Consider the following 72,089-nt stretch of genomic DNA (forward strand, 5'->3'; position numbering starts at 1 on the left):
ATTTGGTATTCTTTGTAGCACATTCTCCTAAAACCTTATGTACCAAAAGGTCTGAATCTCCAATTACCAGCAATTCCTGAACGTTCATGTCAATGGCCAACTTGAGCCATAAGATGCAAGCCTCGTATTCTGCCATATTATTGGTACACGAAAATCTAAGTTTTGCGGATACCGGACAATGTTGACCCGTCTCTGATACCAAAACTGCTCCAATACATACTCCTTTGAAATTTGCAGCTCCATCGAAAAATATTCTCCAACTGTCATAGGTTTCGGTGATATCTTCTCCTACGAATGATACCTCTTCATCGGGAAAATAAGTTTTTAGTGGTTCGTATTCTCCTCCCACAGGATTTTCTGCCAAGTGATCTGCCAATGCTTGTCCCTTGACGGCTTTCTGAGTTACATAGATGATGTCGAACTCACTCAGTAGTATCTGCCATTTTGCTAACTTTTCTGTGAGCATGGGTTTCTGGAAGAGGTATTTTAACAAATCCATTCTTGATTTGAGATATGTGGTGTAGGCACAGAAGTAGTGCCTCAACTTCTGAGCTATCCACGTCAAAGCGCAGCATGTGCGCTCCAGCAAAGAATATCGTGCTTCGTAGGATGTGAACTTCTTACTTAGATAGTATATGGCTTGTTCCTTTCTTCCCGTCTCATCGTGTTGTCCCAAGACACAGCCGAAAGCCCCATCCAGTACAGATAAATAGAGTAGCAGAGGTCTCCCAAATTCTGGTGGGACCAGAACAAGTAGTTTGGCTGACGATGAACCCTAACAACTTTCCAACAGGGACTCCGAAGGCACATTTTGCAGGATTTAGTTTTAGGTTGTATCTTCAATGTCGATCAAAGAATTTCCTCAAATCTGCTATATGATATGTGCTTCTCTTGGATTTGATGATGACATCATCCATATACACCTCTATCTCCTTGTGTATCATGTCGTGAAAAATGTTTGTCATGGCCCTCATATAGGTGGCCCCAACATTCTTTAGGCCAAACGGCATCATTTTGTAACAATATACTCCTTATGGTGTAATAAAAGCTATTTTTTCGGCATCCTCTTCATCCATCCAGATCTGATGATATCCCACGAAATAATCCACAAAGGATTGGAGTTCATGCTTAGCACAGTTGTCAATCAGTATGTGTATATTTGGCAAAGGGAAATCATCTTTGGGACTTGCTGTGTTTAAATCTAGATAGTCGACACACACTCTAACATTCCCATCTTTCTTTGGAACCGGCATAATGTTAGCCAACCAGGGAGGATATTCAACCACTCTGAGAACCTTGGTTTTGATCTGCTTGGTGACTTCCTCCTTTATTTTCAGACTCATATCTGGTTTGAACTTTCTGAGCTTCTGCTTTACAGGCGGACACATAGGGTTGGTAGGTAGTTTATGAGCCACTATGGACGTGCGCAAACCGGTTATATCATCATAGGACCATGCAAAAATATCCTCATACTCCTTCAAGAACCATACGTACTCTACCTTCTCTGACAGTGATAGGTGAATGCTTACATGCATTTCCTTGACTGTTTAGGGTCTCCCAAATTAACTGTTTCGGTCTCATCCAAATTGAACTTAGGCTTGTTTTCAAAGTTTTCCACTTCTCTGACAATTTCCTCGGGTATTATATCATCTTCCAGATCCTCTGAATCATTATCCTTATGTTGCGTTGTCTCATTATATATCACAGTCGTAGGTTCATCGGGATAGGTAATAATAATGTTGTAGAGAAAAAATGTAAAGAATAATAATAAATACTAAAAATAAAAATGCATTAAATAAATCTTGAAAACGTCAAACAAGTACGGCTCGATGACTCGAGTAATTATTTCAAAACAAAATATGCTTAAAACAAAATACTGAAAATGTCTTAGATGCTCATAAAATTGCTTTCAAAATAAATGATGCTAATTGCCAGGCTACCCAGGAACTCGACGGGCCCTTGATGGTGCAGCAGTCCAGTTCTTGAGAATAGCTCCCTTCTCCACGGTCTGAATGATAAGGCCTTCCTCCTCCTCCTCCTCAACTATCGCACCGCAATCCATGTCTTCATCATCCAGAAATAGATTTCTTATGCCAGCTAGAACTTCATCTTTTTCGAAATCCCACATCATGTCAGCTTGATGAAATGACTGGCTCAAATGTGGTACTGGTCGCTCTAGAGGGTAATAAGGACCATGCCATGGTGGCGACCAATTCTGATACTCGTGTCAGGTGTATTCATACCCAAGCCCAAAAGTTATAGCATGACGCTTTAGCTGTATCGGTTCGGTATCCCCTAGAGATTCTTACCGAGACCCTTGCCAGGCTCATACCCTGTCCATGCCAATATGCCTTCTATCTTACTTCTCCACCATTTGTCTTTTTCAATTGCATTGACGCACTCGATGCGATGGTATGTTTCTCCACACAACTTTCTTCTATTCTCGATGACCGGAACAGTTTGACTGGTGTAAATGGGATTACTTCCGTCCCCATGGACGATCACTTCCTGATGGTTCCACTCAAACTTCATGACCTGATGTAGAGTAGAAGCTACGGCCCCAACGGCATGTATCCAAGGTCGTTCCAGCAATAGGTTGTAGGTAGCAGATATGTCCAACACTTGAAACTCAACATCAAACCAGGTGGTCCCATCTGTAGGCTGAGGTTGGTCTCACCAATTGTGGCCCTTTGAGACCCATCAAATGCTTTCACATTCATACTTCCTGCTCGTATCTCGTGCAGGCCTTTACCTAATCTTTTCAGAGTAGTTAGTGGACATATGTTGAGACTCGAACCCCCATCTATCAGGACTCTGGTAATGAACTTGTCCTCAAACTGCACTGTGATATGAAGTGCCCTGTTGTGACTTAGTCCTTCTGGTGGCAGCTCGTCTTCATGAAAAGTGATCTTGTGGCTTTCCAACACTTGCTCTACCATGTTGGCCATCTCTCCACTGGTGATATTGTTGGGTACATAGGCTTCATTCAACACCTTCATCAGGGCATTCCTATATCCCATAATATCCCTCGGAGTTTTGCAGCAGTGATAAAATGGATATTTGAGCAGGGGTTTTGTTCATATGATCAACCACATAATACTCTCTTGCATGCACCTTTCTCCAAAGATCATCTGGGCCAGTCTCAATGACAGGCAGTTTAGAGGCGGCTTCTTTGCTTGTTCCTCCCAAATACTCGGGTGTATAAATCCTACCAGTTCTGGTCATGCCTTGCACTGCACCTGTTTCTTCCATTTTTGCCTTTCTTTTCCTTCTTGCTTTCTCAACATAATCACATGGTATAGCATTAGACTTATAAGACGGTGTAGGTGCTACCATCACGGTGAAGGGCGTTGTTTCTTCAACCTCGAAGGGAGTTGGTGCAGCTACCTCAACTTCAATTGATGCCTGAGTCTGTACCATGATAGGTGTGAGAGTGACTGGAGATGTTTTAGAATTATCCCCTTCTCGAATGAGTCCAATTGACCCCTCTGAGTCCCATTCTTCATCTGTCTCTATCACGTTTACCCCCCACCCCACCCCACCCCCCTGTGATCTGGGAGAGGATTGTTACGGACATCGGGTGCAGCCTCCTTTGCTTGTATGACTTTGGTTTCAATTAATGTCTAAATCTTATTCTTCAAAGTATGACACTCATCAATAGTATGACCTTTCATGCCCATGTCTTATTTGGGTTAATCCACTGGGAAGAGTTTTCCATAGCAATAGCGGGAATGGGAGTGATATAACCGACAACCTTCAGTCTCTCGTACAACTGGTCTATAGGTTCAGCAATTAGGTTGTATTGTCTGTGTGGTCTGCGGTCGAAATTTGGTCTAGGGTTTTGGTAGTTTTGGCGGTCTGGTGGTGAGTGGTAGTATGCCGGTTGGGTGTTATAAGTATGGTAAGTGGCGGTAGATTGTTGGTATCTGGGAGGTGAAGGCTGATATATGGGTGGAGTTGTTTGGTATGTAAAATGGGACTTTGGACCTTGGGCTACCATCACCTCACCCACTTATTTCTTCTTGGAGATACCTCCTAATTGTAAGGCTTTATTTGTGGCTTGGAGTGCTTCAAAATTTGTCACCATTCCGCATTTGATCCCTTCTTCTATTCTCTCTCCCAATTTGATGATATCAGAAAATATATGGTTTTCAATAACCATCAGTCTTTCATAATACTACGGATCCTTAGCTCGGATAAAGAACTTATTCATATGTTCTTCTTCCAGTGCTGGCCTTACTTTCGCAGCATTCGACCTCCACCGAGTAGCATACTCGTGGAAAGTTTTCAAGAAGATGTCTGGCGTATTTTCTGTGTTGAACCTGAACCGATCCATAAAATCTGATATCATGCTCACCCAATTAACCCATTTCTTTGGGTTCTGAATGATGTACCAAGACAGGACATCTTCTGTGATGCTCCTCATGAACAGCTTCATGCGGATTCTTTCATCCTTGCAAACTCCTACAAGCTTGTCATAATATGTTCTCAAGTGCACCTTCGGATCACCAGTTCCATCAAACATTTCGAACTTAGGAGGTTTGTAACCCTCTGGCAGTTCTACATCTGATGAATACACAAATCTTCATAATTCAAACCCTCAATGCCTTTGCCCCCTTCGACACTTTGAACTCTGCCAGTAAGTTTCTTGAGTTCCTCCGCCATGTTCTTGTAACGACCCGACTTATCATTTTAAGAATTTAGGTCCCGTTCAATGACTTAAGGTCTCGAGCAGCTTCGCAATATGTATTATGACCCGCGGGTTTGGTCGAGTTTGATTTACTAAAGATTCAGAATTAAATTAAAAGAACAATCCTTAATTTGAAGCTTAAATGGAAAGAGTTGACAGGAGAGTTGACTTCTGAGCAAACGACTCCGGAATGGAATTTTAATGATGTCAATAGCTCCGTATGGTGATTTTGTACTTAGGAGCATGTCCGTAAAATTATTTGGAGGTCCATAGTGGAATTAAGCTTGAAATGCCGAAAGTTGAATTTTTGGAGAATTTGACTAGAAGTGGAATTTTTGATATCGGGGTCGGAATTCGATTCGGAAGTTGGAGTAGGTCCATAATGTCAATTATGACTTGTTTGCAAAATTTGAAGTCATTCCGGATGAATTTGATGTGTTTCGGCACAAGTTATAGAATTTGAAAGTTCAAAGTTCATAAATTTTGAATTGGGGTATGATTTGTAGTTTTCGAGTTGTTTATAGTGATTTGAAGGTTCGACTAAGTTCGTATGATGTTTTGGGACTTGATGGTATGTTTGGTTGACGTCATGGGGGGCTCGGGTGAGTTCCGGGATGGTTTCGGATCATTTCTCCTTGTTTTGCAACTGCTGGAACTGATATCTGGTATTATTCATCGCGAACGCGAAGGGTCTCACGCGTTCGCGAAGAAGGATTTTGGACAGATGGGATTTGCCCATCGCGAACGCGATGAAGAAGCCGTGAACGCGAAGAAGGAGATGAGGAAAGCCTACGCGAACGCGAGTGGGCAGACGCGAACACGAAGAGGAAGGGGAATTGGGGGCCTGCCTGGCGTTAAGCCTTCACAAACGCGACTCGTGTCTCGCGAACGAGAAGGACAGAGGTCGGAAGGCATCGCGAACGCGATGAGGATATCGCGAACGCGAACAAGGAATCTGGGCAGCACATTTTTTGTGCTTCGCGAATGCGAAGCTGTGGTCGCGAACGCGATGAAGGCACTCCTGGGCAGAATTAAAAGTCCCAAAAACGGGGGTTTGAGTTCATAACTCAAAAATCAAATTTAGAGCTCGGTAGAAGGCGATTTTTGGAGGTATTCTTGCGTGGGTGTTTGGGGTAAGTGATTCTTATCCAGCTTTGATTAATTTCCAAGATTATGTCTTTGAATCCATCATTTAATTTGGATTTAATGGAGGAAAAATCAAGATTTTTGTAAAATCTTCAAAAACGAAAATTTAAGATTTGGAAGTCGAGTTATTATTGGAATTCAATAAAATTGGTATGGTTGAACTCGTATCGGAATGAGTGTTCGGATTTCATGAAAATTTTGCCGTTTTCGAGGGGCGGGTCCCGCATTGACTTTTGTTGACTTTTTAGAATAAAATTTTAAGTCGATGTATTATTATCCAGAATTATTTCCGATGAATTTTAATGAAGTTATACAATTAATTTGGATAGATTTGAGCTGTCCGGAGGTCAGTTCAAGTAAAAAAGCTATCTTGGAATATCAGCCTAACTTCAAAAAGGTAAGTGTCTTGCTTAACCCCGAGTAGGGAAAATTACCCCTTAGGTATTGAGTCTTATGTGCCAAATTGTGTAATTGAAAATCATGTACGCGAGTTGACGAGTACGTACTTGGTTTATATGTGTAAATTTCATGGATTAAAAAAATTCTTAGACGCCCTTATGTATTAAATTGGAAATTATTGGCAATTATTAAATCCTCTATTTGTCATGCCTAGATTCTTGTTTGTTGAAATTGTTTTTACATGATGATTTGGTGTGATTGCCACCTTGATTTTTATGTGAAATATTATCTTGTTGAGTTATTCACTTCCAGATATTTTGTTAAGATTTTTGTGCACATTATGGTCGACCCATGGACTCCTTATTGTAGAAAATAATGTATTGCTGATTTCTGTGGCAAGTTGTAAGATTTGAGCACTTGATGTGCAATATGTGAAATGCTGTAATATTTGGGCACTTGAGGTGCAAGTTATATTATGCTGTGATATTTGGGCACTTGAGGTGCGAATTGTGAAATATTGTGATATTGACACGCATGCGGTGAGATAAGGGTGGCTTGAAACGCGTGGCTAGTAGGGGAACTACTAGAAGTCATGTGGTGATATAAGGCCAGGGTGTTGAAATGCATGCGGTGAGATAAGGGTGGCTTGAAACGCGTGGCCAGTAGGAAAACTACTAGAAGCCATGCGGTGTGATAAGGGTGGCTAAAACGCGGGATGCTATTTCGGAAAAAATGATTTCTTTAAAATTTAATGTGAAGGCTCCTGCAGTGATATAAGTAAATGAGATATTGTGAATTTATTTATGGTTTGGGACTACGAGGCGGTACCTGAGGAGTGCCATGTTGATATTTCTTTATTCATGTTCTTGCCTTGGGTGATTTTGTTTCATTTAATATGTAAATTCTTGTCTTCTTCCGTGATGCACTAATTGACTTTATTATTATGTGTTTTGTGCTCCTAGTTGTATTGTGTTGACTTTGGCTTTTTAGCACGAGATTCTGAAAAAGTATATTTATGGTTTTTCTTACTGATTTTCGATGATTGAGTTGATTTAAGTAAAAGAAATTATTATTATGTTTTAAATTAAACAGTTTTACAACCAAACCAGTAGTTTACCTGGTGCTTTGATATAAGTGCAAAGTTATTTTCTTGACCCAAATGATTCTAAAAATAAATTAAATTCTTTGTTGATTTCTTACTTGATTTAAAAACTTTTAAACTCACTTTAGTGGAAATAAATTGAGCATGTGGATCTTATATGCATTGAGAATATTTGGCACGTGAGTTGTTCGTGCAGTTGAGATATGAAATGAGGGCACGATGTGCCGGGAAAATATAATAATTTAATTATGGGCATGAAGTGCCGTGGAGATATGAAAAATGGACTGAGAGTCGTGTTTATGAAAAATATGAAAATGGGCTGAGACCCGTATTTTTATGATTATGAAATGAGGTGTCACATGATGACTTTTTAGCTGAAGAATTATATTCAAAATATTTATTTGGAAGAATTTTTATTTAGAAAGTATTATATGAAAGAATTGTATTTGAAAGATAATTATTTGAGGAAAATTATATTTGAAAGAGAGTTAATTGGTAGAATTATATGTGAAGGATATTTAATTGAAGAACTTGATCTAACTGGGTGTAATTGTATTTATAAATTGTTGAGCGATATTAAATAGTGATCTTATTGTCTTACTGTGCATATCATTGGTTGTTTTATGTTGCCTTGTTGTGATATCACTGGTTGAGTTGTTGTTATCATTGCTAGATATTTTCCAGTACTATTGTATATTATATTGCACAGGTTATTAGACTAGTGAGTGTTTTGACTGTACCTCGTCTCTACTCTATTGAGGTTAGTCTTGATACTTACTGGGTACCGCTGTGGTGTGCTCACTCTACACTCATGCACATTTTTGTACATAGCCATGTATTGGAGATATCGGACTTGAGCAGAGAGTTAAAGCACACTCGTAAATATTCAAGGTAGAGTTGCTTGACCGTCGCAGTCCCTTAGAGTCTTTTCATTTCATTGTTCTGTTAATTTGTAATCAAACAGTATTGTATATTCGCTCCTCGTGATCATTCCATGTATTCAGTTAGAGTTCGTGAATCAGTACTACCAGTCGTGGGAGGTTGTATATCTATATTTATTTCGCTGTTAGTTTTGATTATTTATTTAATAAAAAAATAGCTTCAAAATGTAATAGAAATCGGCTTACCTAGTCTTAGAGACTAGGTGCTATCACGACGCTTGTGGTGGGATTTTGGGTCGTGACAAGTTGGTATCAGAACTCTAGGTTCATAGGTTCAACGAGTCACAAACGAGTCTAGTAGAGTCTTGCGGATCGGTACGGAGACGTCTGTAGCTCCAATATTTTCTGTTCCACACATATGACCAATTCGTTCTATGCTGGAGTATTCCGACCGTCTGAGGTTTCAACGTTCTCTACATTGTCCTTTCTGATACCGCTTAAATCGTCCATTTTTTCTTTCTCTTTGCTTTTGCCTTTAGGATCACTTGGTGGAGAAGGAGGTGGAGGACCTCTGGATCTAGTATGATATGTGGATGATGCCAGTATGCATGAACCAAGTCAGTAAGGGATATTGAAAGAATGCTTGCAATATTGAACATGTGTTGCAGAATCAGTAAATAAATCCGCGTCCTAATTTGGGGGACCTCGTTGTGCCCGAGGTAGGCCTAAACGACACATAGACTTGGAGAAAATTGATGCCAATAATTGTGTCATTTCATTAATGCGAAAATGAATCAGATCCATACTAAGACGACAATAATAAGAAAATTACTAATGGAATTTGCCTTATTATATTCAAAATCTAAAACTAAGCTAAGAGCAGTAAAGAACATCATTTCCTAATCTACTTGATCCCATAAGGACCTTCTCCATGCTTGGCCTTCTTGGATCCATCAATCAGGTGCCTCAGGTCGTGCATGTCCAATAGTAGGTAAGCCCTTGCTAGGTGCCCTCCCTCATTGCCTTCCGTATTCTGACAATCCGAGAGCCTCTTCCTCATCTTCCCCTCAAGTTCCATTAACCTTGCTCCAAATATTCCAATCTTTCTGTTGATTTAGTACCAATTTCTTTCCATTCGCTGATGGCTTCCATATCCATTTTGTGTTGTTCCAAATGTCTAGCTTCAGACTCGAAAACCCTCATGCGCAGCATCCTATACTTGACTTGTGCTTCAGCAGCGTCATCTATAACCCTATTTTTTCAGATTAATCCCTGGCTTGACATCTCCCGCTATATCATCTACCAACCATGATGGATAGAAGTATACATGGCCGGCATGGTACCTGTCTGGCTCAATAGTGTCTTTCTCTATAACGACCTTTTTATTCCACATATGTTGTGCCTCGAACTTGAACGGAATGATGTTCCCTTTAAAATCTGTTTTATATTGGACCATGTTGGAAACCCGAGGTATAACCTGCTTTCTTCTCGCTTGCCTCATTACTCTTATAGGAGCATAAGGATAGATCCCTCTTAACCCGATCAACACTAGATGAGTAGTTTCTCTTGACCTAATGATGAACTCGCCGCTAGGGAACCATTCGAACATCCAATGCACCCTTTTGTCAGTCAAATTGCTAAAGAAACACACCCCACTCACAGCATTTCCAGATTGCGCGAACCTATCTGGGATAAATGTCATTCTTTTGGTATGATGGTAGGCTATGTAGTCATTCAATGGTCATCGCAAAAGTTCCTGACGATATTCAGCTCTCTGGAAATGTTCTAATAACCAAACCTGTAGCAACAGATTACAGCCCTCAAAGTGCACATACCCATGTTCGCATCGATCTAGAGCGCGATACATTTCGGCCAAGATCATGGGGATGATAGTGTAAGTTTGCCCCTCAATTCCTTCCATTAGAGTCCTAGCGACCATGGCTAAGCAAGTGTGGATCCTCCCCCTTTCATTGGAAATATCAACAACCCCAAGAAATAGACAATGAACATAAAGACTCGGCGGTGTGTCCAACCCAAAAAAGTAATGGCAAGTTCATCACGGTGAAGGCGATATGACTTGCTATGCCCATAACGTTCATAAAGGAATTCAAATGGTATGTAGGACTCCTTCAGACAGAGTAATTCATCATTTTTCTTGAAACCCATCATTTTCAAAAAACCACGGGGAGTGCGATTTTCTAGTACTAATAAACCCGGACTATCCCATGGCAGCCTAGCAAAGCCTCATATTTCCTCTAAGAGAGGGGTCATCTCTACATTACCAAAGTGAAAGACATCTCTTTTCTCATCCCAAAACATAGTGACGTCCTCAATCAATGCGTTATTTGGCCTAATGTCCAATAAGGAAGGTAAACTTCCGAGGACTCTTTTCACATGATTCTGGTCACTAGGTGTGAGGTTCTTCCACCAATCAAGCAGCAAAGGTGGGATGTTTTGAACCATGCCGAACCTGGAGACTTCGTGCCTCATTTTCTGCAAAACAAATAGAGTTAGCCCTTCCCCCCCTCCGAGTCTGACTATTTACACATTAATGATTACCATACCGACGTGTTTTCTCCAAGTAATGCACATAACCTGATGGTGTCCATTGGGATTATGGAAATCCCGTCGAGCTTTGACAAGGCTTATCTTAGTGGATTGTCACGCGGACAACGTTCTAACCCATACTAGGTTTGACATGATGCATGCACAGTTGATATTGGAGCGAGATATATAGAAGGTTCTAGACCGGTACCCTTAAGTAGACAACTTGGGAGGGAAAGGCATGAAACCGTCGACTGCACCGTTGATCGACTAGTTTTACCGCAAATAAGCCTTTCCAAATTAAAAGGGTAACTTTTGTAAGAGCGCGGACACTCATCAAGTGCCGCTATGGTATTAGTTGGGAACGAGTGGAATATGATGTGGAGCATGCTTTATGCAAAGATAATAACACATTACCAAGTATTTTCATGATAAATATGTAAAAAGTGGTAAATACAGTATTAAGGTAAAACATAAAAGAGAGACAAAGGAAGAAGTTAGTCCGTGGAATATATGCGAGAATGTAATAAAGCAAACAATATAGTAATCTTTAAACAAATGAAGAGCAGTTAGAGCAAATAAGGGTGAATAGGGAAAGGGATGTGCATATCGTAACAAATTTAAGAAAATAAAGGTGGAGAAGGGAAGGGACGTACATGTTATAACGGGTTTAAACAAGGCGAACGGGAAAGGGATATGCATGTAATAGCAAAATTTAACAAATAAAGATGGAAAAGGAATGTGCATTTTATAACAAAGAAAACTAATCCACATAAGACAAGTTCATTATGGTAAGAACCTAAGTATCCCCAGTAGAGTCATCATGCTGTCACGCCCCATTTTTCTCTCGCAAAATCGGGTTTCGACATATGACAACTCTTTTAACGGAAGATATTAAAATAGAAAAGTTACCACCTAACGGTTTAACGTGCGTTAGGGCACCTATTATGCAAACTACTCTGTTTGACTAGTCAACGCCACCAAAGATCGGGTAAGGGCTCAAGTTACCTCAAAGAGAAGGTGTTAGGAACTCCTCGAGGTCCACAATTATGGGTCCCGGGTGAACTTAAGATTATGTGGATTATGATTAAGCTAGGTGATCAAATAAATAACGGAGTTCAGAAGTCACAGAACTTTATTACAACATGATAAATACAGATCTTAGTGCGAATATAGGGATACAACTATTTAGTTCTAATAACATCATATAAAGAGGAGGGGGTCCTAAGTTTTTTAGCCTAAAGGATCACCCCGTGCAACATAAATAATACTTTGTAACTCCCTCAAGATGAGTTGTTACTCATATTATTCAGCGAGCATAGACTATCATCTTCTGCTACCCGATTACTATGTTAAAGTTGTTACCTGAAGCGCACTAATTCAATTATAGGTCGTACCTTATGCGTGCACTACCCTTTCCATACCTATGGTCCAGGAGGTATTGGACCTCTATTTAGGGTGGTTCTAGACTTAAACTTAGGCTGTTCAAAATGATAAAACTAGGTGACATACAAAACACATTGGACTTCAAGTATGGCAATAAAGGGGGCTCAAGTTTGCCTCCGCACTTGAGCAATAAATGCACGCAAACACATATGTCAATCATGAATCTGCAGAATCCTATAGACATGCCTTCTAGGCGATCAAAGTATACAAGTGATTTCAGATGCAGGATATAGCTTATAGACAGAATCATGCGGGCATCATAAGCTAATTGTTGAGAGTTTCAAGTTACCAATCTATATGTGTGCGATGCCTAAGTGATTTACACAGTTGGGTACAATAGAATTTGCTAGGGAAAAAGTCCCAGAATTATTCATACGACGTGCATGAAGCAGGGTTTGAATAGTCTAGAATTAACCAATTAACGAGCAATTATTTCCTATAGGCAGGATCTCTACGATTGCTGATTAGAACTTGTTTCATTTATACTTAGTCCTATAAACAAGATTTCTAGTGATCAGTGCGATACAATAACGAATGAAATGATCAAAAATTCTATAGGCATAATTTCTAGTGAATAACTGGAGCGAACTGAAGGAAAATTCATATGTTCCTATAGGCAGGTTTCTAGTATATTTGAAAGTAATCATGCAAGTTGAAGGGGTGCTTACTCCCTATAAGCATGTTGTCTATAAACACATAGCAGTAGACATAGCATTTGAACTCATGATTAATAGTAAACAAGTAATGTGTGTGTGTGCTCCCCTAATGTCATGATCCCTACAATGCTCATGTAATCGAACAACACATATAGCAAACATATTACCAAGTCATATAGGCATGTTATCTACCCCATTGCACATAGATATTAAATTCTACCCATTTCCCTTTTTACTAACACATCAATTGTTTATACAAAAATTATTACAGGCCCAATAATGAGTAACAATATTTCATAACAGTGAACAGGCCCACAGTAGGCCCAAATAAAATAACTAAATACCCAGCCTTACTGGGCCTTCAACAAAGAGCCACGTTCAATACACGATCATGGGTCCATAGAAGAGCTCACACCAATTCAATGAGCAACAACACCAAGTGTTGCACCATTTGGAACAACCAATAAAGATATGCAGTACGTGACAGGGAAATAGAGTATTAGGGACAGTTTTGGAGGTTGAGAGAATGAATAGGACCAAGCCCTAGTGTGTCAGAGTTCACAAGGGCCTCAATTGGACCCCGAGCAGTGCTCACACTAGGGAGGCCAATAATAGAACCTAGGTAGCCTTGGCTTTTAGCCGGCTAAGAATGAAGAGTTCAGAATAGCATAAGTTGCTAGTGAGGAAAATGGACAGAAGTTAGGAGATACATTCATATCCTAAAGTAGACATAGCCAAATTGAGCATATAGAGTAATTAGTCAAATAGGCCAGTAGGTTCAGCAGGACAGCAAAGCACCACATAGATAGCCTCATATTGAAAGAAATTGGGGAAGAAACAGGTTTGCAAGATATACATAGATTATCATTCATGACATTAAACCAATTGAGACCTAAGAGGTTCAGATTAAGCTAAGCATGCATCTTAGTATCATAAGACAAACATGTTAATTCTCATCAGGAGGCAAGATTGCATTGAAACATGATAGGGATCACACATTATGACAGTCCAAGCAATCACTGAAGGAACAAGAGATTAAGACATACTGGGGACATATTAGCAGGGAAGCAAGATCACAACTGAGGGAAAAGGTCTTATAATATTAAAACACATTATGTATGCAAGACAAGCATCATAGAGATTCAGTACAGAGTGAAGAGTAAGCTCATGTTAACTATCACGTATAGGTATTCTAGCATCGACACAATAGACTATTTACCTAAAGAAGGTCCAGATTGTGCTAAGTATAGGTCTTGATGTTATGAAACAGTCATGTTAATTTGGCAACATGGCAGCATTTAGACACGAGAAAGGTAGATTATAACTATTGGTGAATCAGGGAGGGGGTTAAACATGCTAAAGGCATATTGATAGAGAGCAGGGTCAAATATGTTAGATAAGCAAGCTACCACAGAAATTCAGAATATGATGCGAAACAGGCTTATGCCATACAGTGAGTGTGCATATTCATACTTTTGAACTCACTACACTAGTCGACTAAAAGAAGTACAAATTATGCAAGTAAGGCATATTCAAGTAACAAGATTGATAGCAAAACACTAAATTAAACACCAGAAGATGCTAACAAGTGTAAGAGTCCCAAACAGTAATAATTTCTAACGCATTGACTGGTCAGAACTTAATAGAACTTGGTTTAGGCATGCTTGAAGCTAAAGGCTAAAGAGACCTAAAGAGTTGAGGAAAGCAAACGGAATTGCAAGCATACTGAACTGACCAATCTCAGGAATGAAAATGTATACAAACCATAGATGCCTAGGAACGAAATTGCAAAGTATAGTGACTCACCAGTTAAGCAAAGAACGGTAAAGAATAGGTTTTCATATAAAACCCAGGATCCCTAATGCGTCAAAGTTCCCAAGAGCTTCGATGAACTCAGGGCAGTACTCGCACCAAGAACAGGTTAAGTAACAAGATGCTAATGGCCTTGACTTTCAGCCGGCCAATACAGAATACCAAGCAAGAGAGTACCAAAAATCTCAAAATTTTCGTGAAGAAATCGTTTTTTTCCAAAGTCTCCCCCCTCCAGAAGGGAAAATGAGGGGATTTATATAGCAGTCAAAAATCGAACAAACACATAAAGAAACGGAGTAAATTAAGCAACAAATAAGGAAAGACAATATGCAAATCAATTTTAAATCGATTTAAGAGAGGAATCCGGTAAACCCTAGTTTTTTAGGAAAAGTGTAAATCAGCAGAAATCCAAACGAAATCGGACTCACATAGTGTAGAATCAGACGCGTGTAGACGAAATACGGTCCACATTCAAGAAATAAGACTCATTCGGGCATAATCGGAGAGATGGTACTTTCCATGTTTAGGCAAGTACTAAGTAACACCATAATCTTGCAAGTAACAACGAGATAACGCATAAAAGGCAAATAAATCACAGAGGGAATCCATGATTTACTCGGATTTGGAGAAGATTGGGGAGGCGGCTAGGGTTTCTGAAGAGAGAGGCGAGACAGAGAGAGTTTAGAGGCGGCGGGTAAAGGGGAAAATGGGTCTTTAGGGTTTAGGGTGAGGGGTAATATAAAACAGGTAGGTTAATTATGGGTCGTTGATCATTTGAGATCAACAACCAGGATTACAAGGGAAACGGGGCGGGTTATTTGAGATAGGTTCCGTCCGGGTTTGAGACTAAGGGTCGTTTGGCTTTGGGATAGGATGGACTAGGCTGAGGTTTGGGTAGTTTTGGGCCACTAATGTGGTACAAAATTGGTTAGAATGGGCTATTATTTAAATACCAAAATAACAACAACAACAACAACAACAACAACAACCCAGTATAATCCCATTAGTGGGGTCTGGGGAGGGTAGTGTGTACGCAGACCTTACCCTTACCCTGGAGTAGAGAGACTATTTCCAAATGACCCTCGGCATCCTTCCCTCCAAGAACTCCCTACCTTTCTCTTGGAGTGACTCAAACTCACAACCTCTTGGTTGGAAGTGGAGGGTGCTTACCATCAGAGCAACCCACCTTGTCAACCTTTTATCAAAATGATTTATAAAAAATGCTTAATAAATAAATAAAAATATTATTTATGCACTAAAATGCTTAAAATAATAACTTAGTATTATAAAAAATATAAATATGCTATTTTGACACAACTAATATAAAATAAAGAGCAATTGTGTATGAATATAGGTCATTATTGCAAAATTAGATAAATAGCTTAAAAATGCTAATTATATGGAATAAAATAAAATATTTGAAATATTTATTATAGGTGAAAAATAATAATTTTAAGTAACTAAGTCATCACAAAATAATTTAAAGGGATAATTACTAGATATTTATATAATTTAAATGCAAGAAAATTAATTTAAGAGCTCTAAAAATATAAAAAATTATAGGAAATGCTTGTATAGATTTGTAAACTAAATAATGATGTATAAAATGCTATTTCGAAGGTATGTATATATTTTAAAAAATATGAGAGCAAAATTGGGTATCAACATGTATCACACTATGTATCATTTGTGTATCATATATGTATTATATTTGTATCAAATGTGTATCACATGTATATCCATGGACACCTGTGTGCGAGATACATGTGTCGCAGAAGAATTTTTTTTCAACTCAATTTTAACTACGAATTTTGATACCAAATCACCTCCAATCTTCCTCAAATTTTGTATATTGACACATCTATATGTTTTCAATGAATTTCAATCATACCCATTGAAAAATATATTTTTTTGGTTTAGATTTTTGCAATCTTGTATATATATATATATATTCTTTTATTTCATCACCTTATTTGCTACTTCATACATAAAATTTCCTTTTCGTCTTATATCTAATGTTGCTGATCACACTTAAAAATATAGAAGGAGATATTTGCGTGTGATTCTTGGAGAGAAAGAACCTTATTTATTTGGGTTTTTAATTTTTATATGTACTTGGCTAATTTTGGTAAGTCTATGATTAATTGCTAGAGGTTAGTAAGTTGATACTTATTTGGGACATTTCTGTAAGATTCCTTAAAATCTATCAATATCCCATCGTCTTCTCCACGACCAACAAAACCCTTCTATTACACTATAAATTATAATATATATTTTATCTTTTATAAAGAATCTAATATATATATATATATATATATAATATTGCACGAAAATTATTATACACTAGTATAAAGTATATATATACTGTAAAACATATTAAATATTTCGGATACACAAAAACACTCAGGATGCATTAGTGATAAATCGGGGATGCACTAGAAAATGTAAGATACATTGTATATACAAAAATTATAGACTATATAATAGTGTATATACAATTTTAATATACTATATAATAATGTATATATAATTTTTATACATTGTATGACAATTATACAAAACTTTCAACTGCATTGTTATATAAAATGCGTTGTATATACATATAATACTACATAAATAACTTTTATACACTATTTATATAAAAAAATTATATGAAATTACACGTGTATCTTCTGACTACCAGTAAAACCTCAAGTCACCGTACCAACTTTAAAAGATCTTACAAAATAACATTAGGACCCAAAAAAGAGAAGAAAAAAAGAAGATGATGAAGAAAAATCAGTCACATGTACAAAAATAAGAAGAAGAAGAAGAAGAAGAAGAAAATATTTGTACAGAAAAAAAAAAAAAGAAATCTAAAAAGGGTTCTTTTTTTGAGTTTTGTGCCGATGAAATTGCTGACCATGGCCTTTGATGGTGAGAATGGTGGTGGATGTGAAAAATAGAGGTCAACAAAACAATGGTGGAAGAGAAGAAGAGTGGCTGAGTGAAAAGATAGGGGAAAATAAAATAGAGTGAGCAAAATATCTATGTTTAATTTGATAAAATAAGAGAAGTTAAGAGAAAGAGGATGGGAATGAAAATGGTCTTGGTGAGGAAAATCTTGGCATTAGATAGAACAAAAGAAAGAGAAAGAAGGTGGGAATAAAGGTGGACTTGGGAGAGAAGTACATTAGGAACGATGACTGTAATTTGTTAATAAATTAGGCCTAAAAGTTATTTTGGGTCAATAGGAGAAACACGGGCTAATATTTATTTTGGCAGCGACACCATTTATTTTTTCTATTTTTGATTAATTGTCCAGCAAGTGGTTGTTTTTCGGATAAAATTGGAAAATAACCATTTTAACCTTTGTCATTGAAGTTTGGCCGTATTTAAAAAGCTATTAGTATTTAGCCACTCTTTTTATACCAAAAATGTCTAGACAAAAGTACACCCTAACTGAAACATGAAACAACTCTAGCAATCACTAGTGGATTTCAAAGTTTAACTGAAGTTGAAAAATACCATACATGTTATACTAGAGTAGTTATGCTGAAGTTTGGACCTTTTAAAGGTGAAACCCCAACACAATGTGCTAAAGTTTCAACCCTTTAAAGGTAAAAACTGCATCATAGTCCAACTCAATTATTAAAATAATTTTTTTTCTATAATATCAAAAGTCAGTGGAGGTCGCTTCTGTGTCTAAGTGTGTGAGAGCTTATAAAGAGAAAATGGTTTAAGAGAATCAAACATCTTAAAAAGATTTATGACTACTTGTTGGAGGAGAATAATTCCATGGGTTTGACATCGATTATAGCATATTACAGTTGCCGCCCATGACTCCAAGTGAAGGCAAATTGAGGAAATTCTCACCGACATTGACACCATGATCGCCGGTACCATTATAGTGACTTTCTAGTCGGAATATTATATTATTGATCCAGATTGGCGACTTTGGTGCTCTAGCGGTTTGACTTCAGGCTAGGAGTGAGCTAGTTGTTTCAATAATATATTCCTTAAAACTGCTGAATTCTCATATAAGAAATGGTGCATATCTATTTCTTGTGTCAGATAATTTTGATACGTCGTGAATAGTTTCTATAAAAAATAAACATATACTCTCACTGTTAAACAATGATGTTAATATTTTAATTGTATATATAATATATAACAAATAAAAATAAGGATTAAACTTCGATAGTTCAAAACTACATGAGAAGATGTTGAAGATGTTTGGACGAATAAATGTTCAAACTCCACGAATAATCCATGGAGTTTGGACGGACAAATGTTCAAACTCCAGGAGCCGTTATCGGAGTTATTCCCTGTTTAGCTAGGGGTATTTTTTTCTCAAATATTTTTTCGTATTAAAGTAATGGTTCAATGCTAATAACTTTTAAAATATTGGCTAATATTTAATAGCAGGTGTTAAAAGTGGCCAACCCACCTAATTTATTTGTTTTTTTTTTCACTTTTAGCCCGAGCTAAAAACTATTTACATTCGGTAGCAAAACAATTATACAAAATTTGAATTTTGTATATAGCATACATATATATATATAAAACAAAAAAATATTTTTCGGCTATTATTTTAAGAACGACTATACAATATCATTTTCCCAATGTTTTTCGTACAGCTACGTTAAGCCCAATTATCTAACACAACCCAAGTCGAAAAGTTTTGTTGGATGTACAATGTACTAGATCCGAAACAGGTTCGTCTATCCGCAACTCTACTTTGTCAAAAAATCGGTGCCAGTCAAAATATCTCCAACTACGAGTAAAACGAGCGAGTTTTGCATGCGACGTCGTGAGATATCCAATTGTCGGCTCTTTTCATCGTCTCCCTTTAATTTGAGGTACATACTGTTACCGCTTTAGATTTACTAAATTTGAGAGCACGCAATTATTAGCTCAGCTTTAAGTGTTTTTTTTTTCCTAGTTCCTACAACAACTTTAGAGTGATGGTAGTTGTGTGAAATTTAGGGTTTGTTTTCGAGGGATTACTGATGATACTACCAAAAACAAATTGGTTATTTGTAGTAGGATTGAATGATCAAATTGTCGTTTTTATTAATGCTCTCCAAGAGCGGCTCCATAAAATTAGTAGCCTAAAGCCAAAATTTTAATAAGAGGTCTTATACTTTTTTTATTAGTAAGTATACACACATATATGCAACAAAAATTAATCTTGCATTTTTTTCATACTTGTTGTTTATAGTATATTTTCTTAAATGACATGAAGTCTTTAACTTCGTATAGTAATATTATTATTTCTATTAGAAAAGGATAATTTAAATAAATAAGATGTTAGACATGTATTTGCAATATGTTACCTTTGATATTGTTGTAAAAAATGTATTTATTAATATGAAGATTTAAGGTTTAATTCAACGTTTTAAAAATATTTTTACCGTTAAAGAGTAGACACTTTTCTTTCTTTTTTACAATTTTTTTTGTACTTTTTTATTTTGTCTACAAACAATAATATTGTCTAATATGAAATAAAATTATAAAATCCATTATTAAAAATTTTGTGTACCTAAATCAAGGCTTTACTAGTCTCCTACTAGAGCCACTTGTCCACCCCGGGCATTCTCAATCAAATTTATAGAGTCTCACTTAAGATAAGGCAACAATGACAAGAACATTAATGGCAGTGAGTGTGTCACTCAGTTACCAAATATGAATGAAGTTGGTTGAACAATACGTTCATGGTGGAGCAGTAGTCTGTAAATAATTGTTGATCGTCAATGAGGGGCGGCTCAACAGAACTGGTGGCCTAAAATAAAATATATTAAAAAGACCCTGAAACTTCTTTTATAAAATTCATATAATATTGAGACACAAAAAAAATCTACATGACTTTGATCTAGTGGTGAGAGCGCAACTCATAACGTATGAGTTAAGCGCGCGTCATATGGTATTGAATTCTTCCCTTAAGTGAAAATGATAAAGGGTGAGCCCGTTAACATCGTGTTTTGAACATTGCGACATTTGTCTCGGGGATTTCTTAGTTAGAAAAGATGAGAAACAAAAGAATTTGCTTTTTGGTGTGTGGATCAATCAAATGTGACAAAAAGGAATAGTTAATTTAGAGAATTTAAGTTGAAATTGGAAAGTAAAATAGTGAGATACATGAAAAAAGACTATACATAAAGGTAAATATATTATTTAATTTAATGAAAAAAATTTATCCAATTAACTCACTCAATCTTACGTCTACTAAATAATAAAAATTATTAAAATTTGAAATATTTTATTAATAATTATATAAATATAAATTATGGATTATATATATTATATAATAATATAACAGTACTTCTTATTTTTGGGGCCTTAAATATTTTGGTGCTAAGGCGAGGGCGTCACTTGCCTTACCTTACCCTAGAGCCGCCCTTGATGCTCTCTATGCCCTTTCTCTTGCAGCAGCTGATTAACAGTCATGTCGTGGTGCACTATCGAGTCTGATCCCGGTAAGTCTCCTAACTCTTAGTTCCTTATTCGACTTCTGTCATGGGAATGAGATTTAGAGTAGAAAGAGTAATTCTTGTCACTTTTTTTTTTCTTTTTAAAAAAAAGAGTAATTCCTGTGTCTTTAGCTGCTAACTGATTTCCGAACATATAATTCACAAAAGGGGGAAAGTAGTAAGAAGAGAATGAAGGGTTAGATGATCAAGTTATCATGTTAAAGGAGAAGAGAAAATAGAAAGATGATTAGGCTATTATATTATTATAGCAGCAATTTATCAAGCTTCAAGTTAAACAAGGAGACATGTTGATAAAAGAAAATAAGGCAGAGTCTTTGTTACTGGGTATCAGCTCTAGTTACATAATTTCACCCTTTAAATTGTGTTTTTCAATCTTCATGTGTTAAGGGTAAAATACCTTACCCCAAAAACAGAAACAAAAATATTAAGATAGTTTTCAAATGCTTTATGCCTGGAATGTTGGCTATGCTAGAAAGATATTTTCCTCTTCTCTAAAGTTATTTTATGTTCCACGCTCTTCTTAGAATACATCTTTTATTGGTTTAGCTTTATATTGCTGCACTGCTGTTGCATGATTACTATAGATGCCCTTCCTGGCTGCTGGCAAAAATAGCTACTACTATTAGTTTTAATTATAGTTATCAATCAGATCATCAACTGTTCACGGGCCTCCAAAAAAATCATCTGATCTCTTTTTGTATTTAGTATTTAGTGACAGGGTTGAAATCATTTTTAAAAATTTAATCTGTGGGAGATTCTGCTGAGATATGTAAAATATTTGCAGTCTTATCAATTTTAAGGTCAGAAAACTAATTGTGGCAAAGCCATCCTTCCTTCTGTTGCATCGTACTGACCAGCTTTTAGCCATTTATCCAAAAAGGTTGCCACTGTTCTTTTCATTTCAAGAACTAATAATTGGCCTTTTGCACCTTTGGCCAATAAAAGTTGGTCTAATCACCATTGCCAACAATCTTGATGTGATTGAAAATAATGTAAACATGACACATAAGTCTTTAGTTGTAGTAGCTAACGCCTTACTGCATATACTGTCTGCTGATTAAGTAAGTCGAACCCATTGAAGCCAGATGAGGGTTTGGGGACTCTTTGGTGATTATTTTTATTTTTCCTTTGCTTTTTCTGCAGAGGTTTTTTGGGTGGGGTGTGGGGTGTGGGTGGGTGGGGGGGTGGGGTGGGGGATAGGATTGCAGAGATTCATGAGTGACTCAAAGACCATCCTGTGCTGCTTAAGAGGAGTAGAAATAATGCAAGGAAACATTCTTCTTCATCTTTATTCTTCTCGACGATTAGCAACTAAGGGCTCGGGAACTCTTTCATGATTATCTTTTTCTTTTCTTTTTTTAATCAGGATTCTTGGGTGTGTTTAGGGGTGTCAAATGGGCGGTTGGTAGATTTTGGGCCGGTCAAAATGAGCTGAATTGATAAATGGGTCATTGCCCAACCCTGCCCAAAGCTCACTTGGGCTGGGTCAAGATGGGCTAAATAATGGGTCATAACCCAACCCACCCAACTAGTCCTTTGGCAACATCTAAGTGATCTAACATTCATTAACAAAATTTTCATAGTAACCTTTTTTATAAGCAGAATAGTTAGTTTGATTTTTTCTTCATGGATACGTTGATAAACAAGACTCGTTATCAGCTTTATCGATTTTATTTTATTTTTGTAACTTTCACATTTATTTAATCTTTAGCAGAAATTAATATCCCACTATTTCTTCTCCACAATGTTATACTGTGATCTTTGTCTTTTTAGTTTAAATTATTTTCTTAGTTAAAGTGATCAATTATCCAGAACAAAAAATTAGCAATCCTTTCCAGAAAAGAATTTTATACGCAAAACCAATTGTTTCAAAAAAGGACAAAAAGTTAAATCGGAAATTTCAGAACAAAGTGAAGGCTTGGTGGAAGAGTTATATAATTAGTGGTAGTCCAGATTTCATACTGGTTCAGAAGCTAAAGAATCTCAAAAAGGACATCACACACTGGAACAAAGAGGTCTTTGGCAAGTTAGAGGCCAGAAAGAACAAAATCTTAGACGAGCATCTCTCTCTTGAACAAATTGCTGAAAACAGAACACATTCCACAGCAGAGAAATCACAGATGTTAGCTCTACAATAAGAGTATCAACAACTGATAAAGGCTGAGGAGATCTCATGGAGACAAAAATCCAGGTGTTTGTGGTTGAAGGAAGGGGACATGAACACAAAATATTTTCAAAAGATGGCTAACTCTCATAGGAGGAACAACTGTATTGACAAACTCAAAGTAGGATCAGAGATTATCGAGGACAAAGACTCTATCAAAAGGGAAATTCTAGAATTTTATGAGAAACTATACACTGAACAGGAGAGCTTTGGAGACCTTGTGCTGAATTTGAAGGTCTAGCAAGCATTTCAGAAGAGGAGAAAACAGATCTTGAGCTGGCATTTCAAGAGGAAGAGGTCCTAGCAGTAATTAAGTCATGTGCTCCAGATAAGGCTCCTGGTCCTGATGGCTACACTATGTCATTCTTCCAGAAGGCTTGGGAGTTCATTAAAAATGATGTAATGAATGCACTTGATTACTTCCATCAACACTGCTACATGGTAAGGTGCACAAATGCTTCTTTCATAACTCTAATCCCAAAGAAAAAGGGAGCAATTGAACTAAAGGATTTTAGACCAATTAGTTTTATTGGCAGTGTATACAAGATTGCAGCCAAAGTTCTGGCAGAGAGGCTAAAAAGAGTCATGGGGAAGCTGATCTCTAACCATCAGAATGCTTTTATAAAAAATAGACAGATTACTGATGCAACCCTAATTGCAAATGAAGTCATAGATTGGAGGATGAAAAGTGAGGAACCAGGCATCCTATGCAAACTAGATATAGAGAAGGCATTTGATCAACTCAATTGGTCATACCTCATTACTATGCTAAAGAAGATGGGATTTGGAGACAGGTGGATTAGATAGATCAAGTTCAGCATCACAACAGTTAAATACTCGGTGCTGATTAAGTGGAGTCCAGTGGGCTTCTTCTCCCCTCAGAAAGGCCTAAGGCAAGGTGATCCATTATCACCCTTTCTCTTCATTCTAGCCATGGAAGGTCTTAGCAGAATGTTAGATAAAGCCAAGGAACTACAATGGATCAATGGTTTTGATGTTGGTAACATGACAACAAACTCAGTTAATGTCTCGCACCTTTTGTATGCTGATGATACCTTAATATTTTGTGGGGCTGAATCAAAACAAGTGCTTTACCTTAATATTACCCTACTAATCTTTGAAGCTTTATTTGGACTTCATATCAACATGCTCAAGAGTGTTATATATCCTATCAATGAGGTTACAAATTTGGCAGAGTTGGCAGAAATTTTGTGCTGCAACACTGGCTCCTTCCCAACAACATATATGGGACTTCCATTGGGTGCTAAGTTTAAAGCTACATTCAGTTGGGGCAGTGTGATTGAAAAATTTGAGAAAAGGCTAGCCTCCTGGCAGATCCAGTACCTCTCAATGGGTGGTAGACTTACTTTGATTAACAGCACTTTAGACAGCATTCCAACATATACTATGTCATTATTCCCTATGCCTAGCAAGGTACTGAGACAGCTTGACAAAATCAGGAGGAACTTTTTGTGGGAAGGAAATAGTAAGGAACACAAATTTCACCTTGTAAAATGGCCTAAATGCACAATGCCTAAGATACAAGGTGGACTGGGCATTAAAAATTTGGCTACACATAACAAAAGTTTACTAATGAAGTGGTTATGGAGATACTCTCAGGAAAACCAAGCACTTTGGAAAGAGGTAGTCACAGCTAAGCATGGAGCCCAAAGCCATTGGTGTACAAAAATCTCCCGAGCCTCATATAGAGTTGGACCTTGGAAATACATTAGCAGACTCTGGGATGAATTCTATCAGAATGCCTACTTCTCTACAGAAAGTGGGACGCTCATCAAATTCTGGAAAGATAAATGGCAAGGGAACTGTCTTCTAAAAGATGACTTTCCAAACCTCTATCACATCTCTTGTGATCCTGACTCATCCATTGCTCAATACAGGGAAAATAACAGTTGGAACATTCTTCTTAGAAGGTATATACAAGACTGGGAGTATGAGGAGCTGCTAAATCTACTGTAAAGGGTAGAGAATAATGGAATCAATGTTCATGCAGTAGACAAGCTAAAGTGGGGCAAGTCCAAGGAAGGTCTCTATTCTGTCAAGGCTGGATATACATCTTTGATAGCACAAAATGAAATGGTAGAAAGCTGGCCATGGAAGCTTATTTGGTGAACAAGAGCTCCTTTAAAAGTCACCTACTTTTGTTGGACTGCACTACAAGATGCATGCCTCACTCAGGATAATCTAAGGAAAAAAAGCTTCCAGATTGCAAATAGATGCTACATGTGTCAGAACAATGAAGAAACCAACAACCATTTGTTTCTACACTGTCCAGTAGTTGCAGATGTGTGGAACATGTTTCTCTCACTTTTTGGATTCAACTGGGTCATGCCTCAGAGCACCAAGGAAGCCTTTAGAAACTGGAACACATGAAAAGTTGATAAAACCATCAAGCAAATCTGGAGAATGATCCCTGCTAGTATTTTTTGGTGTTTATGGGCAGAAAGAAACATGAAATGCTTTGATGGTGTATCAACTCCAATTCACTCTATTAAGGCTAGGTGCTTAATGTTTCTTTTTAGTTGATGTGATTGAAAATAATGTAAACATGACACATAAGTCTTTAGTTGTAGTAGCTAACGCCTTACTGCATATACTGTCTGCTGATTAAGTAAGTCGAACCCATTGAAGCCAGATGAGGGTTTGGGGACTCTTTGGTGATTATTTTTATTTTTCCTTTGCTTTTTCTGCAGAGGTTTTTTGGGTGGGGTGTGGGGTGTGGGTGGGTGGGGGGGTGGGGTGGGGGATAGGATTGCAGAGATTCATGAGTGACTCAAAGACCATCCTGTGCTGCTTAAGAGGATTAGAAATAATGCAAGGAAACATTCTTCTTCATCTTTATTCTTCTCGACGATTAGCAACTAAGGGCTCGGGAACTCTTTCATGATTATCTTTTTCTTTTCTTTTTTTAATCAGGATTCTTGGGTGTGTTTAGGGGTGTCAAATGGGCGGTTGGCAGATTTTGGGCAGGTCAAAATGAGCTGAATTGATAAATGGGTCATTGCCCAACCCTGCCCAAAGCTCACTTGGGCTGGGTCAAGATGGGCTAAATAATGGGTCATAACCCAACCCACCCAACTAGTCCTTTGGCAACATCTAAGTGATCTAACATTCATTAACAAAATTTTCATAGTAACCTTTTTTATAAGCAGAATAGTTAGTTTGATTTTTTCTTCATGGATACGTTGATAAACAAGACTCGTTATCAGCTTTATCGATTTTATTTTATTTTTGTAACTTTCACATTTATTTAATCTTTAGCAGAAATTAATATCCCACTATTTCTTCTCCACAATTTTATACTATGATCTTTGTCTTTTTAGTTTAAATTATTTTCTTAGTTAAAGTGATCAATTATCCAGAACAAAAAATTAGCAATCCTTTCCAGAAAAGAATTTTATACGCAAAACCAATTGTTTAAAAAAAGGACAAAAAGTTAAATCGGAAATTTCAGAACAAAGTGAAGGCTTGGTGGAAGAGTTATATAATTAGTGGTAGTCCAGATTTCATACTGGTTCAGAAGCTAAAGAATCTCAAAAAGGACATCACACACTGGAACAAAGAGGTCTTTGGCAAGTTAGAGGCCAGAAAGAACAAAATCTTAGACGAGCATCTCTCTCTTGAACAAATTGCTGAAAACAGAACACATTCCACAGCAGAGAAATCACAGATGTTAGCTCTACAATAAGAGTATCAACAACTGATAAAGGCTGAGGAGATCTCATGGAGGCAAAAATCCAGGTGTTTGTGGTTGAAGGAAGGGGACACGAACACAAAATATTTTCAAAAGATGGCTAACTCTCATAGGAGGAACAACTGTATTGACAAACTCAAAGTAGGACCAGAGATTATCGAGGACGAAGACTCTATCAAAAGGGAAATTCTAGAATTTTATGAGAAACTATACACTGAACAGGAGAGCTGGAGACCTTGTGCTGAATTTGAAAGTCTAGCAAGCATTTCAGAAGAGGAGAAAACAGATCTTGAGCTGGCATTTCAAGAGGAAGAGGTCCTAGCAATAATTAAGTCATGTGCTCCAGATAAGGCCCCTGATCCTGATGGCTACACTATGTCATTCTTCCAGAAGGCTTGGGAGTTCATTAAAAATGATGTAATGAATGCACTTGATCACTTCCATCAACACTGCTACATGGTAAGGTGCACAAATGCTTCTTTCATAACTCTAATCCCAAAGAAAAAGGGAGCAATTGAACTAAAGGATTTTAGACCAATTAGTTTAATTGGCAGTGTATACAAGATTGCAGCCAAAGTTTTGGCAGAGAGGCTAAAAAGAGTCATGGGGAAGCTGGTCTCTAACCATCAGAATGCTTTCATAAGAAATAGACAGATTACTGATGCAGCCCTAATTGCAAATGAAATCATAGATTGGAGGATGAAAAGTGGGGAACCAGACATCGTATGCAAACTAGATATAGAGAAGGCATTTGATCAACTCAATTGGTCATACCTCATTACTATGCTAAAGAAGATGGGATTTGGAGACAGGTGGATTAGATGGATCAAGTTCAGCATCACAACAGTTAAATACTCGGTGCTGATTAATAGGAGTCCAGTGGACTTCTTCTCCCTCAGAAAGGCCTAAGGCAAGGTGATCCATTATCACCCTTTCTCTTCATTCTAGCCATGGAAGGTCTTAGCAGAATGTTAGATAAAGCCAAGGAACTACAATGGATCAATGATTTTGATGTTGGCAACATGACAACAAACTCAGTCAATGTCTCGCACCTTTTGTATGCTGATGATACCTTAATATTTTGTGGGGCTGAATCAAGACAAATGTTTTACCTTAATATTACCCTGCTAATCTTTGAAGCTTTATCTGGACTTCATATCAACATGCTCAAGAGTGTTATATACCCTGTCAATGAGGTTCCAAATCTGGCAGAGTTGGCAGAAATTTTGTGCTGCAACACTGGCTCCTTCCCAACAACATATCTGGGACTTCCATTGGGTGCTAAGTTTAGAGCTAGATCCAGTTGGGGCAGTGTGATTGAAAAATTTGAGAAAAGGCTAGCCTCCTAGCAGATGCAGTACCTCTCGATGGGTGGTAGACTTACTTTGATTAACAACACTTTAGACAGCATTCCAACATATACTATGTCATTATTCCCTATGCCTAGCAAGGTACTGAGACAACTTGACAAAATCAAGAGGAACTTTTTGTGGGAAGGGAATAGTAAGGAACACAAATTCCACCTTGTAAAATGGTCTAAATGCACAATGCCTAAGATACAAGGTGGATTGGGCATTAAAAATTTGGCTACACATAACAAAAGTTTACTAATGAAGTGGTTATGGAGATACTCTCAGGAAAACCAAGCACTTTGGAAAGAGGTAGTCACAGCTAAGCATGGAGCCCAAAGCCATTGGTGTACAAAAATCTCCCGAGCCTCATATGGAGTTGGACCTTGGAAATACATTAGCAGACTCTGGGATGAATTCTATCAGAATGCCTACTTCTCTACAGGAAGTGGGACGCTCATCAAATTCTGGAAAGATAAATGGCAAGGGAACTGTCTTCTAAAAGATGACTTTCCAAACCTCTATCACATCTCTTGTGATCCTGACTCATCCATTGCTCAATACAGGGAAAATAACAGTTGGAACATTCTTCTTAGAAGGTATATACAAGACTGGGAGTATGAGGAGCTGCTAAATCTACTGTCAAGGGTAGAAAATAATGGAATCAATGTTCAAGCAGTAGACAAGCTAAAGTGGGGCAAGTCCAAGGAAGGTCTCTATTCTGTCAAGGCGGGATATACATCTTTGATAGCACAAAATGAAATGGTAGAAAGCTGGCCATGGAAGCTTATTTGGAGAACAAGAGCTCCTTTAAAAGTCACCTGCTTTTGTTGGACTGCACTATAAGATGCATGCCTCACTCAAGATAATCTAAGGAAAAAAAGCTTCCAGATTGCAAATAGACGCTACATGTGTCAGAACAATGAAGAAACCAACAACCATTTGTTTCTACACTGTCCAGTAGCTGCAGATGTGTGGAACATGTTTCTCTCACTTTTTGGATTCAACTGGGTCATGCCTCAGAGCACCAAGGAAGCCTTTAGAAACTGGAACACATGGAAAGTTGATAAAACCATCAAGCAAATCTGGAGAATGATCCCTGCTAGTCTTTTTTGGTGTTTATGGGCAGAAAGAAACATGAAATGCTTTGATGGTGTATCAACCCCAATTCACTCTATTAAGGCTAGGTGCATAATGTTTCTTTTTAGTTGGCACAAATTGTCCCCTACAGACACCCCTGATAGCTTTCTGAACTTTGTCAGCACCTTGGTCTTAAATTAGCATTTCTTGTATTAGAGCTGACTTAGTTCTTTTTGCTGTATTATCTTTTGTACTACTGCATCTTCTTGATGCCATCAATAAACAAATTACTTCATCTAAAGAAAAAAGAAGATGAAATGCAAAAAAAAGAAGGAAGAAGATACAATTGCAAAACCCAGCTGGCCATAACTAGAAGCAAAAAAATGTAGGAGACTAGGAGTATAAAAAAAGCAAAAACAATACCTGACAACTATTACTTTCAAAGTGGTACTTGAAAAACTGCGCATATTCCTAGAAAAGCTACAGCTACGTAGTACTTGGATAAGTCTAGTTTGACACGGGTTAGGTTAGGGCTAAGTTCTTTTGTGGGTTAAAATGGGTGCAGCCCAAAATAGCCCATTAGGAAATCTGTCATGCCCGACCCATTAAATACTGGGTGGGTTGAATGGGCTTGAGCCAGTTTTGCCAGCCTTAGGTGTGTTACACCGGGTGTGCTACACCCAAGGATGTGTCCTAGTAGTTAGTGAAGTGTGTGCACACATTGAAGATTCAAGTCAAAGCAGAGATTTAAAAACACTAGATAATTTCTTCCCATCTGCTTAGGCCTTGGTGGGAAGATTCACTCGGTACTTGTGCTAGCCTTGACACCATCATTATCCACAGAATGAAAAAATAAGCAAAAGGATTTTTGGGTACGGGTTTTGCTTTTTTGGGGGTAAGGGACAGTGTGCTCTCCAGTAGGAGTGGAAACAATCCAATGTAACATCCTTTTTCATCTTTATTCTTCTTAACGATCAGAAACTAAATTGGGGTTCTGAATCCGCCTGACCTCTAAATTTTAGCCACTGTGATTTTAATGCTGGAAGTATGATCTCCCTGATGCATCTCACTTGGTACAACCTTTGAATGAAAGGTACTGATGTTGCTTGCCTGCAGGGGTTTTTACCGAACTCATACAACAGATGCAAGTAAAAGGTGTGCAGGTATTTTTCGGTTTACTCTCAAAAATTTTACTCTCTTTTCAGTTATGATTTGTTTTCTTTAATTATAGGTGTTTTAATCTCTCTTTTAGTTTGGAACATTTCAAGTGTGGCTATGCAATGAGAACATGCTTTTTGGAGATTTCCTACTTTTCATTTTTCTTATAAATGTGATGATCATACATCACTTTTGCAGATATTTCTTATGTACATGCGATTATGGACTTAATCTATATTTACTCGTTATATACCGAGATGTATGTAATGCGACTCAATGGAGTCTGTTTTTAATGACGGTGGTGTCCAGGCCAGTTTACGCTCACCTCGACTATTCCACCGAGTACCTGATATCTCCTACTAGTACAAGTACCGGGTAACTCTGGCCACTAAGGCATAGGCAGACTCAATGGAATCTTTATCTTTGCTATTATCACATTTTGTTATGAGGCAAATAGTTGGCTTGTATATATTTTAAGCTTAGGAATTTCGAGCAATCGTTTCCTTTGGTCGGTGGTGAATACCTTTATGCTAGAACTTAAAAGAAGGAAAAAAGCATATAAGCTAGAAAAGGAAATATATAAAAAGGTAGATATTGACGTTTCCCCCTTCCATAGTGGTTTTAGCATAGCTTTCCACTTTCCTATCCTGTATTACTATCACTTTTAGCTTTAAAACTAATCTACAAAAGACACACGTGATGCTGAAAGGAATTTTCATAACTCCACGAGCGAGGAGTGCCACACATGAGGAGCGCTAAAGAAAGCAATGGGAAGCAACTGGCTTAGTTACGGTTTTATCTAAAGTTCGGATGCATTTTATTGATGATACATGTATATAAAGTGTAAATAGTTCAGCACGAACATACATTGAATTAAAGTGTGGTTTGTGGTTCCTGGAGGGCGTTGGAGCAAAAAAGAACAACTATCCCGATCCGATTGAGTAACCCTTCAGTCATAATCACTTTTGTTTTTGATAAGGTAAAATATTTATTAACAAGGTACCAAGATGTCCAGTTGTGTCCTTTGTACCTCATTAGGCTGTAGGTTAGGTTGTAGGAAGCTAGTCTGGTAGTGATTTGTCTTAGGATGTTAGTGACTCTTGTTGTGTCCATATTACTCCATTGCGTCTGTAGTACTGTGCCATTATTACTGCTTAGTGTTATTGTTTTCCTCTCTGTTTCCTGGTTATTGTGTTGCTGGTGTTATCTTTCTGGTTTCTTTTGATGTTACTGCTGTATAGTCTCGTTCCATCTTCTTGTGCCGAGGGTCTATCGGAAACAGCCTCTCTACTCCTCCGGAGTAGGGGTAAGGTCTGCGTACACACTACACTCCCCAGACCCCACTTGTGGGATTTCACCGGGTTGTTGTTTTTGATGTTGTTGTTGAAGGTACCAAGATGATACAATAAAGTTACAGAAAAACATCCCAAATTACAACATCAATAAACTATTCTCCCCTCCTAACACCTCGAGGGGATTAGGTGCAGATCTTACTGCCTGTCAGGCTTCCTGGCAACAGCAGTTTGCTATTTTAATAAATGATGTTATGTAATTACTGGAAACTAGATAGGATTCGTTCATTTCATGCCATACCTGGTTTAAAGCTAAAATCTGCAAATTATGGAAGAATAATGTTGGTACTTAATTCATTTCTGCGCAACCTGTGATTCTGTTGTATGATGAATATGAAGAGGAAAAAAACCAAGAATTAGCCATGATTGGAGGAGCTTTGGCTAATTTGTCCATCATTCCCCATCTTTTGGACTCTCTTTCAACATATTTGTGGTTATCTCAGTTCTATATGAAGGGGGTTTCTGCCCTTTCAGTAGAAGCTGATAAGTATGATTGATGTGCTTTTCTTGTGAGATAAAGCAAATGAAAAGCTGAGGATTGGGAAGGGTGGGATGTTAAAATGGTCAGATAGCCACTTATTTTTGGGTGATTAATTTTTTTTTCTCTTCTCATGCTATTTCATGTTGAAACAGGTTGAGGAGTTGTATTCTTTGGATCTTGATGAGCTCAACAGTCTTAGGTAAACTAATTCTGCCATGTTAACATTAATTGTATGATTGTGCAAACAGTTTATTCTCAGAAGCTTCAAGCTCGCGTTTCCCCAATTCTTTCAAAAGGAAATAATACTTAATCTTATGATTTTTCACAGGCCCGTGTATGGCTTGGTATTCCTTTTCAAATGGCGTCCGGGTGAAAAAGATGATCGCCTTGTGATCAAGGATCCAAACCCAAACTTATTCTTTGCTAGTCAGGTCAAATGGCTTTACATGATATGTGTGGTTAAACTAACGGAAGTTGCTTAGCACTATGACTTGTAACTCTTTTGATGACGTGAAGCAGGTGATAAACAATGCCTGTGCTACCCAAGCAATCCTGTCAATTCTCCTGAACAGTCCAGATGTTGATATAGGCCCAGAACTATCAGCACTAAAAGAATTCACAAAGAATTTCCCAGCAGAGCTTAAAGGCTTAGCTATCAACAACAGTGAAGCAATTCGCACAGCCCATAATAGTTTTGCAAGACCTGAGCCATTTGTGCCTGAAGAACAGAAGGCTGCTGGAAAAGATGATGATGTATACCATTTTATCAGCTATATACCTGTGGATGGTGTGTTGTATGAGCTCGATGGATTGAAGGAGGGACCAATCAGTCTTGGGCCATGCCCTGGTGGGCAAGGTGATATCGAGTGGTTGCGCATGGTGCAGCCGGTTATTCAGGAACGTATTGAGAGGTATTCCCAAAGTGAAATAAGATTCAATCTGATGGCTGTAGTAAAGAACAGGAAAGAGATGTATACCACTGAGCTGAAGGAGCTTCAGAAGAGGAGAGAGCGTATTCTGCAGCAGCTGGCTGCATCGCAGTCGGAGAGAATGGTGGATAGCAGCCAAGTGGAGTCGCTCAATAAATCCTTATCAGAAGTAAATTCTGGCATAGAAGCCGTTAGTGATAAAATATTGAGGGAGGAGGAGAAGTTCAAGAAATGGAAAACTGAAAATATCCGTCGGAAGCACAACTACATACCCTTTCTCTTCAACTTTTTGAAAATTCTAGCTGAAAAGAAGCAGTTGAGACCTCTTATAGAGAAGGCGAAACAGAAAACCACCAATCCTAGGTGAATTCGTTCACTTTTCACAGGCTAAACAATGTCGTATTTTGGTGAAACTTATGTTTAATCTCCGGATTATCTCTGATATTTCTCTATTGCTCTCTTTCACGATTTACCGTCTCATTTACGTTGTTAACTGAATTTGCCTCTTTGAGAGCTGCATGCTCTCCAGGCTAAGTTTGAGCATTAATTTGAACTTCTGATACATGCTGAACAAAATGCTATCTGGCGTTATATTCCTTAATTCCAGTTGGCAAGTTCTAGAAATTCAGTGATTGTTAATTGAATCTTTTTATGTTTCTTATCAGTCAGCTACCACCAAAGTAGGGTAAATGCATTTTGTTTACTTAAAGTAACTTGTTTCCATAGCGTCCATTAAGTGATAAAAGAGGCAGGGAGTGCATCTTCACCTTGTTTTTTTGATAGCAAGTATATTACTTATTCCAGACTGAGTTAATATAAGCACGAACACAATTTGAAAAGGCAAAACTAAATGGAGTACGGTTTGTAATGGTTGTTTTAAAGCAACAAAATGATAGCAATCTCAAGAATGTTTCTGAACTTGAGTAGTGTTTCTATATCATCTCTTCTCTCAGGGTCTTTGTATTATCAGTCAAACAATTTTAGGTTTTACGAACAATAATTTGGATAGAATAGTAGTCTAGCACAAATGATTGTGTTGAAACACTAACTCTGGACTTGAAATTCTTTTAGAAGAATTCATCATAAACACTTTGACAGTCGTCAAGCATTGTATCCAATCTTCATGAACAGATAAATTAAGATTAAATGTGATAAATAAAAAACTTGAGACCTGTGGAGAAATGATTGAAGTAGTTGTCTTCAAAAGTCATATTTATTTCTCTTGTAACTTTGATGTGCTTTTGACATATTTATAGTTGTGGAGAAGTGACCGTTTTATGAGTCTTTCCGCTTGATTTGACTGGTTCAGTTGAATCGTAACTAATCATGTTGAATATGTTATTTAATTGGCTGAAACATGTTGCTTCGGATACTTTGAACTTTTCACTTGTATTTTATTGACTTGGCTTATTATATTGGCCTTGCATTTGACCTGACACAAATTTTGCTTAACATATTAGTAAAGTTTAAAACATAGAAGGAAGAAGCATCCAAATGGAAATTGGGAGAAGGAAATATGCTCACATACTAGATGGCATGATAAAAGAAAGATATTGATCCATGTATTTGGACATAATTAACTTCCATGTATTTATATTCAGTAAAATTTAAATGTTGGGTTTTGCTTTCACAAGTACTTCTCAAGACGTCAACTAGGTTATTTGATCAAAGCATCACATCTGTAAAAAGGAATATCCAAGTTTTTCTTGGATAAAAATAAAATTGTATACAGACTCGGGGAATGTGTATGGTTGAGGTCTGTAATATACCTAATTCGAGACAAATGTGGTTTGAAATGTAACAAACTATCCACAATTTTGTATGAAGACAATGTAGCATGCATAGCTCAATTGAATGGAGGATTCATAAAAGGAGATAGAACAAAACACATTTCACCAAAGTTATTTTTCACACATGATCTTCAAAAGAATGGTGATATCAGTGTGCAACAGATCCGTTCAAGTGATAATATGGCTGATTTATTCACCAAATCTCTATCGACGTCAACCTTCAAGAAACTAGTGTACAAGATTGGGATGCGAAGGCTCAAGGATGTGAATTGATGCTCTCATCGGGGGGAGTTAATACGCGGTGTACTCTTTTTCCCTTACAAGGTTTTGTCCCACTGGGTTTTCCTTGCAAGGTTTTAATGAGGCAACCAAAAAGCGTATTCCTAAACATGTGTACTCTTTTTCCTTCACTAGGATTTTTTTCTAATAAGGTTTTAACGAGACACATTATCTATGGACATCCAAGGGGGAGTGTTATAAGAAATATCAAATTATGGTGGATGTCTACTCTTCCTCCATGATCTTCATCTCAAATGCTTAATGACATATTCAATGACATATTTTCTTCACTTTTCATGCCTATATTCAATGACATATTTTCTTCACTTTTTATGCCTATATAAAGGCCTTGTAATAGATAGGAAAATACACACATTTAAAGAAGAAATAAGAATCTCTTCTATCTTTCTCCATATATCTCTTAGCTTGTTTTTTTCTTGTTCCATATTGTTACTTTGAGTTATATTTTATAACACGTTATCAGCACGAGACTCTACCGTCTCAAGAAGCTCTTTGAGAAGACTAAGGTATAACTTTTCTCCTCTTTTAATTATGACTGATATTATGAAAAGAAAGTTCGTTGCCCTTGAAATTTCGGGCAAGAACTATATGACATGGGTGTTGGATGCTAAAATCCATTTAGATGCAATGGGTCTTGGAGACGCCATTAAAGATAAAAATAAAGCATCTACCCAAGACTGTGCTAAGGCCTTGATTTTCTTGCGTCATCACCTTGATGAAGGGTTGAAGATAGAATATCTCACAGTCAAAGATCCACTTATTTTGTGGAATGGCTTAAAGGAAAGATATGACAACTTAAAGTTGGTCACTCTTCCACAAGCACGATATGATTGGGCTCATCTGAGGCTCCAAGACTTTAAGTCTGTTTCTGAATATAATTCTACGATGTTCAGAATTACTTCTAAATTGAAACTCTGTGGAGATACTATCACTGATTATGATATGCTTGAAAAAATATTCACAGCGTTTCATGCCTCCAATATGGTCTTGCAACAGCAGTACCGAGAGAAAGGTTTCAAGAAGTATTCTGAGTTGATTTCTCTTCTTCTTGTGATTGAACGAAATATGTGGTTAGGTTAGGGCTAAGTTCTTTTGTGGGTTAAAATGGGTGCAGCCCAAAATAGCCCATTAGGAAATCTGTCATGCCCGACCCATTAAATACTGGGTGGGTTGAATGGGCTTGAGCCAGTTTTGCCAGCCTTAGATGTGTTACATCGGGTGTGCTACACCCAAGGATGTGTCCTAGTAGTTAGTGAAGTGTGTGCACACATTGAAGATTCAAGTCAAAGCAGAAATTTAAAAACACTAGATAATTTATTCCCATCTGCCTAGGCCTTGATGGAAAGATTCACTCGGTACTTGTGCTAGCCTTGACACCATCATTATCCACAGAATGAAAAAATAAGCAAAAGGATTTTTGGGTACGGGTTTTGCTTTTTTGGGGGTAAGGGACAGTGTGCTCTCCAGTAGGAGTGGAAACAATCCAATGTAACATCCTTTTTCATCTTTATTCTTCTTAACGATCAGAAACTAAATTGGGGTTCTGAATCCGCCTGACCTCTAAATTTTAGCCACTGTGATTTTAATGCTGGAAGTATGATCTCCCTGATGCATCTCACTTGGTACAACCTTTGAATGAAAGGTACTGATGTTGCTTGCCTGCAGGGGTTTTTACCGAACTCATACAACAGATGCAAGTAAAAGGTGTGCAGGTATTTTTCGGTTTACTCTCAAAAATTTTACTCTCTTTTCAGTTATGATTTGTTTTCTTTAATTATAGGTGTTTTAATCTCTCTTTTAGTTTGGAACATTTCAAGTGTGGCTATGCAATGAGAACATGCTTTTTGGAGATTTCCTACTTTTCATTTTTCTTATAAATGTGATGATCATACATCACTTTTGCAGATATTTCTTATGTACATGCGATTATGGACTTAATCTATATTTACTCGTTATATACCGAGATGTATGTAATGCGACTCAATGGAGTCTGTTTTTAATGACGGTGGTGTCCAGGCCAGTTTACGCTCACCTCGACTATTCCACCGAGTACCTGATATCTCCTACTAGTACAAGTACCGGGTAACTCTGGCCACTAAGGCATAGGCAGACTCAATGGAATCTTTATCTTTGCTATTATCACATTTTGTTATGAGGCAAATAGTTGGCTTGTATATATTTTAAGCTTAGGAATTTCGAGCAATCGTTTCCTTTGGTCGGTGGTGAATACCTTTATGCTAGAACTTAAAAGAAGGAAAAAAGCATATAAGCTAGAAAAGGAAATATATAAAAAGGTAGATATTGACGTTTCCCCCTTCCATAGTGGTTTTAGCATAGCTTTCCACTTTCCTATCCTGTATTACTATCACTTTTAGCTTTAAAACTAATCTACAAAAGACACACGTGATGCTGAAAGGAATTTCCATAACTCCACGAGCGAGGAGTGCCACACATGAGGAGCGCTAAAGAAAGCAATGGGAAGCAACTGGCTTAGTTACGGTTTTATCTAAAGTTCGGATGCATTTTATTGATGATACATGTATATAAAGTGTAAATAGTTCAGCACGAACATACATTGAATTAAAGTGTGGTTTGTGGTTCCTGGAGGGCGTTGGAGCAAAAAAGAACAACTATCCCGATCCGATTGAGTAACCCTTCAGTCATAATCACTTTTGTTTTTGATAAGGTAAAATATTTATTAACAAGGTACCAAGATGTCCAGTTGTGTCCTTTGTACCTCATTAGGCTGTAGGTTAGGTTGTAGGAAGCTAGTCTGGTAGTGATTTGTCTTAGGATGTTAGTGACTCTTGTTGTGTCCATATTACTCCATTGCGTCTGTAGTACTGTGCCATTATTACTGCTTAGTGTTATTGTTTTCCTCTCTGTTTCCTGGTTATTGTGTTGCTGGTGTTATCTTTCTGGTTTCTTTTGATGTTACTGCTGTATAGTCTCGTTCCATCTTCTTGTGCCGAGGGTCTATCGGAAACAGCCTCTCTACTCCTCCGGAGTAGGGGTAAGGTCTGCGTACACACTACACTCCCCAGACCCCACTTGTGGGATTTCACCGGGTTGTTGTTTTTGTTGTTGTTGTTGAAGGTACCAAGATGATACAATAAAGTTACAGAAAAACATCCCAAATTACAACATCAATAAACTATTCTCCCCTCCTAACACCTCGAGGGGATTAGGTGCAGATCTTACTGCCTGTCAGGCTTCCTGGCAACAGCAGTTTGCTATTTTAATAAATGATGTTATGTAATTACTGGAAACTAGATAGGATTCGTTCATTTCATGCCATACCTGGTTTAAAGCTAAAATCTGCAAATTATGGAAGAATAATGTTGGTACTTAATTCATTTCTGCGCAACCTGTGATTCTGTTGTATGATGAATATGAAGAGGAAAAAAACCAAGAATTAGCCATGATTGGAGGAGCTTTGGCTAATTTGTCCATCATTCCCCATCTTTTGGACTCTCTTTCAACATATTTGTGGTTATCTCAGTTCTATATGAAGGGGGTTTCTGCCCTTTCAGTAGAAGCTGATAAGTATGATTGATGTGCTTTTCTTGTGAGATAAAGCAAATGAAAAGCTGAGGATTGGGAAGGGTGGGATGTTAAAATGGTCAGATAGCCACTTATTTTTGGGTGATTAATTTTTTTTTCTCTTCTCATGCTATTTCATGTTGAAACAGGTTGAGGAGTTGTATTCTTTGGATCTTGATGAGCTCAACAGTCTTAGGTAAACTAATTCTGCCATGTTAACATTAATTGTATGATTGTGCAAACAGTTTATTCTCAGAAGCTTCAAGCTCGCGTTTCCCCAATTCTTTCAAAAGGAAATAATACTTAATCTTATGATTTTTCACAGGCCCGTGTATGGCTTGGTATTCCTTTTCAAATGGCGTCCGGGTGAAAAAGATGATCGCCTTGTGATCAAGGATCCAAACCCAAACTTATTCTTTGCTAGTCAGGTCAAATGGCTTTACATGATATGTGTGGTTAAACTAACGGAAGTTGCTTAGCACTATGACTTGTAACTCTTTTGATGACGTGAAGCAGGTGATAAACAATGCCTGTGCTACCCAAGCAATCCTGTCAATTCTCCTGAACAGTCCAGATGTTGATATAGGCCCAGAACTATCAGCACTAAAAGAATTCACAAAGAATTTCCCAGCAGAGCTTAAAGGCTTAGCTATCAACAACAGTGAAGCAATTCGCACAGCCCATAATAGTTTTGCAAGACCTGAGCCATTTGTGCCTGAAGAACAGAAGGCTGCTGGAAAAGATGATGATGTATACCATTTTATCAGCTATATACCTGTGGATGGTGTGTTGTATGAGCTCGATGGATTGAAGGAGGGACCAATCAGTCTTGGGCCATGCCCTGGTGGGCAAGGTGATATCGAGTGGTTGCGCATGGTGCAGCCGGTTATTCAGGAACGTATTGAGAGGTATTCCCAAAGTGAAATAAGATTCAATCTGATGGCTGTAGTAAAGAACAGGAAAGAGATGTATACCACTGAGCTGAAGGAGCTGAAGGAGCTTCAGAAGAGGAGAGAGCGTATTCTGCAGCAGCTGGCTGCATCGCAGTCGGAGAGAATGGTGGATAGCAGCCAAGTGGAGTCGCTCAATAAATCCTTATCAGAAGTAAATTCTGGCATAGAAGCCGTTAGTGATAAAATATTGAGGGAGGAGGAGAAGTTCAAGAAATGGAAAACTGAAAATATCCGCCGGAAGCACAACTACATACCCTTTCTCTTCAACTTTTTGAAAATTCTAGCTGAAAAGAAGCAGTTGAGACCTCTTATAGAGAAGGCGAAACAGAAAACCACCAATCCTAGGTGAATTTGTTCACTTTTCACAGGCTAAACAATGTCGTATTTTGGTGGAACTTATGTTTAATCTCAGGATTATCTCTGATATTTCTCTAGTGCTCTCTTTCACGATTTACCGTCTCATTTGCGTTGTTAACTGAATGTGCCTCTTTGAGAGCTGCATGCTCTCCAGGCTAAGTTTGAGCATTAATTTGAACTTCTGATACATGCTGAACAAAATGCTATCTGGCGTTATATTCCTTAATTCCAGTTGGCAAGTTCTAGATATTCAGTGATTGTTAATTTAATCTTTTTATGTACCTTATCAGTCAGCTACCACCAAAGTAGGGTAAATGCATTTTGTTTACTTAAATTTCCTTGTTTCCATAGCGTCCATTAAGTGATAAAAGAGGCAGGGAGTGCATCTTCACCTTGTTTTCTCGATAGCAAGTATATTACTTATTCCAGACTGAGTTAATAAATATAAGCACGAACACAATTTGAAAAGGCAAAACTAAATGGAGTACGGTTTGTAATGGTTGGTTGTTTTAAAGCAACAAAATGATAGCAATCAACAATTTTAGGTTTTACGAACAATAATTTGGATAGAATAATAGTCTAGCACAAATGATTGTGTAGAAACACTAACTCTGGACTTGAAATTCTTTTAGAAGAATTCATCATAAACACTTTGACAGTCGTAAAGCATTGTAATTAATCTTCATGAACAGACAAATTAAGATTAAATGTGATAAATAAAAAACTTGAGACCTGTGGAGAAATGATTGAAGTTGTTGTCTTCAAAAGTCATATTTATTTCTCTTGTAACTTTGATGTGCTTTTGACATATTTATAGTTGTGGAGAAGTGATCGTTTTATGAGTCTTTCCGCTTGATTTGACTGGTTCAGTTGAATCGTAACTAATCATGTTGAATATGTTATTTAATTGGCTGAAACATGTTGCTTCGGATACTTTGAACTTTTCACTTGTATTTTATTGACTTGGCTTATTATATTGGCCTTGCATTTGACCTGACACAAATTTTGCTTATCATATTAGTAAAGTTTAAAACATAGAAGGAAGAAGCATCCAAATGGAAATTGGGAGAAGGAAATGTGCTCACATACTAGATGGCATGATAAAAGAAAGATATTGATCCATGTATTTGGACATAATTAACTTCCATGTATTTATATTCAGAAAAATTTAAATGTTGGGTTTTGCTTTCACGAGTACTTCTCAAGACGTCAACTAGTTTATTTGATCAAAGCATCACATCTGTAAAAAGGAATATCCAAGTTTTTCTTGGATAAAAATAAAATTGTATACTTCGAAAGAGACTCGGGGAATGTGTATGATTGAGGTCTGTAATACACCTAATTCGAGACAAATATGGTTTGAAATGTGACAAACTACCCACAATTTTGTATGAAGACAATGCAACATGCATAACTCAATTGAATGGAGGATTCATAAAAGGAGATAGAACAAAACACATTTCACCAAAGTTATTTTTCACACATGATCTTCAAAAGAATGGTGATATCAGTGTGCAACAGATCCGTTCAAGTGATAATATGGCTGATTTGTTCACCAAATCTCTACCGACGTCAATCTTCAAGAAACTAGTGTACAAGATTGGGATGCTAAGGCTCAAGGATGTGAATTGATGCTCTCATCAGGGGGAGTTAATACGCGGTGTACTCTTTTTCCCTTACAAGATTTTGTCCCACTGGGTTTTTCTTGCAAAGTTTTTAATGAGGCAACCAAAAAGCGTATTCCTAAACATGTGTACTCTTTTTTCTTCACTAGGAATTTTTTTTCAAATAAGGTTTTAACGAGACACATTATCTATGGACATCCAAAGGGGAATGTTATAAGAAATATCAAATTATGGTGGATATCTACTCTTCCTCCATGATCTTCATCTCAAATGCTTAATGACATATTCAATGACATATTTTTTGTGTTTAATGACATATTCAATGACATATTTTCTGTGTTTAATGACATATTTTCTTCACTTTTCATGCCTATATAAAGGCCTTGTAATAGATAGAAAAATACACACAATTGAAGAAGAAATAAGAATCTCTTCTCTCTTTCTCCATATATCTCTTAGCTTGTTTTTCCTTGTTCCATATTATTACTTTGAGTTATATTTTATAACACGTTATCAGCACGAGACTCTACCGTTTCAAGATGCTCTTTGAGAAAACTAAGGTATAACTTTTCTCCTCTATTAATTATGACTCATATTATGAAAAGAAAGTTCGTTGCCCTTGAAATTTCGGGCAAGAACTATATGACATGGGTGTTGGATGCTGGAATCCATTTAGATGCAATGGGTCTTGGAGACGCCATTAAAGATAAAAATAAAGCATCTACCCAAGACTGTGCTAAGGCCTTGATTTTCTTGCGCCATCACCTTGATTTGAAGATAGAATATCTCACAGTCAAAGATCCATTTATTTTGTGGAATGGCTTAAAGGAAAGATATGACAACTTAAAGTTGCTCACTATTCCACAAGCACGATATGATTGGGCTCATCTGAGGCTCTAAGACTTTAAGTCTGTTTCTGAATATAATTATGCGATGTTCAGAATTACTTCTAAATTGAAACTCTGTGGAGATACTATCACTGATTATGATATGCTTGAAAAAAATATTCACAACGTTTCATGCCTCCAATATGGTCTTGCAACAGCAGTACCGAGAGAAAGATTTCAAGAAGTATTCTGAGTTGATTTCTCTTCTTCTTATGGATGAACGAAACAATGACTTGCTCATGAGAAATCACGAAAATCGACCCACCGGGTCTACACCATTGCCTGAAGTGAATGAGGTGTATTCCCATTATTCTAAGCGTGGAAAAGGTCGTGGCCCTGTTCGTGGTCGTGGTCGTGGCCGTGGCCAAGGAAGAAATTTTTCTGGTGTTAATCACCCCCAAAAGAAAAATAACCACCAAAAGTGGAAAGGGCCAAGGGCAAATGGTTCAGAAACTGAATGTTATCGTTGCGATGGAAAAGGGCATTGGGCAAATATTTGTCGCATACCAAAACATTTGGTTGAGCTTTATCAAGCATCTCTAAAGGATAAAGCTCCTGAAGCTAATTTTGTCTATGACAATGAATTTGACACCCACTTGGATGTGACAGATTTTTTTGAGCACCCTGATGGAAAAATAAACCACTCGATCAGTGATGAATCTATGATTAAAGATGATTGAGTATTTTGATTTTTATGTTTTCCTATTCGTAGTATCTAATGAATAAACATCTTGTAATATTTATTGCACTTAATAATACTTCTTATGTAGTTTTTAAAAATATATGTATTTCCTAAATTTCATAAATTTCACAAACAAGGAGTAATATCTAAGTAATTAGTGTCCTAGTCTCACTGATCTTTTAATTCCTATTGATTTTCCTTTACGTTACTTTAATTCTCTTTAAGAAGAGGTTTACAAGCACCCTAGAACAACTTTTGTTACTTCACCCTTAATATTTTTTTTCATGTACTTATAATTATATTATTTTTGCTGCGTAATTATTTGTATAATAATTAGAATTTACTAGAAAATGCATTAAAAGGTCACTATTAAATTATTGGTTTAACTTTATTTCTTTTTCTTTTCTCTAAAAATACTAATATTTATTCATATACTTCTTTTGTATGCCAAACCATGGGAAGCAAATATGGATATCTTTCAAAGCAAACTTGGATCAAAGTTCAATTGTAAAAATATTTGCTTAATTGATTCATGTACAACACATATAATATTTAAAGAGAAAAAATATTTCTCTCATTTAAGTATGTGTAATGCAGATGTTACTACAATTTCTGGTAGTAGTAATCTAATTGAAGGCTCTGGAAGAGCTAATATAATTCTGCCTAAGGGAACAATACTTATCATAGAGAATGCAATGTTATCCTCCAAGTCCAAGAGGAACTTGTTGAGTTTGAAAGATATCCGTCGAAATGGATTTCATATTGAGACAATAGATGAGAATAATCTCGAATATCTCATCGTTACCAAGAATGTCTCTGGCCAAAAAAGGGTTATTGAGAAGTTTCCATCTTTATCTTGTGGCATGTATTGGACAAGAATTAGTGCAATTGAGGCACATTCTATCATAAACTAAAAGATTTCTAATTCCAATACTTTTGTACTTTGGCATGATCGATTGGGACATCCTGGATCAATTATGATGAGACGAATTATAGATAACTCAAATGGGCATCCATTAAAGAATTTAAAGATTCTTTTAAATAATGAGTTTTCTTGCACTTCTTGTTATCAAGGCAAGTTGATTATTAGACCATCACCAACAAAGGTTGGGATTGAGTCCCCTGCGTTTTTGGAACGTATACAAGGGGATATTTATGAACCTATTCACCCACCTAGTGGGTCGTTTAGATATTTTATGGTGTTAATAGATGCATCTTCTAGATGTTCTCATGTGTGCCTATTGTCATCTCGCAACCTGGCGTTTGCAAAATTAATGGCACAAATAGTTCGATTACGGGCACAGTTTTCCGATAATCCAATTAAGTCTATTCGACTTGATAATGCTGCTGAGTTTTCATCCCAAGCATTTAATGATTATTGTTTATCAATTGGGATAAAAGTGGAATATCCTGTAGCTCATGTTCACACTCAAAATAGCCTTGCAGAGTCTTTGATTAAACGTCTGCAATTGATAGCAAGATCGTTACTCATGAAAACGAAATTATCCACTTCTGTTTGGGGTCATGTCATTTTGCATGCAATATTGCTAATTCGTCTCAGACCGATGAATTATCATAAATATTCCCCGTTGCAAATAGTTTTGGGTCATGAACCTAATATATCTCATCTAAGAATTTTTGGATGCGCTGTATATGTGCCTGTAGCATCACCATATCGCACCAAGATGGGTCCCCAAAGAAGATTAGGAATATATGTTGGGTTTGAATCGCCCTCCATTATTCTCTACCTCAAAATATTAACGGGAGATTTGTTCACTGCTCGATTTGTAGATTGTCGATTCGATGAGGCATTTTCTCCAAAATTAGGGGGAGAAATTGGTGAAATCAAACGGAAAATTTCGTGGAAAAATCCATCATTATCTTATCTTGATCCACATGCCTCTATTTGTGAAAAGGAGGTGCAAAAGATTATCCATTTGCAGAAAATAGCAAATCAAATGCCAGATGCATTTACGGATCTGAAAAAGATAACGAAATCACATATCCCTACAGAGAATGTTCCAATCCGTATTGATGTCCCTGTTGGAAAATCTTCTAGTGTCATAGCTAATGAGTCAAAAGAATGCCTAAAGCATGGCAGACCATTGGGTTCTAAGGATCAAAATCCTAGAAAAAAGGAAAATAAATAATCAAGATGACACTACGAAAGAGTCTCATAAAGAAACCCATGATTTAACCAATCCTGAAATTCATGAGGATATCGATGAGTCTGAGACTCAAGAAAATAAGGAACTATCAATAAATCCAATTGATATTGAGACAAATTTGAATCGATTGAATATAATGATGGATTATGTATTTGCATACAATATTGCATCTAGCATTATGCAAGATAATGAGGATCTTGAACCTCAATCTGTTGGAGAATATCGACAAAGACGTGATTGGCCAAAATGGCAAGAAGCAATCCAATATGAGTTGGATTCACTTGCGAAACATGAAGTTTTTGGGTTTATAGTCCAAACACCTAATAGTGTTAAATTTGTTGGCTATAAATGGGTCTTTGTACGTAAAAGAAGTGAGAAAAATAAGGTACAAAGATATAAGGCACGCCTTGTTGCACAAGGATTTTCACAAAGGCCTGATGTCGATTATGAAGAGACGTATTCTCCTGTTATGGATGCTATAGCGTTCCGTTATCTCATTAGTCTTGCTGTCCATGAAAATCTTGACATGCATTTAATGGATGTGGTTACATCCTAGCTATACGGCTCACTTGATAATGAGATATACATGAAAATTTGTGAGGGATTTAAAATGCCTGACGTACATAATTCAAAGTCCAGGAAAATATTTTCAATCAAATTGCAAAGATCTTTGTATGGTCTAAAGCAATCAGGAAGAATGTGGTATAACCGCCTTAGTGAATATTTATTAAAGGAAGGTTATATAAATGATTCCATTTGTCCATGTGTTTTTATAAAGAAAACAACATCGGAGTTTGTTGTACTTGCCGTATATGTTGATGACATAAACCTTATTGGAACTCCTACAGAACTCCAAAAGGCAATTGATTATTTAAAGAAGGAATTCGAGATGAAAGATCTCGAAAAGATAAAATTATGTCTCGGTTTGCAAATTGAACATTTGGCAAACGGGGTTTTTGTTCATCAATCTGCCTACGTAGAAAAGGTATTGAAACGGTTTTATATGGATGGAGCACATCCATTAAGTACTCTGATGGTTGTTCGATCACTTGATATGAATAAGGACCCGTTCCGACCTCAAGAAAAGAATGAAGAGCTTCTTGGTCCTGAAGTACCATATCTTAGTGCAATTGGTGCACTAATGTATCTTTCTAACACTACAAGGCCTGACATAACTTTTTCAGTTAATGTCTTAGCAAGATATAGCTCTGCTCCTACAAGGAGACATTGGAATGGAATCAAACACATATTGCGGTATCTAAAAGGGACTACCGATATGGGCTTATTTTATGGTAATGATTGCAGTCCCGATCTTGTTGGTTATGCCGATGTTGGGTATTTATCTGACCCACACAAGGCTCGATCTCAAACTGGCTATGTGTTTACATTTGGAGGCACTACAATATCTTGGCGATCGACTAAGCAATCAATCGTGGCTACTTCATCTAATCATGCTGAGATAATTGCTATTCATGAAGCAAGCCGAGAATGTGTATGGTTGAGGTCTGTAATACACCTAATTCGAGACAAATGTGATTTGAAGTGTGACAAACTACCCATAATTTTGTATGAAGACAATGCAACATACATAGCTCAATTGAAGGGAGGATTCATAAAAGGAGATAGAACAAAACACATTTCACCAAAGTTATTTTTCACACATGATCTTCAAAAGAATGGTGATATCAGTGTGCAACAGATTCGTTCAAGTGATAATATGACTGATTTGTTCACCAAATCTCTACCGACGTCAACCTTCAAGAAATTAGTGTACAAGATTGGGATGCGAAGGCTCAAGGATGTGAATTGATGCTCTCATCAGGGGGAGTTAATACGCAGTGTACTCTTTTTCCCTTACAAGATTTTATCCCACTGGATTTTCCTTGCAAGATTTTTAATGAGGCAACCAAAAAGCGTATTCCTAAACATGTGTACTCTTTTTCCTTCACTAGGAATTTTTTTTCTAATAAGGTTTTAACGAGACACATTATCTATGGACATCCAATGGGGAGTGTTATAAAAAATATTAAATTATGGTGGATGTCTACTCTTCCTCCATGATCTTCATCTCAAATGCTTAATGACATATTCAATGACATATTTTCTGTGTTTAATGACATATTCAATGACATATTTTTTTCACTTTTCATGCCTATATAAAGGCCTTGTAATAGATAGGAAAATACACACAATTGAAGAAAAAATAAGAATCTCTTCTCTTTTTCTCCATACATCTCTTAGCATGTTTTTCCTTGTTCCATATTATTACTTTGAGTTATATTTTATAACAAAACGTACACCAATACATGCATAGTCATGTGACTTTTATATCCATATTTATCACTTAAATCGTAGACAAGTGATGTGTTTTTAATGTATAACTCTTGGGTTAAATTATTTAACTTGGTCCAAACATCAAGTGCAAATATATATTTGCGATGTTACGAGTGATTGACTAAGGGGATAAACACTTACATTTACTGAATTTTTACAATAAACCAAATATTTAATCTAAGCCGTTAAAATTAAAGTGAATATATATCACTTAACTATAGTTAAGTTTACAAAAAACTAATGCATAATACCATGTAAGCTGAAATATATAACATTCTTGATTGATTGAGACAAAACGATTCCCTCAATACAGCTTAACTCCGTCAAGCCTGTACGAGTAGTGAAGAAGTATAGAGCACTTTCGTTGGTTGTTAACCAACGGAAAGCATGAGAGAAAAAAAGATGCACAACCTTCTTTGCTTGCGCATCTTCTCTTATTATATTTATTGAAAATTCGAGCCTTTAATACTATGTGCCTACTTATTCAGGAAGGGGCTTTGGGCCCTACTACAAGACATTTTCAAGAGCTTTTCGTATGAAGTTTACCTGGTCAATAAGAGGGGTACTTTTAATGAGAAGAATATCAGAGAGCCTTCTCCTTGCCTTGCCGAGTTTTGCTTCTGATCTCTCTCTGAGTCTCTAGTTCGTTATCTTCTACTACCGATCTTCTCCCTCTGCTGCTATCGGATATCGACCTAAGATACCAGACCAGGTGCGAGAGGCAGGCAGGGATGATCTTACATTCATTTGCTTGGTTTAAGCAGGAGTGTTGATATTTTAATCTTTCTAAGAACATTAAAGCTATGAATAAATGCTCATGGGAATATAACAAGTTTAATCCTTTAAACGAGATGAAAAGCCTTGAATCTGGTTTGAGAATTGACCCATAATCTTAGAAGGTTCATTCCCAAAATCTTACAATGATTTAAAAGCTTAAGGAACAATTTTGAACTTAAAGATATCAATGCCCATTATGGAAAATATTTCTATCTTTGAAAAACAAAGGAAGGACAATATGCTCAGAGCAGTATGCCAATCTTAATCCCTTGAAAGAGATCAACCTTCAAGTTTTGGTTGAAGAAAGTGGCATCTTTAAACAACTGCGAATTACATGCAACCATAATGGAAAAAAGAAAGCTAGTGCAGACTGTATCTTATTGATCCCAAATTGGTAGCCCACATCCATAGGCGACCGTCATGCTAGAGAAGATGTAAGGAAGTCAACATTTACAAGATTAAGGGTTGTCAACTCAAACATCTTTAAACTGCAAACATAACCCTTGCAGTCACCCATCCATTTATCTGTCGTCATCATCTAGTAACCTCCTTGTATGAAGGCATTCAACCGGTTCAGCTCTTCCCTGTGCTCACTCACGACAGCGCGGACAACATCTCCAATGGACACCATCCCTATCATACCTGTCTGATCAATGACTGGAATGTGCCTGATACGATTATCTGAAAAGTGATATTGAAAACTATGTAAACCTATCTGCTGAACTTCAATGAAATAGATTTAGAATGGGAAGGAGGTTTGGGAAAAGTTGCAGAAAATAGCACCTGTCATCAATTGCATTGCTTTCAGAACTTTGGTGTCTGGTGTGACAGTGATGAGCTTGTTCTGCAAACCCACATGGACAAAAGTTGGTCATGTTATGCATTAATAATGCACTGAATATAGAAGTGCTTGGCTGGGAGCAAATTTTATATGCTTCAGCATTTTTTCTTTTTTCCTTTTTTCTGATGAGAAGGGGCTTCTGAGCATTACCTCCTCCGTCATGATGTCGCCAACCTTTGTTGATTTGGATGATCTTCCTTGTACTATGATTTTCCGCAGATAATCTGGTTCGAGAAAATTAATGAGAAGGGGATGGGGTTGAAGAGAAAAGAATAATCAGAACAATCATGGAAGTGCTTTGCGTGTCTAACTGTGTGCAACTCTATGTATTTACAACTAGTAAGTCCAACTTGAAAATACCAGACAGCAAAAAATGTAACTTAAAAGCTTCCATGCCTGTAGCTTACTGTTGCATTATTCGTATATACAGTTCCTGAAGTGAACAGAACTAGAAAATGAAAGAAACAGACAATGATGAGGAATTTACAAGTCACCGAATATCAGTAACCTTCCCCAATTCTACATTCATGCAAATGCTCCAACACCAAAGCAATCTTATTTTTTATAGCTTCCATTCACATGGTCACAGAGAGATTCTTAAATTGCATGTGGACCCCAGTAACTTTTATAGCTTACATTCACATAGATCAAACAATAATCCTCTGATGATTTATTACAATAATAAAAAAAGGTCGCTGCTGATATCCCGATAATCATAGAGACAAGGTGAATTTTGTGACCGAGAAAGGTCACATTGCCAGTCATAGAAAGACCACAATATATTTGAATTGTCCAGAGGATCCAACATTTCTTGCAGCATTTATCTTTAAAGACAACTATGATGAGCAAAATTTGAAAACATGATTGCCGAACAAGTTCAAAATCCAATACTAGTGCAGGAAATTAAGGAAGCAGCATCAGAGGTATTTTGAGACAATTGTTTACCTCTTTCCGTAATAATCCCAGCAATTGACTTATTTTCCCCAGGTTTCACAACCACCAACGCTCCCACATTGTGTTGTGTCATCTGTATAGCCACAAAGAATTTGTTTTAAGTTCCCACTACACAAGCATAATGCACAAGTGCGCATCTGACTCATAAATGGATAAGAATTACACATTGTTCTTAGCAATATGGTTTGGTTGCACAATAAATACATAAAAATGCAACATTAACTGTGTAAATGGTTAGATGCAAGGGCAATGTACAGATGATTTACTGACCGATTTCACAGCATCGTAAACAGAGTCATCAGTAGTGCACCAGAGCCAGGAGCCATCAGCACCTTTACCCTTGCCTTTCAAAATGTCAGCTATTTTGGTGCTTTCAAAACCATGTTCTTCTATACGAGCAGCTGAAGTTGTTTCATGACGTGCAAATATAAGTGGCTTCGCTATTGGATTCACCAATCGGACATGTCGTAGAACAGCGCTCTTGAGGACACTTCCATGAGAAATGATTTGTTTGAATCCTCCTTGCATTTTGCCTATTATATTAGGACAACAACAACATGATAAATTCAGATATGCAATATAACAACACTGTCTAGCTTTAATGACTTGTACGCTCTAGAATATCAAATTGATCCAATAGAATCTTATATATTATAGTACAAAGTGATAGCCCTAGGATCTGCAAATATTCAAAGAGTGTCAAACCCATTTCAACAATAGGTTTTAACAACATTTTTATAAAAAAAAAATTGAAGCACCGTGCAAAAGATCCACCAAATCTGGGAAATATTGAACAAAAAGAATTTCAGATTTTAGATGTTTCCTTTATCTAGAGTCATTCGTGTAGACGTGCTCTATTTTGTAATAGTAAAAACCACTCACTCAATCAAGTCCACCATAACCAAAACAAACATTTCATATTTAACCAAAATCAGAAGTGAAAAAAATAGAAGCAGTTTTATCTTCTTCACTGAACAAATCTAAAGATATCATTGTCAAAGACGTTTCTCCAGATTTGTAAAAGAAAGATAGCATGTACCATTAAGAAAAAGATCACTGTCCTGAGAAGAAGAAGAAGAAGAAGACAAGTGGATATATTGATCAGAAAAGAAATCCAATAGGCGCCGTCAAAAGTCAAGCTGTTATTCACTTAACAGGGAGTATTTGTTATTCATTTCAGAGTCTAGCATGTTCTGATACTGAAATCCATAGATCTTCCTTTGTTTTTCCTCAACAATTAATATTGAATCAAATACAGAAAACAAAAGGAAGAGCATTCCACAAAGATATAAAAAGTCTTAAAAGATTTATGAAGAAACTCACCTCACCTCACTGGTATTGAGTTGTGCTTCGGAAGAAAATGAGGGTTTCGAGAACAATTCTTGGAGTTTATCCAACTGTTATTATACTACAAAAACTTTTTTGGAGAGTGGGGGTGGGGTGGGGTGGGGTGGGGTGGGGGTGTCCTATACTAGTACGTCAGTGTCATTTGTAAAGGAAATCGGGCCATACACTTTGTATTTAGCGAGAATATCGTGACCCTTCACCTTTCCACCAGTCACTCAGTCACCTTCAGCGCCCCTTGGCCCCTGCTTGGATTTAAGAAAATAATTCTCCAAATACTGATGATTTTTTATAAGTATAAGAAAGAAAAAAAATTCATATTATTTGATTGAAGATTTTAAGTAATATACGATTTTATGCATGATACAATGTGTGATAAGAATACACATATTGATATTACTTATAAAATTAACCGTATTTAAACACAAACAATATTAAAATATGAAATTTTTACATGATATTTCGCTAGTTTTGGCCATAGATTCCTAAATTTATTGAAAAATTTGATTTGGGTGAAGTTTGGTTTGAAAATGAAAATGTGTTTGGACATCAGTTTTTAAAATATATTTCCCAAATTTATTTTGAAAAAACATGAAACATGACTTATACCCACAAGTTTTAAAAACTATCACAAATACCCAACAGTATCATTATCAATAACATTCATTGTATTATCGACAAATACAAAGTCAAGAGGCTACTATCCAAAGGCAAGAGACAACTATTGGCAACTTGAAGGCTCAAGTGGCTCAACTGGTTGAAGCATTTAATGCTTAACAAGCTAATAATGCGGATAGTAGCCAAGAAAAGCATGAATTAGAGGCGGAAATTGAGGTGCTAATGGAAGATTTCAGAGTAGAACACCAACAACCTAACAAACTAGAATTTAAGGATGCCGAAATTGAAGAAGTAATACTAGAGTTAGCCAAGGATATTGAGGATACAAATTTAGTTGACTCTAGTATGATTGGTGCTGAGGATGTTGAAAATCTTGAAGTTCATGTATTTGAGCATATTGGACCTCATTCCAAACACTTTTCTACATTATGTTCAGATGGTGAAATGGGAATGGATCGTTACGAGCGAAGAAAGGAGACAAAAGAAGAGGCAGATGAGCCTTATATTCTGAAATTTTTCAGGTTGTCTAGGTAGGGTGATACTCTTTAGCTGAGAGACAAAATGTACATAAGGAATTATTTAATTTTTGGCTCGCAATAATTTGTATCGTCCCAAGATCATAATAATAAGATTGAATCAAAACTTGGGGTTCAATTCATAAGCTTGAGATAGAGGCAGAAAGGGATTCGCGTCGTGCCGCAACGTTAAAGCAGGCGCTTGTTGGGAGGCAACCCAACTTTACTGCTTTTTTTTATTTATAATATTTTTTAAATTATTTTTAATTATATTTTTTTAGTATTAGTTTTAGTTTTGTAGAAGTAGGAGCATAAGAAGCAACGCCATTGGAATGGAGCAAAAGAAAGCAAGATATGTGGAACTAAGTGTGGGGTGCTCGCATAAAGGATCAATGCCCGAGAGAAGTTTGAGTACCCCATGAGCCGCTAATACTTCGGCCTTTGGCCTACCAGGGAGTTTCTTTTACTCTCTTATTATTTATAGCGTGTATTAGGGACAATGCTCAAGGTTAAGCGTGGGGTGGGAAGATGTCTGGATGATTTCTTGTGTTATGTTATGTGTGCTAAAAAAAGAAAATAATAAGAAGTTAGGTAGAAATAGTCCTTCTTGTTTTTTCTTATGGCCATGGTTCTTTTTCAAGAGATGATTTTTTTTTTCTTTTAACCGTATGAGTTTAGTAGTTTTTTTTAAACCTTTTAAAAAAGAATATTGACTTTTCTCGATGTTGGACTTTCTAGACAGTTTTCTTGAGGGTATTAAAGTCTAATAAAAAATACAAAAAGATTTTTTCTTCTTCTTTTTAAATCAATAATGGAATAGGGAAAATTTGAGTATCTATACGTTTTGACATATTTTATATTGGGGCTTAGAGCTGATTTGCGCTAAATACTTTCTTCGTGATTCTTGTGATTATATGCCTTGAGAATATATATGATTTTATTTTGACTCTTGGGCTCATATATTGACTCATGTTATTACTTCCTATGTGGTTGAATTATATGATTATTATTCTTAGTTTCCTAAACTTGAGAGTCGGGTCTGAGTCGTCCTGAGTGAATCATGTGTATTGTGTGAGGTAAAACTTTTGATTGTACTTTGTGCCGTCCCTTAATAGCCCATAACTTTCCCCGTCTGTGAGTTGAAGCGAATTAAGTAAACTTTATGAGTCTAGGAAATGATATAGGTATTTGTTTGATTGACCTATGAGCTATTTGCCTACCAGTGATAAAATTATCCTTTGTTAGGCCATTTGAGTCTGTAAACCTTTTCTTTGGTATCCATATTACAAGTTGAGCCCTCTTTGTTTTTAATTAAATCTTGTTGAACGTTTACCTCTGGAAGCACTTAAGTCGCTAGAATAATAAGGAATGAAATTGGATACCTTTTGAGTGGAATTATAGAAAGTCCAAAAGGTGCACGTGTATATTGAGAGAGCAACTAGCTGGAAATATTGATTTTATGGAGGATGTTGAAAAAAATTGAAAATGAAAGAAAGAAAAGAAACAAGAATATCAAAAATAAGATGAAAAAAGCATATATAAGCCCCTCCAATTCATTTTGATTCGGGCTAGTGATTATGTAAAAGTGCGTAAAGACAATAGGCCGCATTATGTAGGGTTTCGTAGCAATGTGTTGAGTTGGTCATTAAGAGTATGTGCTTAAAAGTTGAAGTGTATTATATTAAAAGTGCTTGGGAGGGTTAGTTACTATTATTTATATCTATCCTACTTGTCCTTTAGCCTACATTACAACCTATAAAGTCCTACAAGATCCTAGACTTTGCAAGCTTAAAATAATCGAGTCTTACACTACGGGCAAGCCTATGGTACGATCTTGGTTGGAATATGAGATTCTTGTGGGGATGAGCGAATTCTTTCGATGTGAGAGTCCTTAAAAGATACTTGAACTTATATTTGAGTGTGTAGACTATTTTTTTTTTCTTTGGTTTGATGGTGAGGGCACATGATTTACAAAGGATTGGTAAAATTCTTGGTTTTTAAGTTGGCACAAGAAGCGAATCTTAGTATGGAATGTGTTGGAGTCAATTCTTGAGGCTAGGATGTTAGAAAAAATCACACAAATATTTTAAATAGTCTTGGCATCATTTTAAAACGTGAGGAAAAGTATGAATAGTACTTGTGCTGAGTTCTAAATGTTAGTATAAACTATTGTCATTGGTATGATGTTTGAGTAAATTTGAAATTTTATTTTTTGACAATGTTCTTAATTTTAAATTGCTCGAAGACGAGCAAGAGTCTAAGTGTAGGGTGGACTTTCACGCAGCGCGCGACCATAGACGAGCTCTCAACTTTTTTAAATTTTTTCCGTGAAGCGATCCGTGCCTTTGTCATACTTCACTATTTTGCATTGTGGCTGTCAAATCTGGTGCGTCTGCCCGTGTGCGACGCACGGGAATAGATGAGCTCTCAATTTTGCTCCCTCACTTCCGTTTTGCGATAATTCTTCTTCTTTTGCTCTACTTTCATCCTAATGAGCATATTTTACTTCAAAAAATATAATCTCCCGTAACTCTCACGACAATGAGATTTAAACACACTCAAAAACTTGCACTTTTGGTCATTTATCAGTGAGCCTAGGTCCAATGAAATCATTGACTCGCCCCTCCGTCATACCGCATAGAGCAAGTATATGAAAATATTGTACATGCTATGAAAAAGGTGTAACATATATCATATTACTAATATATGTATAAATAAGAAATAACAAATATACATGACATAACTCATAATCGATATCTCATAGTGCCATCTAGGGTTGTGCATGGGTCGGGTTGGTTCGGATTTTCTAATTACCAAACCAAATCAATTGTATCGGATTATTAAATTTAAATTCCAAACCAATAAAAGTTGGGTTTTTTAATCTCGAATTTTTCGGGTTTTCGGGTTTTTTCGTTTTTTTTTTCATAAAGTCTTCATAGCACAAACCGTAAAAATTGTGCTCCAAATATTTCTTTAATCCTAGTAAGACAGAACTATATAAGGTGTTTTTCAATAAAATAACATAAATATGAGATGAGTCATGGCATTGTACTAAAATATCCAACAATAAAGATAATAAAATCGCATAAAATAAATATTATTAATAAGGCATAATGAAAACAAACATAATTTAAAGTTATGACTAATAAGTACTATTATTTACATGACTAACCACTAAAAGAAAAATAAGTTATACATTTTATCTAAACCATAGAAAAACTAAAAAATAGATATCCAACACTATTTTCATTCATAGTACAATTGAATTGAATGTCTTTTATTAGTATTAGTATTGATTTAATTTTGGTTTAGGATTTATTTGAGTTACTAACATTTATGGACTATAAAACTTATTGGAACATCCAAAAATTATAACCTCAAGCTTGAAATAATACGTTAAAAGATAAAACTATGAAAAAACTTAAGAAATATTTATAAACTACGCTACCATAAATATTTGTATGTATTAAGTATATTTAAACTTCTATACATATAATGTCAGGTTGGTTTGGTTTCGGTTTGACATTTTTTAGTTAAAACCAAACCAAATCAAATATGGTCGGGTTTTTTTTTTCAACACCAAACCAAATCAAACCAAACCATAATCGTTTTTTTTTCTCGGTTTGACTCAGATTATCGGATTAGTGCAATTTGTCGGTTTTATTTGTACACCCCTAATGTCATCCATGCATAGCAGCAGACCGTCCATAAGGTGCACTTATCTATGTTGGACTATGCATCTCAATAGACCATTTATAGCTAATAATAAACTCATACTATGCCCATTCATCACTGCGGTAACTAGCAGCAGGTCACTACAGTGACAACCGAACTATGAGATACAAGATACAGACCACAGCCGGTACGATGCTAGCATCATCTCAACTCAATAAATAAATGCATGTAAGGAAAACTATACAATAATAATATCGAATATAAGAGAGAATTTATGTTAAGGATTTCAACACGATAAGCGCAAAACCACATGTATGTCACAACAAAAAATTTACACAATGCAAACTAGCATGCTAGCTATGCTAAACTTATCATGAAAGATAATCACATGCTTTTCAAACTATCTAACAGAGTGTAACACCTAGATAACTAACGCATAAGCTTAGAAAATGATATACTATAAGCGCTTGCTCCTCAACATATATACTAGGTGTTCGAAAGTATTCATACAAGTTTTAAATCATGACATTGGAAAAGCGAGTATTCGAGAAGTTAAAGTCTCTTGAGATGCCAAAGTCCCCAAGACAACCTCCAATAACCTTAATTTGAACTTTTAAAATGGTGAGAAATCACCACGGTAGAAACTTCATGTGCGCTGCCGTCAAATTCCCAAGCACCTGTACGTGCTTCCTTTTCCTAATGACTCAAAATATCAAATATTATCTCTATACTTGAGTCAACTCACGTGCCCAACAAGAAAATGGTGGGCCTTGTCCACTTTTAGACCCTTTAATAAAGTTATATTTCTAAGGTTATGTGCAATATTTTGGCCCGATAGTTAGCAAACCAAGATTAATTGCTCAATCTAACAATTAATAATTATGTAAATAATATCAAATTATTACACATAATTCCCATATAACTCGTATGTGAATCACAAACCCCCTAAAAGTATTCAGAGATGATTGATATGTCTCTACTCGTGGCCTAAGATCTTTGGCTTGACTGACATGAGTTGAAAAATAAACAAAGGACATACCTAGCTTTTTTATTTTCTTAATGAAGCATACATAGTTTTTTTATTCTTCTTGTTTTGTTTTATTACTTTTTTTCGGGTGATCGACATGAATGGCCGTATAAGGGGTTGATTTTTAAATATTGTCCCCATTCTTGAAAGTATTTATAAAATAACTCTAGGCCTCACACACTTATTGCTTGTCAAAAAATTCTTTACCAAATTGGTAGATTCATTGTTATATTTACTCTACCTATATTGTTAATTGTTCATGTAACGACCCGATCGGTCGTTTTGAGCATTTGCATTATGTTCGGCAGTTTGAGGTCCTGAGTAACATCATATAATGTATTATGACTTGCGTGTAGGGTTGATTTTGATTTTCGAGTGGTTCGGGACTGATTTAGAAGAATGATTCTCAATTTAGAAGCATTAAGTTGGAAGAGTTGACCACGTTTGACTTTTTTGTATTTGACCTCGGATAAGAGTTTTGACGGTTCTGTTAGGTCCGGATAGTGATTTTGGACTTGGGCGTACGTCCGTATTTGAGTTACGGTGTTCCTAGATGATTTTGAGGCTAATTGCTAAAAATTGAAAGTTTGAAGGTTTGGAAAGTTCATAGGTTTGACCGGGAGTTGACTTCGATATTATCGGGCTCAGATTGTGATTCCGGGAGTTGGAACAAGTTCGTTATGTCAGTTGAAACTTGTGTGCAAAATTTGAGGTGATTTCGAGTTATTTAGACGTGTTCAATGTAAGTTTGAAATTTGGTAATTCAAAATAGTTCATTAGCTTGAATTGAAGTACGATTCATTGATTTAATATTATTATTTGTAATTTAAGGCCTCGAGTAGGTATGTGGTATATTTTTGAACTTGTTGGTATGTTCGAACGGTGATTCAAGGAGCTAGAGTGTATTTCGGGGCGGTTTCGGACCATTTCTCTCTTGACTTTGATTGTTGGTTTTCTGCTGGTTTCTAATGCCTCGGGTGTTCTTCACGATCACGAAAGTATAGCCACGATCTCATAGTGTATGATTGGAGCTAGGTGTTTCACCTCTTCGCCTTCGCGACTAAAGGGTCGCCTTCGCATAGGTGTGGGGCGCGACGATCGCTTTCGCATAGAGTAGTCGCATTCACATTGAAAAGCTCGTAGACTTGTCTTCATGTTTGCATTGTTCAGGTCGTGTTAGTGGAGTGTCGGGAATTTGTGGGTATCGTGTTCGCGTGGTCAGTGTTGCGAACTCTGAGAGAATTTTGTGGTTGTGCACCTTTTGGGTGTCGCGATCGTGTAATGTGTGATGAGCAGTGCATATAAGATATTATTTTCGGACTTGGGACTCATTTTATTTTATTTTGAGATTGGGAGCTCGAATTTGGACAATTGTTTAGGCAATACTTACGATTTGGATTGGGTAAGTATTTCTGACTTGGATTTGATTATTATACATGATTCCATCTTTGATTTTGGTATTTGATTGATGATCTAAAAGAGAAATTGGGAGTTTTTGGCAAAACTTTCTAAAGAGAATAATTGGGTTTCGAACATCGATTCGGAGTCAGATTTAGATGAAACTTGTATGGTTGGACTCGTATTCGAATGGAATATCAGAATTAGTGAGTTTTGTCGAGTTCTGAGGTGCGATCTCGGGTTGACTTTAAATATTTGATTAAAGAATCGACATTTATTATTTGGGTTTGATTCCTATGGCATTATTTGATATTTTTGAGTTGTTTTTGGCTGGATTCGAGCCATTCGGTGGTCGATTCGCGCGGGGAGGTATTTTTAGGGTATGAATTTGGCTTGTTTGAGGTAAGTAACATATCTAAACTTGGTTTGAGGGTAATTATTCCTGTGGACTATGATACTTGAGATGTGTTGGGGGTGACTCACATGCTAGGTAATGTGTGTGCGTGCGTACACCGGGGGATTCATGATCGGGGTAGACTTTACGCTACTATGAGTCTTATTTTCTATCATGCCTCGTTATTTCATATTTTCCCTACTTGTATGACTACTTGAGCTATTAATCATGCTAGGGATAGTGTCTAGGCTATGCTTACATATTGAGACATGATAGGGCCATTGTTGCTTTTTTATGTTGTTTGCCTTGATTGTAGTCATATTCTCAGTCATAATTTTTTATCTTTATGTTATATCTCGGTCTCTGTACATTATTTGTATATCATAGCATATGTTGTTGATGCCTTCTATATGTGATACTGTTTGGACTGAGTTCTATGAGACGTGAGCCATTGAGACTTGAGCGGTTGATGACTGATGTGGGCCATAGAGCCGTATTGTGATTTATATTTGGATCAGGTTGCACGCTGTAACTGTTTGATATTTAAATCGGGTTGCACGCTACAATAGATTGATATTTGGATCAGGTTGCATGCTGCAACAGATTGACATTTGGATCGGGTTGCACGCAGCAACGGTTATATTGATTGTTGGCTTATATTCGATCAGAGCTTGGGCAAGGATCCGTCCCTCCAGAGTCTAGTATTCATGATGAGCGCAGGCAAAGGGTCATATATGTGCTTTGGTTATGGGTATTTGTTCTAGGCACCCGTACAATACTGAGTGTGGTTCTGTGTGTGATGTTGAGGGGCATTTGTGTCCGGCAACGTGGGTGTGCTGAGTGTGAGTGTCCTTGATAGCTTCGCTATGATGTTATTGACTTGATATATATATATATATGACATGTAGGCAGAAAAATTTATTTTCCTCATGCTAGATGGTAAATGAAATGTCTTACCTGTTATTGAAAGTTGATATATGCTCCTCTTACTTTCTTTCACAAACATAATTAATTAAAGCCCTTTAGCTATTAAATGTATTAGGCTAAACGAAAATCTAGGTATATACTTTTTTTTTAAAACAAAACTACATTTCAATTGACTTATTTTGCTTACTACTGCACTCAAAGGTGAATGTGATGAACCTCAAAGGAGAGAGATAGCAGCTTGTCAAAAGATAGGAGTAGAATAAATTTCGTAAAAATGGATATTGAATTTAAACGATACTTTTCAAATTGGATATAAAGATAATTTCTACTTACGTGTCAAATTCACTTTTCCTTATAATAATTTGTGGGTAATTTTGTATTCTTTCTTCACATCAAAAGACTACATAAAACTTTTATAGAGTGAAAAGGTACGTTTTTACTTTTGGAAGTTATTATAGGAGTACTCATTTTGCATATAAGTAGACCATCATATATATATATATATATACTTATTATTCTCGTATATGCTTTGCATGTCCTTATTCTCAACACACATTAGCTAGGAGAAAGTAGGCAATTGCTAGGCTGGGAGGATGAAGTTGAGTGAATATATATGAGATTGAACAATAGCAAGCCTAGGGCAGAGATCTTTAGTTTCTTATTTATTGCTTCAAAAGTTACCATATCTTAATTCTTAAATGAGAGAAATGTGAGACGATTCCAAGGAGTTAAAAGAAAAGGCAGTCATCGCCTCAAAGGAAATTGCCATTCAGCTGTATATACGAGATTTCCAGCAGCGCAAATGGAAACAGTAGCTATACAGAATTTTATTTTTTCAAAAAATTAAAGAGAAGGAAGCTATTGGAATCACATGGCCTCTTGTGGGGCCATATACTAGGGTTTGAAATTAATGATGTTAACCATTATTAAAGTTGTTTAGGATTTTATTTATTTAATGAACAGGCCAAGGTAAGGATAAGATTCTTTGGAGGTGGCGACATTGGATAAGGTATCAAAAATATAGGCGTTGATGAGTCATGTTGCACTTGGAATAAATCAAGATGCCTGAATCTGACCTAATTCTACCTATTTTTCATAAATAAATAAATAAATTCCTCAGTCCTTAGTTGCCAGTAGGAATCATCACGTCATAGATATAGCATTATTCTTTAAAAGAATTTAATTTTTAGGCACCGACCCTGCATATAATTTTTTGTAGTACTAGATTTAGTTGACTTAAAACATGTATAATTCTTTATAAATGTATGATTTGGTAAATGTATTGGGTAAACTCGGTACGTATTAAATAGTTGAATAATAGAGCGACACATGGAACCGGCGACAGACAGAAAGCGAGGCAAGTGGAAACTAAGACCAGGGACAGCAGCTTCGGTTGGCACCGAGAAGACCCCGGAGAAAAATATTGCTAATAAAGACAAGCGAATGTTTGTCACCCGATGACATTCAATGAGAAATATTCTTCAGTATTAAATACACAATCTGTTATAGAGAATTATAGCATTCATAGCCTGCCATTACACATTCATCAATAGGCCTCATAATTGTCACTTAAGAGGGGCTTGATCCTAGGACCTTATTCCCTAGATGCAGCTATAAATAGTGACTTCAACAACCGTTATAGAGCACGAATTTTCTGACAAATTTATGCTACACATTATTCTAAGGTCAATAATACTTTATTTCATGTCTATTGATAGTCTTATTACTGTCTTCGGAAGTTATGCTCCCGGAATCAATCTATTTGTTATCTTATCTCAATTTCAACGCTAAGTCTTGCATTTTATTTAATTTATTTATTATTTTGGGATCAAATCGATTCGTTTTTCTATAAACCACATTACAAATTCAGCTGTACCGTTTTACGGGTAAACAGTTTGGTGCCCACCGTGGGCATAAACAGTTGCGTAATTGAGTTGATCCTTGCATTTATTACTAATATGTTTAATTCCTTGTTTCTTAGTGAAAAATTGTAAAAAAAAATGGCGGATAATGATATCAACATCGCACACAACGTTGAAGCCCAAGGAAATCCGCCTCAACACGAAGATTCGATTAGTGATACCCACAACGGGATGATGTAGCCACACCGGTCCATGGCGGGCAATATCCACGACACGTTCGGGAGTCAACTCCTGATGGTGCTGAAGACGAGCACGTTACGGAAACGGTGAGAATCTTGAGGGAACAACAAAAGGCTATTATGAGCCATCTCTAGCGACAAGATTAGGCCATGACAGAGTTGTGGCAAGCGTTGCCGGGTGCTTCCAACAACGCGAATGGAAGAGCTCCAGTTTCTCCTGGTGCTCCCGCAAACCAAACATCACAAATGGTTGATAACAACACCCCAAGGGGTGAGGTCAACTTTGACGGGGAACGACAACGGATCTGGTAACAATAATGGGAATGATCCCTTTAAAACCAAACTCATATGATTTATGAGGGAAATAAATGCCCGAATGGACCAAATCCCAGGCGCGCTGCCAGTGTTGAAAGGACCGAAGTTAGAGAAATACACCCAGTTGCCGTTCAAACCGAGCGTGGCACCAGAGTTAATCCCAAAGCGGTTCAAAATTCCAGACATGCCAAAATATGATGGGACTTCAGATCCTCAGGAGCACATCACCACCTACACAACGGCGGTGAAAGGAAATGACTTAGCTCCACACGAGATTGAGTGTCACGCCCCGAACCTAGGAGCGAGACAAGCACCCCGTGCCTCACCTAACCTGGCATACCAAATTGCGACTAAGGGACTCTGAACACATAATGTCATACTTTGGCCATGGGGCCACCTTGCAAGACAATTTGCGAAGCAAAATATAAAACTGAATGGAAACTAGCGCTAACTAAACATCAATATAAAGCTAGGCCGACAAGGCCATCATAGCTACTACAGCTGACAAACCATCAAATATACATACCAGGCCTACAAACCCAACATACTGCACTAACCAACAGGATATGCCTACAAGCCTCTACTGATAGATGTACTATGATCGGAACAGGGCCCCGACCTACCCATAACATATATACAGATATACATAAGATGTACACAAAACTCTAGTCCTGGCAACTCCGAAAGACGTGGAGCTTACCGATCAGGCGGAACTCGGAAAACACCTACTGAGGAGGTCTACCCGTCTGTCTGTCTGAACCTGCATGCATGAAATGCAGCGCCCCAAAAAAGGGACGTCAGTACGAAATAATGTACCGAGTATGTAAGGCAATAAAATAACTGAAATCTGAAACTGAACTGATAATATGATAACTGAAATTAACTGGGAGTCAAAGATGATCTGGAGATATACTTACCTGCTGATACTGACTCAACTCCTTCAATATAGTAAGTAAAATAATTGTACGGCCTTATAAGGCTCGGTATATATAACTGCTCTGCCATAGTAGGCTCGCTTATAGGCGCTCGGCCATACTAGGCTATGTATCTCGACCATGCTGGGCTCGCTCATAGGCGCTCGGCCACAGTAGGCTCGGTATATAACTTTTCATCTGATCAGAGGTTGCCCAATAGGGGCCTGCCCATCGATTATAGCTCGATGGTAATGAAAATACTATAATACTGTATATATAGGCTTGCTGCTCTCTTGACTGGAAGAAGACAATACTAAAATTGAATATAGAGTCTCGATAAGGAATAATATTGTAACTTATGAGACTAGAATAGTGTGAATAAATTCATGAATATGAACTTCTCTTTTTGTCTCATTACTAACACATGTAGCTACGAGATCATGCCAAAATGAAGGAAGGCTTAGCCTTAACATACCTTATCACAATCTTTTCAATCACCAAGTTGAACTCACCTCTTCGCACCTTAATCTACAAGAATGATAATAATACTATCGTTAAGTTACGAAAGGTACAACTATCGCACAACGAACGACAAACCTATTTTGTATTAAAACGGGCAGCATCTCCCCTATAATATGCCCTTCCTCCAACTTCAAGATAACACCAACAATACAAGGAAAGAACAATAACAACATATATACATCATTTTTCAGCCCTATATACACCATCAAATACTACAAAACAGCCCAACACACCCCAATCTCTTCGTACACAAAACGACCACCGTAGTAGTGTCAAACGACCCGAAAATGTTATGACGAACGACCAGCCAACCACCCTACATTTATATGGTGTTTATAAACCCCCTTCCTCCTCCAAAACTCCACAAAATAGTAATAAAACACGCAGCCCAACAGCAACACAAAATAGTCCACAAAACAGTCCGCTACAAGTGAATAACTCGAACTCACGGCTTCCGATCACCGTCCCGTGAGTTCTTACAAGTATAGAACGACTTACCATGAATTTACAGCAGAAAAAATGGATGAAAGAGAGCAGTAAACTCACCTTATTTGTTGGATAACTCAGCTCCTATCTTGGTTCTTCAAACTCTAAGTTTTACCTCCAATTGGAACTTGAAAGGGAGAGAAAATCAATTAGGGTTTGTGGGAAATTTTTTGGGAGGATTCTTTGCAGAGCTTATGTCTGGTTATTATGCTCTATTTTAAGTCTAATATATGAAGAAAATAGGCCCTTAAAAGGCCTCTTTGGACGACCCGAAATGGCCCATTTTTGGGCTTTCATTTAAGCAAGTAGGTGACACACCTACTTGTCACCTAGCAGCTTGCGCAGTATCGCAAAAATGCACATATCTCTCTACTCCGATGTCGTATTGACAAATGGTTTAATGCGTTGGAAAATAGACTCATAGATCTTTAATTTGATGGGTGGAACACACCATAACTCTAAGTATATTGGGAGAAAATTGCAGTTACATTTGACCCAAAGTTTCAGTAAAACTTATAAATGTAACTTGTGATGACTTTCATCGACTTTTGTTCCACAACTCGCTTGACTTAAAAACATAACACACGGGTGTAATACGACTAATATAAATCATAACATAATCTCTTTATCATGTTAATCACCCTAGTCTCACCCCAAAGGTACACGTTATAACATTCCCAACTTGTCGACTTTCGATGAAACATTATTTTATTTAATTGCTTTAGCTTCTGAACTGTCCAACCCTCTTTGTACTTGTTGTTCATGATCTTCAATATTTGTAACCTCAGAGGTAACATGATTAACTTACTTTATATACTTTTAAATATTATCTCATTTTTTTGTCCTACATTAGTTTGCTTACGACGCATTTTTACATACGAAAATATAGGGTGTAACATTGAGTCAGTCTTGCTGAAGAAGTTCGGGGAGACCCTCACGAAGGGGGGCCTGACATGGTATTCACTTCTACCCGAGCACTCAATAGATTCCTTGAGATACTCGTAGATTCTTTTATCAAGGCCCACATCGGGGCCAGGAAGGTGCTGACTCGAAAGGCCGATATATTCAAAATTGCACAAGGAGAGTCTGAATTGCTGCGAGAGTTCGTGACCAGATTTAAGAAGGAAAGGATGCTGCTACCGGTCGTTCAAGATGAATGGGCGGCTGAGGCATTTACTAAGGGGCTGAACCCGAGGAGCTCTGACGCTTCCCGAAAACTGAAAGAAAGTCTGCTCGAGTTCTAGGCAATAATATGGGAAGATGTCCACAACCGCTACGAATCAAAGATAAAAATAGAGGATAACCAGCTCGGTTTCCCGGAATCAACCAAGGGTCGAAACGAGAGAAGAATAAGGAGAAGTTGAAGGAAGATTTCGACATAGATCGACAGTCTTCTAAAGGCTGGTTTTTGCCCTACGAAAGGGCCGAATGAAGCAGTCGAGGTTTCCGGTCGGCTGATAGGTTCATTACTGATAGGAGAGTTGACCGTGGACGGAATAACAGATCATTGCATGTCAAAGAGATATCAGGCTCCCGGGATTCCACCTACCACAGACAGTCTGATTATAATGTCAATGTCAGCATAGTGAAGCTGGTATCGGTGATGAGGAACATTAAGGAAGCATAGTTCCCGAGGCGGATGAGATCTGATCCCAGTTAGAGGGATCCTAATCTATGGTGTGTGTATCATGGGACTAACGGCCACCAGACTGGGGACTACCGACATCTGTGCGAGGAGGTGGCGACATTGCTAAAAAATGACCATCTCAGAGAGTTCTTAAGCGACCGGGATAAAAATAACTACGACCGTAACCGCGATAACGAAGACAGGAGAAGATCCTCCTCGCCTAATGATCAACATGATCTTCGGAGGGAACGAGATTAATGGTGAAACCTTTTCAGTAGCAAAAAAGACAAAGGTATCAGTGACCCATAACAAAAGACTCCGGGAAGTCACCGAGGACGATATCACCTTCACAAAGGAGGACACCGATGGACTCCTACTACCGCACAACGATGCCCTGGTAATTTCTCTTAATGTTTTAGATTTTAAAATTAAACATGTTTTGGTGGACCCATGGAGTTCAGCCAATGTTATCCAATGGAAAGTGCTAGAACAAGCCAAGCTAACCGGAAGCATCATTCTGACCACAAAGCTCCTCGCCGGTTTAACTTAGCAAGTGTGACAACTCGAGGGGAGATCCTGCTGCCCACAAACACCGAAGGGATCATAAAGACGACCCTGTTTGAAGTAGTAGACGGCAACATGGGCTACAACATTATTCTTGGAAGACCATGGCTACACGAGATGAAGGTTGTGCTATCAACATACCATCAACTTCTGAAATTCTCAACTCCCGAGGGAGTTAAACAAATAAGAGGAGATCAACTAACGTCAAAGGATATGAACGTGATCTCGATTTCCAGTAGTAAAGGGAAGGAACATACGACATAGCAATTACAGGAACCGGCGCATGCTTCCGAGCCAAACGAAGTCGACAAAGGGGAGGAGTCGTCAGAATCCTATCAGGTACCAAGGTATTTCCAGGTACTAGAAGAAACAGACGCAACCAAATCCACAGCGGAAGAACTCGAACAAGTCGCATTGTTCAAGAAGTTCTTAGAGAGGAAGTTCCACTTGGGTACAGGATTAAATCCTGAGCTCAGGTCAGGATTTATAGAATTTCTTAAATTTAATATTGATTATTTTGCATGGTCGCATATGGATATGACAGGTATTCTGCTAGAGGTGGTCGTGCACTAGTTGAGCTTGGATCCCAACATCCCTCTGGTAAGGCAGAAGAAACGCCATATTGCGGAGGTCAAAGATAGGTTTGTCAAAGAAGAGGTAACTCGATTGTTTGATATCGTTTCAATCCGAGTGGTAAAGTATCCCGACTGGCTAGATAACATAGTAGTTGTTCCAAAAAAGAATAATAAATTTCGCATTTGCGTAGATTATAAGGATCTGAATAAGGCGTACCCAAAAGACTCATTCCCATTGCCAAACATCGACCAAATGATTTATGCAACGGCCAGGCACGAGTTAATGAGTTTTCTCGATGCCTATTCCGGGTATAACCAAATCAAAATGAACTCGGAGAATCACGAAAAGACTTTGTTCATAACTAACTTCGGAACATATTGCTACAATGTGATGCCTTTCGGGCTTAAGAACATCGGATCCACTTACCAGAGGCTTGTGAACAAAATGTTAGAAAAGCAAATAGGGAAAACAATGGAAGTTTACATAGATGATATGCTGGTTAAGTCTTTGAATGCAGGTGATCATCTGAAGCACCGCCAAGAAACCTTTGACATCCTAAGGAAGCACAACATGAAGCTTAACCCTAAAAAGTGTGCATTCAGAGTCAGCTCCGGTAAGTTCTTGGGTTTCCTGGTGTCAAAAAGAGGGATAAAAGTCAATCCCGATAAAATTAAAGCCATCGAGGACATTCCCAACCAGCTATCAAATGTGAAAGAGGTTCAGAGGTTAACTGGAAGACTGTCCATTTTAAGCAGGTTCATTTTCCGGTCTTCAAAAAAATGCTATCACTTCTTCTCACTTCTGAAAAAGAAGAACAACTTCGAATGGACTCCGGAATGCCAGCATGACTTGAAAGATTTGAAAAGGTATTTATCGAGCCCTCCATTACTATCAAAATTGGATGAAGGAGAACAATTGTTAATTTACTTATCGGTCTCGGAGGTAGCGGTAAGTGCTGTTTTAGTCCGCGAAACTTGCTACCCACACTTCAAAAAATTGGCCTCTTAACTCTCGTAGTTGTCGCTCGAAAGCTTAGGCCTTATTTTCAATGCCGCCCGATAGCCGTGGCGACAACCTTTCCCCTGCAGAATATCCTTCACAGTCGATTGGACAAGTGGGAAGTCAAAATGAGTGAATTTGACATAGAGTATAAACCCATGACTACGATCAAATCACAAGTTTTGGTCGACTTCGTAGCAGATTTCAGTCTCGGACTGCTGCCTTTGGCCACCAAAGAAGCGGTGATAAAGTGGGAAATGACTTCAGAAGTCTGGACCTTGTTTACGGACGAAGCTTCCAACGTGAAAGGGTCTGGGCTCGGGGTAGTACTAATTACACCCTCGGGAGAAACTCTAAGGCAGGCCATAAGAATTGTTCCCTTAACTAACAATGAAATCGAGTATGAGGCTTTAATTGTAGGACTTGAACTGGCCCAGGGACTAGATTCCAAGGTCATTGAAATCAAATGCGATTCCCAACTGGTAGTAAATCAGGCATACGGGATCTTCGACACCAAAGAGGAATGTATGCAACAATATGTAGTGAAAGTCCAGACTCTGCTCGCACGGTTCAGGGAATGGTCAATCACCCATATTTTGGGAGAAAACAATACAGAAGCAGACGCACTGGCCAATCTGGGCTCGTCCACGTAAATGAAGGGATCAAACTCTGGTACGGTCATACAGCTCATGCATTCGGTATTGGATGTGGACGGCTATTATGAAGTAAATACGACCAATTTGGTCTGAGACTAGAGAAATGAGATCATCGATTATCTTGAACTCGGGGTGCGGACTTGTTAGTATTAAAGTTAATTAGGGCAGGATACTACTGGCCCCGAATGGAACAAGAGCTAAGGCATTTGTTCAAAATGCGACAAGTGTCAACGCCATGCGTCGTAGGTGCATCAACCGGCATAACTATTGCATGCAGTATTGTCGCCTTGGCCATTCATGAAATGGGGGATGGGCATAGTTGGTCCGCTGCCGTCGGCTCCTGGTAAGGTAAGAATCCTTTTGATTTTAACTGATTACTTCTCTAAGTGAGTTAAAGCAGGTCCTTACCAGAAATCGGCAAGTGCGAAGTGTTCGATTTCCTGTGGGAGATAATAATTTGCATGTTTAGGATACTAAAGGAAATAGCATGCGACAACGGGCCATAATTTATATCAAAATAATCACATCTTTGCCATACCACCCAAGCGTAAATGGCCAAGCGAAATCGAAAAATAAGGTGATTATTCAAAATCTCTAAAAAAACGATTGGAAGCACCCAAAGGAAAATGGCCCAAATAGTTACTTGGAGTGCTATGGGCATACCGAATGACAACCAAGTCAAGCACGAGAGAGACACCTTTCTCTCTCGTATACGGAGAAGAAGCCCTAATCCCGGTGGAAGTGGGAGAACCTACCATGAGATACTTCCGGGCGGACTAAGAAGCAAACAACGAAACATTGCTGGTTAGATTGGAGCTGCTTGACAATTGCAGGGACTTGGCGCATATAAGGATGGTGGCCTAGAAACAAAGAATGGAAAGATATCATAATCGAAGAGCCAATATCCATTATTTTAATGTGGGAGACTTGGTTTTAAGAAAAAAAACTCAAAATACCCGAGAGCTCAACGCAGGGAAGCTGGGTCCGACATGGGAAGGCCCCTACTGGATTTCAGCTATCACCGGGAAAGGATCATATGAACTGGAAAATCAAGACGGATTTAAATTTCGAAGCAACTAGAATGTGGCACACCTCATAAGGTACTAATGCTGATGAGCACCGCTTATACTGAAAGTATGTGTTGCACTTTTTTTCCTTTGTCCAGTTTTTGTCCCAATTGAGTTTTTCTGGCAAGGTTTTTAACGAGGCAGCAACGGAAAGCATACTACGAAGGAAACACTATCAGCAGAAATAAGACATTTAAACAACAAGGTATGGAAACGACAAACCACTACGGGATGGATAGATAGTCTTTGGCTCGATAACAAAGTTCCTAATGGGAAACAAAGCTTGCTATCAAACCAAAAGCTATCTGACTGTTCACGAGTTCCCCTTCACTATAAGCCACTGGGGTGATTAGATAATCTTTGGCTCGGTAGCAAAGTTCCTAACGGGAAATGAAGCTTGGTATCATACTAAAGATTATCCAACCATTCATTAGTGGAATCATCAAATGAATAAGACTTTCAGTGTTCCAATTCGCATTCTTCGCATTCGAACACTGGGGGAAATGGTATAAAAATACGGCAACCTGACTGCCATATAAACCGAGACTACAAAATCTGGGAACAAAGGTGTATCATCGGGACTGGGGACTGCATGCCAGCCCTGTAGAAACAATTTGTAGAAATTAGCCACAAGTAAAGGCAATTTCTTTTCACCAAAATGAATGCTTATGTACTTTTGAAGATAGAGGGAATAAAATAAAGTCCTTTTATTTGTATCTTGTTTCTTGTCCAAACGATGAATTAATTTTATCATTTGAAAGTTAATCAAGTAATTCAAATGCTAGTGCCGGAATGAACAATAGACGTCCTCTTCAAGAGCACCGTAAACATAAGAGGGCCCTCTCTTATGAAACCCTCACAGTAAAGGGTTGGTTCCGGAAGTGTTTATGCCCGGAACCTATTTGCTATCGAGGACAAATGCAATGAAGCCTTGCATAATTCGACGCAAAAAAAATGTAAATTTTGCGCAATGCTTAAACGAAAAGCACTTTTATATAACAAATGTGCCAAGCAAAAAAAATACAAAAGTATGAAAAGAAAACAACAAAGGGAAAAGAAACCAAAAAACTAAACTACTGCGTCCCCAGAACTTGGGGGAAAAGACGCGTCTGAGCCCCCAAGAGAAGTAGGCGGATATGCCTCCGGCTCAGGATCTTGGCCTTCATCATCATCCCCTTCAAGTTCCTCCTCAGTTCCCGAGAACTCGGAACCAGAACCAGAAGAGTCAGTTGCATCGGGTCAAACTGGAAGGCACCTCCGGGCGGTTGTTCCAACTCACGGGCCTTGGCGATCTCGGCATCAAAATCAATGACGCACACTTTGGCCTCTTTCAAGGTTTTTCTCCTCATGCTATTCATAGAATGTGTTTTCTCAACAGTGAGGGAATCCGCTCGGTGTTGGAGCTCTGATTTAAGCTGATCAGCAGTAAAAAGGCTATCCCGCTCGGATCTTGTGGCCTAAGGCTGAGATCAAGGTCACGTATAGTAGAGATATGAACCTTATTGTGTTCCATGACCCTATTATACTTCTCCTCCATCTGGGCACGTTTATTCTCAGCAGCAGCAGCCTCTTCAGCTTTGGAGTTCAAGGCTGCCTCCAAATTATTCAGTCTCTTAGTAGAGGCAGCCTCGCGCTCGGCAGCAGCAAGAACAGCATTTTGGACCTCAGACCATTTAGCCTTGGCTTCTTGAAATTGTACATTTAACTAGGAGGCTCCTTGGCTTAGGGCCATCACTTCCTGCTCGTTTTGCTGCAACCGAGCCTCCAAATCACCGGCTT

The 72,089-nt window shown here is 37.5% G+C and overlaps 3 protein-coding genes across 4 annotated transcripts; 2 read left to right on the plus strand and 1 right to left on the minus strand.

Moving 5' to 3' along the window:
- Positions 1–20,991: 20,991 nt before the first annotated feature.
- LOC142170787 (ubiquitin carboxyl-terminal hydrolase 2-like) lies at positions 20,992–33,998 on the plus strand. Its single transcript, XM_075233460.1, has 5 exons — positions 20,992–21,134; positions 30,571–30,617; positions 32,598–32,644; positions 32,774–32,876; positions 32,965–33,998. Exons 1-5 carry the CDS (start codon positions 21,104–21,106, stop codon positions 33,739–33,741), a joined length of 1,005 nt encoding a protein of 334 aa, XP_075089561.1. The 5' UTR covers positions 20,992–21,103; the 3' UTR covers positions 33,742–33,998.
- Positions 33,999–36,744: 2,746 nt separating this feature from the next.
- On the plus strand, positions 36,745–40,651 carry LOC107772415 (ubiquitin carboxyl-terminal hydrolase 2-like). Its single transcript, XM_075233462.1, has 4 exons — positions 36,745–37,176; positions 39,157–39,203; positions 39,333–39,435; positions 39,524–40,651. Exons 1-4 carry the CDS (start codon positions 37,156–37,158, stop codon positions 40,307–40,309), a joined length of 957 nt encoding a protein of 318 aa, XP_075089563.1. The 5' UTR covers positions 36,745–37,155; the 3' UTR covers positions 40,310–40,651.
- Positions 40,652–48,987: 8,336 nt separating this feature from the next.
- Positions 48,988–52,004, minus strand: LOC107767529 (CBS domain-containing protein CBSX3, mitochondrial). 2 transcript variants are annotated; one of them, XM_016586568.2, is made up of 6 exons: positions 51,914–52,004; positions 50,856–51,118; positions 50,577–50,658; positions 49,782–49,855; positions 49,574–49,634; positions 48,988–49,471 (listed from the first exon to the last, which is right to left on the minus strand). In XM_016586568.2, the coding sequence occupies exons 2-6, from the start codon at positions 51,111–51,113 to the stop codon at positions 49,329–49,331; spliced, it is 618 nt and encodes a 205-aa protein (XP_016442054.1). In that variant the 5' UTR covers positions 51,114–51,118; positions 51,914–52,004; the 3' UTR covers positions 48,988–49,328. The 2 variants fall into 2 exon arrangements, with proteins under 2 accessions (XP_016442054.1, XP_016442049.1); XM_016586563.2 differs by having other exon boundaries at positions 51,909–52,004.
- Positions 52,005–72,089: the final 20,085 nt, after the last annotated feature.

This window comes from Nicotiana tabacum, chromosome 2, assembly GCF_000715075.1.
Source record: "Nicotiana tabacum cultivar K326 chromosome 2, ASM71507v2, whole genome shotgun sequence".
NCBI classification, from domain to species: domain Eukaryota; kingdom Viridiplantae; phylum Streptophyta; class Magnoliopsida; order Solanales; family Solanaceae; genus Nicotiana; species Nicotiana tabacum.

Coding starts and splice junctions, on each gene's coding strand:
- LOC107772415 (XM_075233462.1), top strand. CDS start 37,156: ATGCAAGTAAAAGGTGTGCAG. Junction 39,204..39,332: donor GATGAGCTCAACAGTCTTAG/GTAAACTAATTC, acceptor GATTTTTCACAG/GCCCGTGTATGGCTTGGTAT. Junction 39,436..39,523: donor ACTTATTCTTTGCTAGTCAG/GTCAAATGGCTT, acceptor GACGTGAAGCAG/GTGATAAACAATGCCTGTGC.
- LOC107767529 (XM_016586568.2), bottom strand. CDS start 51,113: ATGCAAGGAGGATTCAAACAAATCATTTCTCATGGAAGTGTCCTCAAG. Junction 49,635..49,781: donor GCGACATCATGACGGAGGAG/GTAATGCTCAGA, acceptor GTGGGTTTGCAG/AACAAGCTCATCACTGTCAC. Junction 49,472..49,573: donor AGCAATGCAATTGATGACAG/GTGCTATTTTCT, acceptor ATCACTTTTCAG/ATAATCGTATCAGGCACATT.
- LOC142170787 (XM_075233460.1), top strand. CDS start 21,104: ATGTCGTGGTGCACTATCGAGTCTGATCCCG. Junction 21,135..30,570: donor CACTATCGAGTCTGATCCCG/GTAAGTCTCCTA, acceptor GCTTGCCTGCAG/GGGTTTTTACCGAACTCATA. Junction 30,618..32,597: donor TGCAAGTAAAAGGTGTGCAG/GTATTTTTCGGT, acceptor ATGTTGAAACAG/GTTGAGGAGTTGTATTCTTT.